We start from the raw sequence: 71423 nt of genomic DNA on the forward strand, positions 1-71423 counted from the left end.
TTTTTTCCAGCAAAGCCCCGAGCCGGAAAAAAGCGGCAGCCATGTTCATGCAAATGCAGCGGGGAAAATGTAAATCCCCGCTGCATTTGCAATTCCGACTTGTCTCATCTGCATCCCTTTTCCGGAAAAAGGGTGCAGTGTAGACACAGCCCCCGGCTTTATCAGAAAAAGCTACGCAAATTGCTCTCCACAATATGCATAGCTTTTTCCAATTGCTTTTGCAGAAGAGGCTTTTCTGCCATTTGGCCCAGTCTAGATGGGGCCAAATGGCAGAAAAGCCTCCTTTTTTGGTGGAGCCCTTATGCCTCATGTAATGAGGTATACAGGGCTCCCCAAAAGAGTGTGTTTGCTCTTCTCCTGTCCAAACCTCTCAGGCTCACCTGTCACAGGCTCCAAGTAGATCCCAATCTACTATTTGGTGACCACTGTGTTATAGAGTGGGTCTTCCCCTTTGTTTCTTTGGGAGAATGGATGGAAGGACCAAGGTGAGAGGGTGGAGAGAGGGGAGAGATAACAGCACTGAAAACAGAGGGGAACAAGGAAAACAGCTAGTCCCTCAGGGCAGGGCAGCCAAGGGAGCACAGAGGAAGAAGAGCGGATGAGAATGGTGGCCGTCTTTTGCCTAACTCCTTATTTTCCCCCAAGAAAATATTGTGCTGTTTCTTTGGCTGCAATGGACATTTTCACTGAGAACTTTTTCTGGTCAACATTTTTCAATTACCCCCTCCCCCAATTATTTTGGTCTCTTCCTCCCACACCTTTTACAGCTGTGAAAGAAACAGGCATGTGGGTGGAGTGGGCAGGGGCAGGGTTGATTGTTGTTTTCATGTAGTCAGAAAAATCCACAAGTATTCCAGAACAAAACACCCTTTCCCCTCATTTTCTTCAGAATGGAAAGAAGGGAGCAATTTGCAGCCAGTTGCACTGAACTCGGGTCACTTTCATTGACTGTGTTTTTGGGGCTGGCATCCTGGTTCTTTATGCTGGTGGGAAGAAGTGGCTGCTTGGAGTTCCTGTTCTATCAGCCCTGCCAGCTTCTCTGGATTTTACAGGCAGCTCCCCCATGCACAAAAAATAGCCCCAAATTTACTAGGGCAGTGGTCACCAACCAGTAGATCGGGATCTACTGGTAGATCTTGGAGCCATTGACAGGTGATCCTGACCGGTTTGAACGGGAAGTGCCAGCACTTCAGCTGCCCCTCTCAGCACTGCCGTGCTGCTCCTGCCCTTTGCCTTGGAGCTGCCCCCCACTTGTGGGAGCCTCTTGCTTGCTGTGCAGAGCATGGTAATAAGAGGAAGTGGGAGTACTGATCTCAGGGTGCCCCTCCCTCCACCCTGTACCCCATCTCCACAGAGCAAAGGGGGTAGGGATGGAGAGCGTTTGCTGGCTGCTTTTGGGAGTGGTGCAGAGCTGGGTAAGGGTGAGCCTGCCTTAGCCCGCTGCACCACCACTCAGAAGCCACCTTTGGTAAGTGGTGCCCAGCTGGAGCCTGCATTCCAAACCCTGGTCCCAGTCCTGAATCCCTCCTGCACCCCAAATTCCTGCCTGATAAAAGAGGGGGAAGATAGGGGAGGGAGGATGGAGTGAGCAGGGGCGGGGCTTCGGAGAAGGAGCGGGAAGGAAATGGGACAGGGGTTTTGGGGTTTGAGGTAGGTCCTGGATTGCACTTAAATTCAAAAAGTGATCTCATGTTTAAAAAGGCTGGAGACCACTGCACTAGGGTATGTACACAGCCCTTATGTGTCCTTCCTCTTCCCCTTCCCGGCCCCTGGGCCTGTCTGCTTCACACCAAGATTTGGCATCCCACAGCAAACAATTCCATTTCAATAGCCAATCCTTTCGGAGAGCCCCCAGCAGGTATCTGTCCCTATTAGAAATCTTATTTGCACTGGAAGAGAGTGCAAATTATGGTCTCTCTCTCGGACGTGGATTGCAATGCGGGGGGAGGCATGGAGCACAAGCTGCCATTGTTAATAAGGGGTGGGCGGGCAGAGCGGTAGGGAGCCCTGGGTGGCAAATAAAAGAAAACAGTAACTGATGTAGCGAAGGCAGGAGCGGTGGCCTTTCGAGTACTCCGAAGCAGCCTCGGAGAGCCCCGACAGCGCAGGAACAGCAGAAGCAATGCAACAGGCTTTCGCAGGATGCGGGGCTCTCTCCCTTTTGTCTGGATTCGTAAGGCAGCGATCGAGTGGGAGATGCGGCTGCTTGACAGATACTGTGGATGGACAGATACTGCAGTGCGGCTAGAAGAAACAGATACTGCAGCAGAGAAAGACGCAGCCTCAGAGGGTTTGGGGTGGTTAGCGGAAAGTGTTGGGGGGTGGAGCGGTTCAGGGTTCTTCAGGGAAGGGTTACCAGCAATTCCCAGTCCAGTTTCCCCTGCAAACACTTGCACCGTCTCTCTTCATCTCCCTCACACCTGCTCAGGGCCGGATTAAAGGGGGGGGGGGGCAACTGCCCAGGTGCCAACCTATGGGGGGGGCCTCATGGCAGCTGTAAGGGGCGCCGTGCGCCCGGGGCCGAGGGCACCCCTTAGAGCTGCAATCAGGTGCCGCACGCTTGATTGCAGCTGTAAGATGCGCAGCGCATCAGGGGGCAGGGCCACGCATGCGCTGTGCGCCCAGGGGTGCAGCCGCACATGCATCGCGCACCCACTGTCTGGGGCGCAGGAATGGCTCGAGCCGGCCCTGCACCTGCTGCACAAGAAGTGTGTAGCAACCCACGTGAACTCACCAGACACAGAGCTGCCTGGCGAAAGGGAAACGGCCCAAGGAAGGGGAATAGCACCCAACACAAGCCGATTTCCAATTCCTCCAGAAGAGGCAGAGCTGTTAATGAAAGTCCCCCTGGTGGCTGACAGCGTGTTGAGAGCACCGCTGGCCCCAGCCCTTGGAGGTTGGAGCGCAGCACCAGATCCTTTTCTGAATGGACACACTTCCTGTTCAAGGGTCACTTCTGTCTGCCCTTGGGGTGTGTGGCTAAGATGTTGGGGTGCTGCAAAGCATGCAAAGAGGGCTTGTGGCTGAAACAGCTCCTACTCAGGATTCCTTTTCAGCCGGGAGACCTGCTACCCACAGAATGGGAGCAGGGAAGGGCTGGCCTCAGATGCACATGAAGTGAGCCCGCCTTCAGCATTGGGGATTCTGTTAACTCGTTAAGCTAGCTCGGCTTTCAGGCCATCGGTTAGCAAAGAACAAGCAAAGGACAAAAGTCTGGGTATGTCTAAAGCTGTGTTGCCTAAAGGCTGTTGGGGTTGTGGGGCATTTTGTTATCTCAGACCTGCACCAGTGCCCGTCCAGAAGAGGTGATGTCACACAGCTCCTGACACAGCCCACTCCTGACCTGCTGCACCCCCGCGTCTCCACTCTCCACCACACATACACACTCCTTTTCCTCCACCACTGTCCCTCATTTCCAAGCCACAGTTTCCCTTTTATTTCAATCCTGACATGGAATGAGGAGTACAGCTAGTTCGGATTAGGAAGCCTAATCCGAACTAGCTACTCCGTGCCGCATGTAGCCGCACGGCACGGGGTTCGAACTGCCGGCATTTAAAAATGGCGCCGGCCGGCTTCATGCAAATGAAGCCCGGGAAATTCAAATCCCGGGCTTCATTTGCAAGTGCGGTATGCCTACATTACCCTCCTAGTTCGAATTAGGAGGGTAGTGTAGACATACCCTCCGAGTGGACCTTTCCTGTGGACAGAAGTGAGACAGTAGAGAAAGAAGCAGAGGAAGCAGATCCAGCACACGAGATCACTGCATAAGTACAAAAGCCAAATGAATGAAGGGAATAGTGATAACACAATCAGAAAAGCTGGATGTGAAATGGAATTGTTGCTTCTGTAATGTCCGTGGGGTATCAGGGAAATCCACCCACATGAGGACAGGATGGAGAATGCACTCACAGCTTCTGTGACCTGTAGATGTTTCTATCACTATAACACTTGGTGACTCTCATTCTAGCTTGTCATACCAGTAAAAGATCATTGTCTTGAACTGTATTGCAAAATGAATGATGAAAACGACTGGCTTGGACCTGCCTATGACTCCCAAGGGCCTACGTGTTACAACAGAAACCAGAGCTTATCGACAACAAAGATCAGAGAGTGACGTGCACTGCCCAGAGCTTATACTGGGATCCTGCCTTTGGAGCAAGCAGGTTTCGAGTTTCAGGAGAATGCTGGCCTGCTCGGAAAACTCGGCACTCCAAACAACCTGAGCATCAGGCTATGAGCAGGGTTCAACTATGCCCAGGTTTTGCTATGTGTGGACTAATCTAACAACTCTGAGCAGTGCTCAGTATGCAGGGCAGGGTGAAAGGCCCCATATACTCTTGGAATGTCTGACTACCTTGGGGCAGCTGGCTAGAACAAAGTTGGATCCACTCTGCACAGGGGAGAATAAACTCTTGCTGCTTTGGTGATCTCTAGGTCTCTTTCTGAAGGAGATGCCAAGAGAAACCCAATTCCATGGTGATGGATACAGTGTAAAAACAAAAATGGAGTGGAGTGGGCTTGTCTATGTTACACTTTGGTTCCGTGATATGATGGGAGCCTCAAGGGTTAAAGCCGACTACCCAGTGAAAACTACTGGATGATGGTGAAACAAATTATTTTTATTAAATGGAATGATTTTTTTAATCAAAACTAACAATTACCAAATGGCTTTTTAAACTAGCAATTGCCCAATGCTTTTACAGGGTAGAAAACCCTAAACTTAGCTGTACTTAACTAATTACAAACTTCTTTGATTACAATTCAACTATACCAAATCACTGTCTCTAATTTGCTTAAGGCAGCGCAGCATGCAAATGAAAAATACAAAAACAAAGCCAATATAATGATAATAAAAACTCCGTCCAAAGCCAGGGCCTCTATGGTTATTTTAGGGCAGCTGGTGGAGTTAGTCATAAATCTACTTTTACAACTTAACTCCTGGGCTTCTATTTCTAACACTTATACTTAGCCTAAATACAACACTACTATACAACACAAGATTATACAATTTACACAGTGTGGTTAACAGAACTTAGATACACTTTACAGAATTACACAGTGAAATTTACACAATTTAACTATTAATTAAACCAATAACCAATACATTTAAGCAATACTTACAAATCCAGCAACGATAACAACACAAAGACACACTAGAACTCGGAGCATGCTCAGGACTCGTGCACCCCTATCTTTGACTCGAAGGGTGGGGAGGCAGCATCAGGGTGATCAATCCTTTAGCCGGGCAAAAAAAGACACGTGCCCTCAATACACGGAACCTCCATCGAACAAAGGGGTTGAGGGTCTTTTATACAAAAATTCGATGTCTAATGCCATGCTAGGGTCTGCATTTGGCAGGGCCTGATAGGCTAGTGATGAGGTAGTATGACAATACTGCCCTATAGGAGTTTTCGTGATGTATGTGTGAGCCCCTCGTGGACAGGACTAGATGGGGCATGGTTAGTGTGAGACAGTTGTGTTTTATTACCTTATGTTTTCTTTTTCTCTTGCCTCTAAGACCGGTCAAGCTATGGTCAAACGAGGCTTATCTGTAACTGCAGCTAGGCACTATCTAGTCATGCTCACCTCCCTGTTTTCTGGTGCCTGTGAGTCTCAGGATGCCTATAAGGTCAAATTCCGTTCACAGAAAACTGCATTGTGCTTCCCATGCTCCTCTGAGTATCTCACGGTCTGGGTTTTCTGTGAGGGGCCTTGTGTGGCAGGATGGGCTATACGCGAAGGCCATGGACAGAAAAAGCCTGCTTTACAACAGTCTACAGAAGGAAGCTTGACTAGTTACTCTGGAATAATTGTACTGGTGTAGTTAAAATGATATAGCTATATCAGTATAATTCCTGCTATTATAATTAAATCCTTATACTGGTACTTTAGTATCAGAGGCATTTTTCAGTTTCACTTAAGTCCCTGCCCAAGTGTGAGAAAGAGAGAGAGAGAGAGAGCATGTAGGGGTGGTCTAAGTTCCTGTAAGTAGGGCAACTGTACAGCTGTCTACTTAGAGCTACATAGGCACTCAAGGTACACCAACCCCTAGCCCAGCCTCCAGCCTGCCATGGCTGGGGAAAGGACAGCCTGAACCAGGGCCTCTCTCCAGCCCAAATGCAACCATAGCACAGGTGACTAGCCCTCAAGTCCCCCTGCTATAGCCCAGGCAACCCGGACCTAGAGTCCCTATGATAGACCCCCACCATGATTTATGAAATGGACTTCTGGACACAAATATGCATAACTCAAAGATGCTTTGAACAAATTGTTTCATGTAACCTATCAATCTTAATGTCATAATCTGCTGGATAGTAGCAGAGAGATAGCCGTGTTAGTCTGATCTTGCTAAAACAAAAGGAAAAACTATGTAGCATTTCAAAGACTAACAAGATGGTTTATTAGGTGATGAGCTTTCGTGGGTCAGACCCACTTCCTCAGATCTGTTCCTCAAATCTGCTGGATCTGTTTATCGTATTTTAGGATATGTATCACTCTTCTATGTGAAGTTAGAGGTATGGAATATGGAATGGTTTATGGTTTTAAATGTGCAAACAAAAGCCATCAAGGCTGTTACCCTCCATGTCTAGATGTCCAATTGTAAACCATCTCCTTTGTTCTCTAAATCTTAGCATGGTTGTTCTGAGGCAGTCACATGTCCACCCCAACTAGTGGGGCTGACTAAGTAATGGAAGGGTAGAATGTAGAAACAGAATTCCTGTTCAAAGGGGAATCTTTAAAACAATAGGAAACTGGCAGGTCTTGGTCTTTTGGCTGGCGTGACACACCCAAGGGAGGAAACCAAAGACCCTAGGGAAAAGGAGACTTCCCTGGTTTTGAAGGTTTAACTGGAAAAGGAACAGTTTTAGGGTGAGTTTATAATGAGTTTGCACTGAGGTTTTAGTGTTAGAATTAGCTAAGCATTTTCTGTTATTTTTAATTTGTAATCTACTTTGCTCTGCCTGTTCTCATTTATAACCACTTAAATCCTACTGCTTGTACTTAATAAAATCACTTTTCTCTACTATCAAGCAGTGTAAGTAATTGTTACTCAGGGAAGCAAACAATGTGTACATTACCCCTTCATTGTTAAAGGGGGTTTACCTAAATAGTTCATTTGGGGTTCTGATCCAATGTAGGGAGTGGTATCCCAGGAAGCTGGGCCCAAAACTGCGTTTTCTTTGGACCTGAAGAGTTTCAGTGTCTCTATTGCTTCTTGGAGGTGGGGAGGGGGGTAGGGATCTCAGCTCTGTGCCTTGGCTAGAGGAGACCAGGGAGCTGGCCCAGCAAGACAGAGAGGTGAGAAGCCTCAGAGAGCAGGAAGGCGAATGGCAGTGACCTTATCAGCACCTGGGGAAGCACCCGAAGGGGTGACAGCACCCCATCACAGTTCCCCTGCTGCAGACAGAGCAACTTGGTCCCAGAGGCCCCCCCCTCACCTACCTGCACCCCAACCTCTTCCCCAACCCCACCCCAGAGCCCACTGATCCCTGAGCCATCCTTAGGGGAATGCAGGGCCTGGAACAATCCGCAAGTGTAGACACAGCCTCATGGATGTATTGGCCCACCATCATCCAGGAGGGCCCAAGTTTTTTACCTTACGGGTGGCAGCCCTCCCTATCTAGAATATAGCAGCAGTTGGCCCTGGGTGTTGCTTGCTCCAACCTGCAGAAATAGTAATACAATGTACCCAGAGCATCGTGTCTCTTCCTGGGACAAGACCTGACCCCACCACTTCACTGTGTCACAAGGATAAATGAAAGCCCTGAAATCGGTACCCTCCCCCATCCCCTCCTCTCCGCCTTAAAGGCCACGGCCCAGCTTGCTATGTGCAGGGAATTCTGCAGCAGAGCCCGGAGCAACCGAGCTCTCTCCTACTCCCTACAGGTGCGTGAGGCAATATAACCCGGTCTCCAGTCCTCTTGCAGCCGGGGCCTTGCCCACAGGTGCGCGGGGACCCCCGGCCCAAAGGGCTGCCTGGTCCCAAAAGCAACGATCCAACTATAGGAGCCCAGCCGGAGACAGGCGCCGTGAAAGGACGCACGCGGAACTGGTCCCACGCGCTGCAAAGCAGCCAGCAGCGACCCGCCCAATCACGCCCCTTCATGCAAATCGCATCCCCCCCCCCCCCGCCCCAGGAGCCAATAGGCGGAGGAGGGGACGGGGGGCGGAGCATGCAGGCAGGACTTGCCCGGGCATGTGGGAGCCATTGCAGCCGCTGCTTCCGGGAAAGCCACGTGTGAGAAGCCGGCTGGTGGGGTAAGAGGTGCGGGGCGCCGGCCCAGGGGGCCACGGCCCGGGTGAGTGAGTGAGTGAGGGGGGGCCGGGCTGGAGGAGGGGTCCCAGGTAAGGGCAGAGGAGCCCCTGCCTCCTGCGCACGCTCTCTGCCCGTCCTGCTGCTCCTGTCAGTCCCAGGCCCCTGCCCCGGGGGGAGCTGGCACCGCGGAGCCCAGCCAGGGGACTGGGGCAAGAGTCAGCTCTGGCCAGGCCAGCTCATCCCCCCTCTTGTGGCCGTATCACTCCGCTATGCCTCGGGCGATGCTGGCCCCCAGGCCCGAGTTGTGACTGTCACAGGCTCTGCCTGCGCTCTGGCCAGGCCTGACTGAGTCACCAGCTCGGGCATATTAGCCACGCTAAGGCCTGAGCCCTCCAGGAGGGCCCCGTGACGCTCCCCAGCACACAGAGATTGGGCCAATGAGGTGTATTCCCTCGCCCCCTTGTCTCCTGGGACTGACTGTGCCTTCCACAAGACTGTGATAAAGCCCAGGCAGACCCATCGTTCACTATTGCCACTGAGGGGTGCCAGGTGTCCCCCCCTCCTTTTTTTTTTGTGGGCTGCCTGGTCCGAAAGGGATCCTGGCGGCTCTGGTCAGCACCGCTGTTAACAGTCTGGTCGGGGGTGCATCAGGGGCTGGGACTAAGTCAGGCTTCTTACCTGCTTGGCTCCTGGAAGAGGCTGCTAGGTCCCTGTCTCCGTCCCAAGTACTGGCTCTGCAGCTCCCATTGGTTAGGAACATTGACCAGTGGGAGCTGCAGGGTGGCAGAAGGGTAGCATGAGGAGCCTTTTTGCACCTAGGAGTTGCAGGTATCTGATATCCGCTTCCTAGGAGCCACAGTAATTGCTGCCGGTACCCAGAACCCCCTCTGACACTCCCAACCCCTGCCCAGAGGCAACTTCTGCACCCAAACTCCCTCCCAGAGCCTTTATATCACCCACACGCGTGTGCATACACACACACCTGCCCCAGCCTTGAGCCTTCTCCTGCATCCCAAACCCCTCATCTCTAAGCCCTCCCCAGAGCCTGCACCTGCCACCAGAGCCCTCACCTCCTGCACCTGAATGTCTTGTCTGAGCCCTGTGAAAGTAAGTGAGCGAGGGTGGGTGAGAGCAAATGATAGAGGGAGGGGGATGGAGCTAGCCCCTTGGAGCAAGGAAAGGGTGTTTTGTGCAATTAAAAAGTTGGCAGCCCTATCTCCATTCATCTGTGAGGAATGGAACAGTCCCTCTCAAGTCCAGGCAAGGACCATCTCTTTACCAGCTACTGACTAACCCTGTGCTGTGGTCTATTTTGGCAGGATGCCTTGTGGCCAGGGTTTAATGCCAGGTGTCGTGAGCACAGCAAAGGCCTGCGAGGTGGGACAGAAGGGGGCTGATGGCCGGTTTCTCGGGTACGCCAATGCCAGGTGGGATCTGTGCTGCCCTCGCTCCAAAACCCACCTGGCTCACGGAGCACAAGTGGAAGATCGTGACTTGCTGCAAAGCCAGAATAAAAAGAAGAGTCGGAAACACCAGCGGTTTATGGAGCGTAGGGCTCTGCTTGAGCAGAGGGGGCTATTGAGACCCAAATTGGGACATGACACCGAGCCAATGGCATTCAGACCATCCAAAGGGGGCTCATTAAACAAGGAAGCCAGTGGATGTGACAAGCCAACCAGTGAGACTGTATCTCTCGTAAACAATCAGTCTGTGAGGAAAGTCCATGTAAAGCTCGCAAAGCTGAAGCGGGCTCTGCTAGTCCCTCCAGGGGGCACGGCTGAGCAATGCTCCCTTTCGCTTTCCCAAGACTCAGAGAGCAGGTTATCTTTGCCTGGCAGCTCCAACTCAGGAAGAGCTTCTTTGTCCTGCTCACTACAGAGACCTGGGAAGTGCGTAGCCATTGATTGTGAGATGGTGGGCACAGGCCCTGGTGGGAAGGTGAGCGAGCTGGCACGATGCACAGTGGTAAACTACGACGGAGACGTAATCTATGACAAATATGTCCGACCGGAGCTTCCCATTGTGGACTACAGGACTCGCTGGAGTGGAATCACCAAGCAACACATGCAGAATGCTATCCCCTTCCGGACTGCACAGAGAGAGGTAAGCAAGGGTGTGGTGTGTGCATAGAAGTATAGTCTGAACAAAGGCTAGGTTTCATCCCCTCTGTAAGAAGTTGTCAAAGTATTGCTCTGCCAAGATGATGGGGTGTTGCTGTTCTAAGACCAACTGGCAGGTGACATGCAAACAACCAGAGGCCTTCATCTGCTGCCTTCTCCTACCAAGAGATATTAGAAAAGCACCATAGTTTGGAGACCTAAACATAGGACTAGAAGCCAGGAATTCCTAGTTTCTAATCCTTGCTCTGGAGATGGTTTGTTGTGAATCAGCCTTGAGGTGAGAGTTTCTGTACACGTGTGTGCCTTCCCTCCCGCTCTTTTGCCCCTTCACCAAATTTCCAGCCTGCCCTGAAACCAGAAAATGCTTTGGAACTTAGTGTCTCTGGGAATTGTAGCTCTGATTCTTCAGTGACTGTGTTGGGGCAGTTGGGATCTGTGACCTCATAGTGGTAGGACTGGATTTGAGGTTAGATAGAGCAGGAGAATCTGAAGTCAGTGCAAGGAAGGACTCTTAAATCCCTCTCTTAATCCTGCTGTGATGCCCAACTAATCACCTCTGACACTTTCAGGTCCTGAAGATCTTGAAAGACAAGATTGTGGTGGGACATGCCATCCACAATGACTTCCGAGTCCTGAAGTATTTTCACCCCACAAGCCGCACTCGAGACACCAGTCGAATCCCTTTGCTGAACCGGAAGGCAGGATTCCCTGTGAAAGTCAGTGTCTCTCTCAAGAGCCTGGCCAGGCAGCTGCTCCACAAACATATTCAGGTAAGGGACCCTCTGGGCCTGGAAAGCAGGATTTGGGGAGTCTTTAACTCCTTCACTGCTGAAATGGCTAAGGTTGCAATTGAATCTGTGAGGGTAGGCCCTGTGGGAGACCATGTGGATGTCGGTGTCTGCATGTGAGAGGCAGGATGGTCTAATGGTTAAGGTGTTAGCTGGGCTATAAGAGACCAGGGTTCAATTCCCTGCTGTACCACAGGCTTCCCTCATGGCCTTGTGCAAGTAATTTGGTTTGTGTCCCTCTGTTCCCCATAGAGGATGATAGCACTGCCTTGCACTGTGGTGGTGGGAGGGTAAATCCATTACAGATGTTGAAGTGTGCAGGCCCAAATCCTCAGAGGTGTCTAATTCCCAATAACTTCAATAAATCGGAGGCTCTGGGCTACAGATACCGTGGCAAGGGAGCACCCAGAAAACATTTTAAATAGACTGATCTGCAGATCTGTTTGCGAGATGGAGCCCAGGGTGTGTTTGAAGTCCAACAAAAATTGTCATTATTCTGGTGGATAAGGAGCGTTTGGGAGCTTGTCTCTGGGGCCTTCACCAACCATTGACTCTGGCACGGCCTTTTCTCTTTGCCCTCAGGTTGGCCAGAAGGGACACTCATCAGTAGAGGATGCTCGGACTTCCATGGAGCTTTACAGACTGGTGGAGGTCCAGTGGGAGCAGGAGCTTGCCAGCAGTCTACCCGCCAGTCCCCCTAGCACTCCTACGGACAGCTGCACAGATAGTGACCATTATATGGAGGACCAGTACTGGCCCAAAGACCTGAATGTAGATTGCAAATGAAATTCTGAGGCTCCAACTTTTCCTTAAGGGGTTTTCCTCCTTCAGCTTTTAAATTCGGAGCAGCTGTTGGCTCCTCCAACATGGCAGCTTGGTGGTGGTGCATGAGATCCTAAAAACAACACCGAGCCATGCAACTGGATTGCTCATGCTGGACAAAAAGCAAATGTAGGATGAAAAGTACCGGACTTCCAGCTTTGTTAACGTGAAGTATTAGTAAGAGAAGGAAATGAACCCTCCCACCCCTATTCTCACCTGCCCGGGCCCTATAATGTCCTTCCCCTGTTTGAACACTAGGGAGAAGTAAAAGGAAACGAATGTGAAAAACTCTGCCTTTTCGTTGGCTGCTAGGAACCTGTGTTGGTGCCTTGGCTGTCCATAGATTACACTGCAAAGCATGATGTGGGGCATCTCAGTTGTCTAGTAGATGCAGAAAGAGGAAAGGGAAGGAGGGCGGTGGGTGCAGACTTTTCAATGGCATGGAGTGCTATTGACTAAAGATGGTTCTGGGACCTGGTTCCCTACATGCTCCCTAATTCCCACTGCAGGTTGGCTTGCCAGGAGTGTTACAGGCAGCTGTTTCTCATTAGAGCCCTGCCAAAGGCCCTGGAACCCATAGCAAAGGAAATGTGATTACATGTGTTGCTCAATGTCAGGGTCAAAATACAGCTGATATTGCTGGGCTGTGGGAGTTTCCAGTTCTGTGACCAGAGATGACACTTGCAGTATTTCTACACTGCAGTAAAACTCTTGTGGCTGTCCCAAGTGCAAGCCTGGAACGGGGGGAACAGGGACCAAGATGGCTCTGAACTGTTTTTGTGCTCCCCAGACTCCTGCGACAGCAGTGGTATGGACTACCTGAATCCCCATTAGTGCACAGGGCTGCTGTCACTTAGCTACCTGTGCCTGTAAAGCAGCAAACAATGGAGCCCTGCGCTCCAAGTCCAAATCAGGTGCAGGGTCCTGGGTTTTTAAGCAGCTCCCCAGTGAGTCTGACTTGATAAAAAGCAGACGTGGCCGTTTTTTACACAGCTTGTGGCTCCTGGGTTAAAATCTGACATGCCTGGCTTCTTTCAGTCCTCCCCACACATGCTCCTGTGTTGATCATGTCAGATGTAAACCACCTGGGCAGATGCCAGGATTATTTCTCTGGGCAGCCCCTGCTGTCCCACAGCACTCTAGGAGGATGGATGTGTGATAGCAGTGTTATCTGTTCCTGTCTGATGTGCTGAGATCAACCTTTAGCTTTTTTTTAAACTCTGGGATTCTAAATATAGAGAGACAGTAGAGCTCTACCAAAGTCTTTGGGTGTTTGCCACTGCAGTCTGTGTTTGGAATCTTCCATGGCCAGTGGGCATCTAATAGATGTAGAGCTGGGTGAAGGCAGCTCTCCTTAAGTCCTTCCAGAGATGGGAAAAGCTCCATGTTTCCCCTGGCGGGGGGAGAAAGATTCCACACCTCACAGTGTATGTATATCGTGCAGAGCTAGGACTGTTCAGGTCAGGGCTGACCCTCCCTGCTCAACCCTTTGGTTCGGAGTTAATGGTCAACTTCACTTTGAAATGATGCAGTGGGGTAGAACCTGCCCAGATGGTATCAAAGGCTAAGGCCTGTCACTGTATAGAAATGTGACATACACTCCTCTCTGCCCCAACCTTCCTTCATGTGCCTATATTTAAGTGGTATGACCTTTGTATGTGTACTGCTGAGCTTTGGGCCTGAATCACTGCTTCCTGGGTTGAGTGAAAGGCTCAAAGGAGCAGGAAATGCTTCCAATCCGATGTCTGTGCTAGCAATCAGCTGTACAATTTAAAAGGCTAAGTGCTTCTCTGGCAAAGCTAGAACTAGACTCTCCTTGGCTGGGACTCTGAATTAGCCACGAGAAAATCCCAGGCAATGCATTAACTTCCATTCTCGCCAGCCTCAGGTGGTAGTGCTCTGCACAAGGCTGAGTAACTGTCACCAAGTACAATGATCTGGAAACTGCTCCGCCTCATCCCCTGTCACTGTTCACAGATGAAACGTGCCCACAGAAATTAGCCAGAGCTGAGCAGTGGACAGTATCTTATTGAGCCATTGCCAGTATCCTAAGGCCGATTCCTGACACAGCCTGTGTGGCCAGTGATAATCATGGCATTGAGACTATTCTGTGCTAAGGGAACTTGACTTTTGTTCTCTTCCCTCCACAAAAAAATCTAATTATCTGGGGAGGGAGGTCAAATTTGTGGGAGGAGGAAGGGGTACGAGGATGGCCATAGATGTTGCCTACTTCTACCCATTCAGCTCTGGGACATTGCTCTGTGGTGATGGCTTCTTTTGTCCTTCTGTTATTAGTTTTGTCTCCTGGGGTAGTTTGACTATATAGGGTGGGAACCAGCCACCTTGCTTAGAATCCTCCTGCTTTCTGCTCAGTGATGCTGTGTGAGGAGAAGCGTGTCTCTATATGCTCTCTGTAAGGGCAGACTAGGGAGAAGGCAGATGGTCCAGCAGTGGGGGTCTTCCTGCCAATGCCTGTTCTTCCCAACAGTCTACACTAACAGTAGCAAAAAAGCCTTGGCTTTGAAGGTGTTCCCAGTAAATGTACTAGGCTATAGTCTTCCTGAACGTGGAGTCTCACGGACTAAGACGGCATGAGGTTTTTCTCATCCAGTTTGCACATTGGTGGTTTAACGTGGTCCCACTGAAACAATAAAACTGGAGGAAGTTCAAATCCCAACTTCCTAGCCTCATGAGTGAGGGCCTCCCTGCCTGGGCACCAGGGCTGAGGTGAAGAAGAAAATGTAGTTCTAAGCTATGTATTTCTAGGAAAGGTGTCTAGAGCGTAGTTGGATGCTAGAGGTTTAAAATGAAATATTTATATAATATATTTGTCAAATTGAAACTTGTGCAAGTCTCTGTGTCTTGGTTGGCCCTTCATGGTCGCTTGGTGCTTAGGGAGTCGGGGTATGATATTCTGCTGTGGTAAGGCCTGAGACTTCCAAGCATTTGACAGCCAGCAATCCAGGCACTGCTGGGTGTGTATAGAAAGTAAAAGAGACTACAAACAGGCCTCTTCAAACAAGTCACTTTCTATGGAGGGACCAAATAAATAGCAACCTTAATTTAAAATGCTGTTCAAAGGAGGGCCGCTGGGGAGAGAATTCCCTGCCTCTGAGCTCTTCTGTTCTGGCTACATCTAGACTGGCATGACTTTCCGCAAATGCTTTTAACAGAAAAGTTTTTCCGTTAAAAGCATTTGCGGAAAAGAGCGTCTAGATTGGCACGGACGCTTTTCCGCAAAAGCACTTTTTGCGCAAAAGCGTCCATGCCAATCTGGACACAGTTTTGCGCAAGAAAGCTCCAATCGCCATTTTCGCGATCAGGGCTTTTTTGCACAAAACAATACTGCGTTGTCTACACTGGCCCTCCTGCGCAAAAGCATTTGCGCAGGAGGGCTTTTGCCCGAATGGGAGCAGCATAGTATTTCCTCAAGAACACTGACAATCTTACATGAGATCGTCGGTGTTCTTGCGGAAATTCAAGCGGCCAGTGTAGACAGCTGGCAAGTTTTTCCGCAAAAGCAGGTGCTTTTGCGGAAAAACTTGCCAGTCTAGACGCAGCCTTCTGAATGCTCCTTTGGGGGGAGGGGATGCCATCCCAAACATCTACAACCTGATCCTGTCTTCAGACAGCTTTATAGTGGATTTCCTCCCCCACCCCGCAGGCTTTAGAAGATAAGAACACACCAAATGGCTGCGTCTAGACTGGCAAGTTTTTCCGCAAAAGCAGCTGCTTTTGAGGAAAAACTTGCCAGCTGTCTACACTGGCTGCTTGAATTTCCGCAAGAACACTGACTTCCTACTGTCTGAAATCAGTGCTTCTTGCGGAAATACTATGCTGCTCCCGTTCGGGCAAAAGTCCTTTTGCGCAAAACTTTTGCACAAAAGGGCCAGTGTAGACAGCTCAGATTTGTTTTGCGCAAAAAAGCCCCAATCGCGAAAATGGCGATCAGGGCTTTTTTGCGCAAAAACGCTTCTAGATTGGCACGGACGCTTTTCTGCAAAAAGTGCTTTTGCGGAAAAGTGCCCGTGCCAATCTAGATGCTCTTTTCCGCAAATGCTTTTAACAGAAAACTTTTCCGTTAAAAGCATTTGTGGAAAATCATGCCAGTCTAGACGTATCCAATCAGTGTTGTTCTGTTTTCTAAAGCTTCCTTTGGAGAGGTGCCCCTTGCCTACCAGTTTCTTGGTCCTCACCATAAAAGATGCTATCCTATTTGTTTCTGGAATGTTTCTCTTACTGAGATAAGGGGGGGAGAGACAGCAAGCAGTAGTATCAGCTGTTGAAGGATCTTCTGATTGGGCTGCAATAGAGGAAGGTCGCCCTATATCTAGTACTCTTCAGTTGCTAAGAAGCAGCAGTGGTGACGCCTGTTAGTTAAAGATGGTGACATCTAAAGCCTGGTGTTTCCTGTTAAAGGAACACTGGCACCTTGAAATCATCAGGTAAGAACAAATGAATCAATTTCATTTCACAACCTACACCTGCCAGTGCCTGGGTTTTACAATCCCACTTTCCTCTATTTACTATGGTTTTCCACTCCCTGGTGCTATGTGACATACTCCCATAAGCTATTGGAAAACTCACTACCCTGAGGCTATGTCTACACTGCAGGCTTCTTGTGCAAGAACTGTTTTGCACAAGAGTTCTTGTGGAAAAAGTCTTCCACAAGAGTGCATCCACACTGCCACGTGCTTTGCACAAGAGCATCCATGGCAGTGTGGATGCTCTCTTGTGCAAGAAAGCTCTGATGGCCATTTTAGCCATAGGGCTTTCTTCCATAAGAAATTTATGTTGCCAGTCTACACTGCCTTCTTGTGGAAGAGCTTTTGCGCAAGAGGGCTTATTCCTCATGGGGAGAGGTATTAACTCTTCTGGAAGAAGCCCTGTTTTCCGATGCTGTACTGTAAAATTACTTGCACAAGAATGCGCATGCAGTGTAGACATCCGGCAAGCTTTTGCACAAGAACAGCTGTTCTTGTGCAAAAAGCCTGCAGTGTAGACATAGCCCCCGAGTGTGAGTGCAAGGCTGGGATATTTCTGCTGTACAATGTATAGTGGCCTCTTTCAGGCTTATTGCATGTTCTGACGATGAGAAGGCCCGTGGCGTGCTAAGCATTTTCAGCTGTTCTACTTGAAGGACAGGAAAAACCTATTAAAGGTGTGGTTTTTTTGTTTGTTTTTTTTAAGAGACTCTACAGGTATGCTGGGAGGAAGCATTTCCCACACCCTAGCATGGCAGAAGGGAGCTAGCTCACACAGATCACGCCTATGCTTTAAAGAGAAGGAGTGCTTGATCAGAATTGTGATGCTCATAAAGCAAGCTGCCTTGATCATGTCGTAAGAACAAGGTGAGCTTTGCAAGGGGCAGGAAGCTTGCTCAGCCTTATTTTCCCCAAAGCGTTTTGTGAGTCATATGTGCGTTGGGTAGGATAATTTTATTTAAAATACACTATGGTTAGTGTGCTGAAGCTGCCTCTTCGCCCGCCCGCCCTTCCCATCTACCAGAAAAATGCTTTGCTTAAAGGAAAACTAGTAATTTTGATGACTGCGTTAGATGAGTGCAGAAAAATGAACTTAATCAGACTATAGAAGGTAAACCAGGCAGCACAGTGCTTCAGCTATAAATACATGTAAATATTTCCAGATCTCCATTTGTATGCATTGGAAACCAGTCCTAGGGGATGCTATAAAAAAGATTCCACTATGAGAAGAGGGCTACATGTTCTGATATTCATAAAACAGGATTTGTGGATATCTTTGAATAGTGGTGTGGACTGACAGGTTATGGTGAGGTGTGGGTTGTGTGCACTTGGCACAGGTATTTGGGGCAGTTTTTTTTTGTTCATGTAAACAGGGAGGGAAACGGCTCCTTTTTGTGCAAATAGCTGTATCTGCACATCACCAGAGGGTTTTGTGTCAATACAAGAATTCATTGTTGACTGCAGAAGTGCTTGCTCCTTACTAACAGCCCAATCAGGGAGGGCAAACACCCTCATGTGACCCATCACTAACCGTGAATAATCATATAGCTGCAGGATATCACCTATCGGTTATTCACAAATTGAAATCTTCGATAACATGGAAAACTAGAATGAATAAATTTACCAAACTCAGCCTCAGGGAAAAGAGCTACTTTCAGACACATCCTGGAGTATTTCACCTGTCACAGGTGTTAGATGCCTTAAAAATCCCTACACTACCACTCTCAAGACAGAAGAATCAGAGCTGCAGTGACATGTGCCTTGCACTGACCCCCCCCCCCCCCCCCCCCAACTTTCCTTCTTTGGCTACTGAAGGTTCAGAGGGAACCTAGAGACTCAGAAACACTTTGAAAATGTTACAGAATTTGCCTAAAAGGAGCTGTGAAGGTCTGCTATCTATTTTAGCTCTGGCTGCAGTTCCTGTGGTTCTGTCTCAGCACACATTTCAGAGATGCAGCTGTGTTAGTCTGTTTCATCAGAAACAACCAGGAGTCCTGTAGAACTTTAGTCTTTAAGATGCCACACAACTCCTCATTTTTTGTCTCAGTACAAATCACTTGCATCGAGTTGGTGCTGCTTCCTCAAGTACTTCACTTAAAAGAATCTAGGATGCTTTAAAACAGCAGTGTTTTAGCCCTGTTTTACATTGTGCCATGGGCATGGAAAAGGGTAAATGTTCTACTGCGGTTTTCTTTTCAATTACCCCAAAAGTTCAGTTTCAATGTTTTTGCCATGCTAAGGTAACCACTCTTCCCAAAGTTAATACACTGAGTAGGTGCCTGGCTTTGATGCGATATGGAAGTTTAGTGTGGGGGCTCTGAGGCTGTAGGGGCTTAAACTAACAGGACATCCCACTGAGACACTAAACGGGTCCATGTTCTCACCCAGGTGTATGTGGGAGAGATGCAACTGGTTTCAAACTCAGTCATTTCCTCACCACTTACGTTTGCATTCTTTTCCAAGAAGTGCAGTGGAGATTTATCGTGAATCGTCCTGATTTCACCTCCCTGATGCTAATTACAGCCTGTTTCCTACAAGCAGGGAAAGTGCAAACACACAATGAGGGAGGGTGGGGGTGGTACAACAGCTGCAGAGAGCAAAGTAGGCTTATTGGAAATTGCATTATTGTGTGAGTAACACAGAGAAAAGCCCAATCTTCTGACGAAAGTGACTACCTATGAAGTCCTGGTCCCCTTGAAGACAGTGGGAGTCTTGCCATGAACTTCACTAGCTCCAGGATCTCAACCAACGTGTTTGCTTATGCAGATCAGAGTCACTGTGTGGGTGAGACAGAGAGATTGCAGGCAGAGGGTAGTTGCTGAGAGCGCAGGCAGGTAGCCAGCTCACACCTTGGAAAGCACATGGTCTCCCTAGCAACTTGCTTTTGGCTCCCTCCCCACCTGGGCATCATTAGACCAGGACTGGAAGAGAGATTCTCTGGGAAATTGCAGTGTCCCTAATTCATGTGCCAACAGATAACAGAATTTCAACTGGGAGAAGATTTAAGAGTCCTGTTCATCACCCCATGGCTTGCAGCTGTGCTTTCCTCTTTGCAGAGGTGCAGCACACAGATAAAAGAGGCTAGTATCACGTGCTTCCCCTTGAGATAACTAGCCTCTGTTGGTTGGAGCTTGAGTGTATTAGTTCATCAGTAGTCCTGCCAAACCCCAAAATTCAAAACCCATGAGTTGGCCATCTGCCTCCAAATCATTGGATTAGCTTAAAATTTCTCAGATTTTTTTTAATAATACATTGGAGGGCTATTTTTTGTTTGCCTTCAGGTTTTGAGCCACCACAGGGTGCTTAGGTCTCATTTTCAAGCCTTTCTTCACAACCATGAAGGCCTGTAATGTTTTTCTAGTAAAAGCTGAGATTTTTCACATACCCTCCCCTCTGTTTCCAGGAACTGGAGTTTTAAGTACCAAATGTTAAAGGAGCTGGCAATGCTGCATGATCAGTAACAGTTCTATTTTGTAGCATAGATAAGGTCTGTCCTAGGCTAGATCATAAATTCCTTGAGCGGGCAGCCTGTCTCCCTCTGTACAAAGCTCAGTAAACAATCTGGTCTCTTGCATTCTCCACTCTCAAGGTTGCTGTCGAGGCTGGACACCACCTGAGGAGCTGCCTGTGGCAAATGATTCTGCCCTGATTGGGCATAAGCCCAGCTAACAGGCAGTTCCCAGCTAACCTGTACAGTCTTTACACTAGTAAAAAATCCCCAAGCAACCAGTGTCTGTTGCACTGCAGTGGAGTATTAGAGTGGGAAGGAAACAAGTGTATCTACTTCAGCTGATTGAAACCTCTGTTTCCTGGGAGACTGTGGCTCCACAGACTCTCACAGAGACTTAGATGGCCAGATAGGGCCTTTTTTTTTTTTTGCATTTGTTCCTATCTGGACTGTGTATATTTAACTCTTTAAGGAGAAGCTTTGGTTAGAACTAAGCTATGCCCTGGACCTCCAGCTGCGCCGAGAGGCTGTGGGACGCTTTGCTCAACTCCAGGAGCAGCAGGGCCATTTTTCAGGGGGACAGACTTCAAGGCCAAGTAGCATTACATTTTGTTGTGTCTGGACAGAGCCTCGCGTAATGGGCCCTCATGGCCAGGGCTCCTAGTGGCTACTATAACACAACCCCTGCGGGAGGGAAGGAGGCTGTTAAAGGTCTGTGCCTAAAAGAAAGCGGTGGAGGGGTGTGTGTCAGTGGGTCATAGTGGGGGAGTGGGCAGTGTGTGTTAGTTTCAAGGGTTGGATTATGAAAATCAGGCTTTAAATGAAACTCATGCTTAACTCTCCTCTTGGCAGCCATTCAGAGGGTGCTCAGTTTGTTCCCAGTCCATGGTGGGTCAATGTGGGCTCTACAGCTGGTTGCAGCATTTAGTAAATCATGACTGAGGGGTGACGCTGCATAGCCAGCCAGGAAGGCTGAACCCTGCATGTGACCTGAGGTTAGCTCTGCTAACTGCTAGCAAGGGGGCTCCTCCCACGGCAGAACTTGCTGGGCCATGCCTCTCCTGTCCTAGGATTTGGCACTCCGCTGGGGCAGGATCTATCACCACCCAGGGATCCTCCTGCCAACTGGCAGAATGAGCAACCCCTTGGTGGGAGCGAGGCCTGCCAGACAGGCGGTGACACCGGGCAGCCTCTTTTTCTCCAAAACCCTGCAATATAGCCACCGTGCCAAAGTCCCCCACTCCCTAAGGCAGCAAGCTGCACCATTCTTTCCCACACTCGAACTATACCCTTCCCTGCCAAGGGCCCTCTGCAAAGGGGTCTCTGTCAGGATGGGCAGATGTAGTTATAGAGACCAGTGCGTGGCCAGTGGCAGTGTCACCATGCTGGTCCTGGGACATTAGAGAGACAAGGTGCATGGGAGAACGTCTGTTATTGGACCAACGTCTGGCGGAAACAGAGAGAGGCCAATGGAGGAGTCCCCCAACCTCCCTACCTTCAGGGTCCTCCTTATCCTTCCTATATACCAAGTGTGGCAGCTCTATCCCTTGGGAATCTGGTCGTGGCTGTTCCCAGGGTGGGCGGGACTCCAACCCCCAGCCACCTGTTCAGCCAGCTGTTCGAGCTGTGCCCAGTTCTCCTTCAGGTATCTCACCTGCTTGGTCTCATGAATACTGTGAATATCGATTTAAATCAGTGGTGCCCAAACTTTTCCTGCTCCTCCCCCCTTGCCAGCACTGGAGCCTGCAATAATGGGGAGGAGGAGGAGGAATGAACACAGTTGGCTCGGCAGAGGAACCGGGGCTGAAGGCTGTTTTGGGGGCTGACCTTGGGATGGGGCAGGTGCTGGGGTAGAAGTGGAGCTGGCCTGGGGGAAGAACAGGGGACAAAGCGGAGCTGAGGTTGGAGCTAGATTCTGAGCAGAGGAGAGCTGTGGCTGTGGGTGGAGTGGGGCTGGGTGTCACTCCCTTCCTGCCCCTTGTGGGTGCTGGCCTGGGCCTTGCCATGTGCCCCCCAGATGTTCCTCTGGACTTCCTTGAGGGGAATGCCTCGCTGTTTGGGGACCGCGGATATAAATGAACTGTTAAGGATCTCCTACAGGGGGTCAAGTAATGTGCTACAACCACGTTGTGGAGGGGGCTCTAATGTTCCTTAGGGGTGACCCCATAGAAAAAGATTCTTCCTCAGACAGTTACCCTGCTGCAGAAAAACCATCATGTAGCAGGCAACGTCTTGTCTGAAAAATGGGGGTGTTTCCAGCCTGGGGGAGAAAAGGCATCTTTCTGGCAGTATGAAATGATGATTTGTGCTGCAGGTGATTCTGGAGGGATATGGAGCCATTGCTTTGTTTTTACATAGAATTCCCACCATGCCTGGTATGTTTTCTAAGGAATGGAAGCATGTTCACACTCGCTGTAACACACGCACATCCACACCCAGTCTGCTTCGATTTACTGTGCATGGTGTTTTGTGTAATCTTTAAACCAGGCGGAAGATGGTGGAGCCCTTTTGACATCATGGCTCAAGACTGCGAGATGGGGGGTGTGGCATTATTTGGAACTGAGCACAGATTGGCTCGTTGCAGCATCCTAGATTACTATGGCAACGTGGTCTAGAACCCATTCATCTGATCAGAAGGCATTATAACAGCTTTGAGGACCTCTGTGAGCAGAGTGCACCCGTCAGATATGGAAGGGGCTACACTTCTCACAGTTGCCCAGGAATAGATAAGAGGAATCACAATCCAGCCACATCCAATGAAACACTTGGCCTTTTGTTGGACAGAGAATGGCATTCCTCTCCGAGTTCTGCCCCTGAACTCGCATGGCTCTAGAGTTATCCTCTGGTGCATGTATCAATGCGCCACTGAGCACACACCAGAGATACATTTCTAGTTGAAATATACAAAAGGTTTGTCCCAGACTGGGAGGGAGGATGGTGAAGCTGACCAACCAGTTTGTGGACACGTTTATCCACTTTGTACAGTAACTATCTCCATGGGATTTGATGCTGGCGGCCACACACTCCATTGTCACTACTGTAGAAAAGCTAATGAGAGAATAATCCTGGTTGCAATGACTTGTGGGTTAATTACCTGCCTAAGGTCACTGCCGAAGCTGCCAGCAAGTATGGCTCATGGCTGATAATGCTCTGGAGAAGCCTAGAGCCTTCCTCAATTACCAGTCCTCTCCCTCCATTCCAGTCTTGGCCCATCCTGGAACGGAGACTGCATATCATACACCTCCAGACTCACTGCTGAGAGCTACCAAACTGCCATCAACTGGTACTTTCCATCACTAAAGGTCCCCCCATTATATTGCATGGAAAGATTTTGATTTTTCAATATTTACTGTGCGTGGGGTTATTTTTATCAAAACTATTGAGCCTCCTTTCCAGAGCAAACCTGTGATTTGATTGGTTATCCGTTAGCCTATGTGTGGATGATGATTGATTATAAAATGTGTATGATAGTAGCTCCTGGGAGCCCTAGTTATGGTTGAGTACCCCATTGTGCTAGGCACTGTACAGATAGAGCAGAGATGAGCCCTAATGTTGATTGACCTGGGAGTCTTGTGGATTTTTAAAAACATTTGAAAGGAATTGCAGACCCCTTTGGAAATCTTAGATGCAGAGCCCAGGTTGAAAACCACTGCTCTAGACCCCCACACTGGTCATGGAAATTGTTTGGCTACAAGGAGAAAAGTGTGTGAGAACAGAGGAAGCTGCAAGCAAAATCTTAAGGATACAGTGTTTATAGATCCTCCAGCAGATGCTGCATTTACATAAGATACAGATAAGAAAGGGAAAACATTAAGCAAAATAAGTAATGCAGAAATAATGATAAAATACCACACGCTAAAGAAATGGAATTGAAAGAACATTTGTAAAGTGCTGCACATTAAAATGCCTCCGCGTAGGTGATGTTCAGACTTGCAATTGTGATATGTCTTGAATATTGGATGGGACAGATTTTCAAAATGGCTCAGCTTCCACAATTGGGCCTTGGTTTTCACTCATTCAGCACTGCTGAGAGCTGAGCCCTTTTTGACAATCTGGATCCAATTGTGGGTGATAAGTGCTTCTGAAAATACCACTTAAATGCGTGTTTTCCTATGTGAGGCAAACAGAAAATGTCAGACACTTTCAGCAAGCACAAGTCTTTTAGAGATAGATGCCTGCTGCGCCTACTCTCGTCTCTAACAAGCTCAAAGCCCCAGTTCGGAGCACTCCCCTGCCATTTCAGAAAAACACAGATAAGGCCCAATTGTCTGATGCTTCTTTTGGCCTCTGGGACCTTTTCATGGTGTGAAATTTGCTTTTCTTCCACCTTCTCCAGATTTTAGTTGGTGGGCTGGCCACGATTTACATCATGACTTTGAAGCACTGAAAGAAAACATGTGGCACTATTGAGTCTATGACACATGCAATGATGTTGCTGAGAGAGGAAAGTAGAGTGGGGAACTCCTTGAGGGAAGCCATCCTGGTCCTTTGTGAAAAGCTGCTCAATGAAAGCATCCAGTTAAGGAGGCAAATCACTCAAAAGCTAGCACGCTTACTCTGATCCTGCTGTAGTTGGTGAAAGGGTAGGGTCAGATCGAGTAGAAGGCAGGCTGCAGTATTTTCTAGGATTTGGCTACGTTATAAGTGTAGCCTCTTTGCTGCTTAGTGATTCATTCAAGAGCTAATCTGGAGTTCTCAGAATGTTCGTGAATATTCACCTATGTGTCAGTGCATCGCTTTTTGGGGGGAATACCTGTTTATCTCCCTTGTTCGATCACCTAAATCACATGGTGGTGGTGGTGTTTCTGCTTCCTTACTGGATGACTGAATACTTTTAAGCAAGGGGATGACAGTTAATGAATGTCTGGATGGATATCCATTATGTAAATTTCATGTCACTTTTTAGAATTTGCAAATAAGCGGTTTTCATCCAAATATCCTGAATAAAGACTAATAAGAGCCCAGAAATCCTACCAATGTGAACTCAAGGCTTTATAAAAAAAATTGTCAAATTAGCTTTTCAGTCATCTGCAATAGCAGGTAACTAGCAAGCTTGTCACTGGAGTGGATTTTAACCAATGAGAGAAGGTGAGGTGACACACAGATATTTACTTCTGTCTAGCAACAGCCTTTCCCAGAACAACACGTGACAATTCCAGCTGAGCTCTGTGTTCACCTCTTTCTTATTAAGCTTTTTCCCCTTTAATTCCATTAAAAGCCGTTTTTCATAGAGGGGCACCTTGCAATTTGAATCCGATAATGGATTGTCCCCCTGACCTTATGTACATTCCTGGCAGCCTTTCCTCTCCCACAGAAACTTGGATGTGGGAGAAGTTAATAGAGCCATCAAGATATGCATGTGCCTCTGACCTCAGTCCTGCAATGAGCTCCACTCCCATGTCCCATTATTACCCTCCTGCACACTCATGTGTCCATGGAATTGTTCATTCTTAGAGCCAGTGAGGGTGCATGTTGGTGCAGGAGTCCATCTGTGCAGAGCTCACTGTGGGATTAGACGCTTTGCTGAGTAATTACATGATTTTATTATTCCCCTTGTGCTTCCTTTCCCTTTTACCTCCTTCATCTGTTTGCCTCCTTTGCTTATTGTGCAGATCTCATTGTACCCTCTCTGGGGCAGGGACAAGGTATCTGCATTTTGCGAGGTGTCAAGGTCTTTTTTAGGGCTTAAAACATGAGTAGCAGCTGCTGAGGGAGACAAGTGCTGACTCAGAGCTGGGAAACCCATCTCCCCGGATTTGTCATCAGTGACCTGTTCTCTCTGATTCCCTGGCTCTGCTGGTTCTCTGATGAAAGTGCTGGGGCTGGGGATTTCTGAGGCACCTAAATAAAGTCTTGCTGTTGAGGAGCTGTTAGGGATCTATTTGTATGGAACCTCCAGCAGGGCATGATGAGGGGAGGATCTGGAGTGTTTTGCAATGCCCAATATGCTTTTCCTGGTCACAGCTTTAGCTTTAAAAGGCTGGATGAAGAAAGCCTCAACATGCAGTAACCCCAGATTCCCGAGACTGGAAATGAGAGCCACCTATTTTGATTACAGTAGACCCGGCCTACAGGTTCCATTGTGCTAGACACTATACAAACACATAGTGAAGGACCTTCCCTTCAGAGTTTACTGTCTAAATAGACAAGATTGAGGGAGAAAGGATTGTTATACCACTTTATAGATGGGAAACAGAGGCACAGATTAAGTGGCATGGCCATGGTTATACAGAGGGTCTGTGTCAGTGTCCACACTAGAACCCAGATGTGCTGTGTCTCAGCCCTCTGCCTTCACCACATGAACGGCTGCCTTATTGTTTCTGTTGGGATTGTAAATTTGAAGGCAGAAAACCTACTGTCAGTGAAAAATTAAAATCATAGGAGTCTTAATAACCTGTTTGTCCAGCAGGAGCAATAGGTGTAAGCTGAAAATGAATAGGCACATCTGCCAGACGCTTAGCACTTCAGCTGCTGGTGTGTGTGAACTCCTGCAAAGATCCACTGATTGGTTGCAAGGAACCATTTTCACCAATGAGAGGGATTGGTGTGGCCTAGCAACAGCCTTTCCCTAATGAAAACAAGCCACTTCAACATCGTGACTGTCTGCAGATAAGAGAAAATGGCAAGATCCTCTCAGAAACTGCCCGATCCTGGGAAGCAACGAGTGCCCTCTTTTCCCTCGGATGTCAGGCACTAAAGTCCATGGGAGTTGGGAGCGCTTGGGACTTCGCAGGTGCAGATAATGGAGGCAGCACCACTGAGGTGTCCTACCTGCTCACTCCAGTTCCCACTTTCAGCCTCTTTGTGCCCAGAGAGAAATATCATCTGCACAGGAGGAATTACTGTGCACACGGAGGAGGGCTGGTGTGGAACTATCCTGCTGCAACACTGGGAGAAAAGCGCCTCACCAAGCCACAGACCCGCTCTCCTCTTGACCAGAACACATGCACACAGCCTGACCGATGAGACCCGGGCCCAGAGGCTGCCCAGAGAAAGAGAGAACTCCCTGGCCCTTAGTAGCTCATGGAATGCCTGAGATATAGCCCTGGAGGGTTTGGAACCAAGCCGGGGGTAAGCGGGAGCTGGACCCAATATCAGAACATCCCGCAAGGCTCTGGGGTGTCACTGCAGGGCATGGCCACTGTTTTGTTGCTTGGCACTCCTGTCCCACGTCCCTGTGTGGGATGCTCTTCATGAGAAATTACAGTCCTGAGGAGCTGGGGCAGGCAACAGACCAGCTCTAGCCCTTTTCCTTGTGTAGAGGCTTGGGAATGCAACTTGTGTTAAACTAATGCAAACCAATGGCTACCCAGGAAGGGGAGAGACAGGCCGCCTCCAAAACACCCCACCATCCTCAGCCCAGCCCTGGCCTGTCCCAGGCAGAAATTGGCTCAGTGTGGAGGCAGCCAGCCACAGTTTCTGAGCATTGTTTCTGGCTCTGCTCATTGCTGTGCTTGGCCCCCCGAGCGCTGCCAAGGGAACGTCCTTCCTGTGTTTGGTGGGGCCCATGTTGTCCCTGGATACAGCTCAGGAGCAGGGCGGGCCAAGCTGATGCTGTACAGAGTGGGAGGCCTGTAGCCCAGGGGTTCTCAACCTTTGTCCTTTCTACATTTCCCTCACCCTGCTGTTAAGAACTCCGCAGCCCACCTGTGCCACGACTGTTTTTCTGCATGTACAAACCAGGGCCAGCATTGGGGATAGTAAGCAGAGCAATTGCCCAGAGTCCCACCCCACAAGGGCCCCTGTTAAACTAAATTGTTCAGGTTTCAGCCCCGGGGGGTGAGGCTTGGGGCTCTGGGCTTCTGCCCTATGTGGTGGGACTTCAGCTTTCTGCCCTACGCCCCAGCAAGTCTAATGCCAGCCCTGCTTGACAGACCCCCTAAAACCTGCTCACAGCATCCTAAGGGGTCCAGGGACCCTTGTTGAAAATCATTGCTGTCGCCCACCTCATCCTCCCTTCTCCAAATGGAGACCGCGTCCTCTGCCTCCGCAACAGCCACCCTACTGCCTGAGACGGCGGGACAACCCACCCGGCTCTGCTGTCACCGTGAAAACAGCTGTGGGGTATGGCAGTCACCTAGCAGAGGTTCCTGGCGGTATCGGGGAGGGGAAGAGGTGCATGGTGTAGGGCCTGATGTGTTGCTTCTTGTTCATGTTTTGGTGGCACTAGACTAAAGAAGAGCTTTAAATATTGGGGAGGAGCTCCATGGAGTCATGTGTCACTGGGCTGGGCCCTGGAGTCACAACCTTTCGGCAAGTGTCTGCTGTCACATCAAGCTAGCGTGGGGACAGCTGGAGGGAATCCTACTCTGCCCCCATCGAGATTTCTGCTCTTGGCAGGAACAACAGCCAATGCTGCACCCACTGGCACTGTTATAACCACAGTAAAGCAGTGTCACGGGACTCGCTTGCTCAGCATGGAGCTCATCGCCATGCTCACTCCAGATTGTGGTGGAGACTCTGAAGTGCTGAGCACTGATGTGAGCTTGCAGAGAGCCGTTCTGCAATCCCATCCTGGCACCTTCCCTCCAGGCATCTCTGCCTGGAAACTGTTCTGCCTGGAATGGTATTATTATAAAACCGAGACAGCGCAGTCAGCATTCACCTCCCTGGAAACCAGCATGGAAAAGAGGAGTGCGGCACGGATGGCTCCAAGGAGAGCAGAGGGGAGGGCCAGGGAGCAGCAGGCGAGAAGGCCACGCTCTGCATGCTAAAGGGCACACAAATCCCTACTGTGAGACTTCCCGGCTGTTACCGTCACTCTCCCTGTATTTTCCTTTAGTAAAATCACTCGTGGCTGTTGCTTTTGCTGGGGTGTGCAGGGTTTCTGGGGGGGGGGGGGAATGTTGCAGCATCTAAGCAGTGGTGTGGGAATGATTTTTAGAATGGGGGTGCTGACACCTGCCTTCACCCCATTCTCCCTCCGGCTGAGGCTAGGAACAAAGCCCTGGCATGCGGGGCCAGTAGTTGGGACTGGGGGCTGGCTGCGGAGCCTCCAGCATGCAGAGCCCCCTCTCCCCCAGTAGACTGCATCCCTAGTTCCCGTGCCTATGTATCTAAGATTCCTTTCCTTTACCCCATCTCATGATCAGAGTAAGCACCCTGCTCGTCCTGAGTATCAGGATTTTTTTTGCCCCTTGGGGAATGACTGGATGCCATGAGGTTTACTCTCCCTTGATACATGTGTATAATTCCCATGCAATATAATACTGCTCTGGGATTGTGTATGGGCCCTGGATGCCATAGTGATCCATTCCCCAGAGCCATGCACAGCTGAGGGGGGCCTCATTGTCAGCCATGTTGTCTTAGCAAAGCCTAGAATGTCCATCTAGCTTCCCTGAGCTTTCCAGGTTGGTTTTGCTTGCACCACCTCACGCTCGGGGCCCGTCTCTTGTTTTACAGGCTGGCAGAGTCTGCTGTGGAAGATACCAGGGCAGCCATGGAGCTCTTCAAGTGGGCCAGGTCAAAGGGGATGGCTCCATTGCAGGGACTTCTTGCTTCAGAGTGTCTTTTTGTTCAGATCGGCTCCCATGCGCAGCTGCACTGGAGGTTGCAGGCCAGGCTCCAGGTAACATTCTCATTGATGATCCTGTTATGTGCTGAGTGAATGTCCCATGAGAGTAAGGGGACCATGCTTCCCAAAGGGAAAACAGGTCACCATTGCAGGCCTGTCCTGCGTCTTCCCTTCCCTATGGGGCTAGCCCTAGCTACTCACTTGACCCCCTGCTGCCCTATGCAGGGCTAGGGTCACTTCTCATTTGAGCCCTGCCTGCCAATGTATGAAGCTGTCACTGCTTGCAGGAGCCCTGCCTGGCCCCTGCGCATCCCCCTCTCCCCCCGCCCTCATATATACTTGACAAAAGTGGGCACTTGTCCTGTTAACTGTTGCCAGCTGATGAAGTTGGCATAGAGTAAATGGCTAGAGCCCTGCAAGTTTGCAGATATCCACCTTATATCTGCAGGTATCCGCACCCATGGCCCATTTTTGCAGATGAGGATACAAATTTTCTATCTGCACAGGGCTCAGTCTTTGAGGTATTTAGATTGGGAACTCACGGGGACAGGGACTGTCTCTGAGCAAGTGTCGGTACACTTTGCACCAGGCATCTTTGATTTCCGATGGGGCCTCTACAGGTTGCTGTAATACAAATAACTAATAAGGTTAGATTGATAGAGAAAGGCAGGAGCAAGAGGTGACTGTTACACAATCCTCACTGCTGAATAATACCCAGCCCTTAGTTCTACAGTCTGCTGCTTTATTTCTACCAGCTTAGGGATTTAGGGCCCGTGTTTGTAGAGTTGTTCACTAGGTGGTGCCCTTAGGCTGCTTATGTTTGCCTGACTCAGACCTACCAGCTACCAGTGGGCATATCATATGGCAGGCAGCCACGTAGAGGGGAGATGGAGTTTGCTGGGGAATGTTTTATGATAGTGCAAATGAGTCTGAGCAGAGAGAGAAACTAAGTGAGTGTCAATAGTTCCCATGTAGGTGGGACAGGTTACTGCACCAAACTTTCGCTTCTGTCGGAAGACCTGGGTTTGCACAGGCCAGCCACAAGCACTTTGTTTGAACACAATGATAATACTAAAACTGCAATAACCACAGTGCTGTGAACACAACTGGAAGATGCTGGAGCAGCGATGTTGTGCCTACCTTAGCCTGAGATGCCAGGAGGCAGGGGACAAGTGTTCCTCTGGTAGGGGGCTATTCCTACGCAGGGATAATTTGCAAAGGGAGGCTCAAATGCACGGGAAATGAGGAGTGACTCTGAGGTGCACACTTGTCCACTCCTTTGCAAACAAGCAGGGCTTTCTAGTTTGCCCTGGAGGGACACGGTTTAGTTTTTACATTGGTGTTCACAGAAGCCAGAGCAGGCAGAGTGTCCCAAACCAAGAGTAAAGCTTGACAACTACCCAATTGAAACCACAAACCTCTTCTCTTCCAATTCTTTACATTTAGTGAAGGTTAAAGTAAATCAGTTTATGCTGAGGAACCAAAGGTGCCTAAGGCAACAGGGAAAGCCTGGAGGGGAATCATACGGTGAACATGAAAGTTAGAAGTATTTCCCCATCTTTCCACGCTGAGATCTCCCGTGCTGTTTCCTACTGTTGAGGAGCTCCTCGCTGTCTTCACATTGGGGCTGGTTCTCCCCCTTCCTGTTGCGAAAGTTCTTCTTCAGTGTCTTCCCGGGCCCATCTCCCAAAGGCAAAGTTCCAGATGCCTTTCTTTCTCTCCTCCTGCACGGATTTCTGACACTGTCCCAGACCCTCTCCCCCGGCTGCAGGGTCTCCATTACTTCTTCCTCTGCATGTGACTTCTGTTTTGGAAGCTTCACTCTTGGAGCCCCAGAGCCTTGGTCCTCCTGCTTGCTTCTTGACTCAGGAACTCCTGAACCATCTCTCAGACAGTTTCCCAGAGGAGAAGTTTGGGGCTGCGTCACTTAGGACTTGTAAAGCTAGTTTGGCTAAATGGAAAAGAGGGATCTATCTTGCACTGACAGGTGAGGACCTAACAGACCAGATAGGACACAGCAGAGACTTCTATCAATTACTCTTCCTGCCTTTCCCCGGCTCTCTGTCTGAAATGCAGATGTGGTCTCCAGTCTTCTTGCATTCAGTAGTCAGGTAGGGCAGCAGGTACTCTCATCACCTTTGCCTTTTGCTGCCCCAATGTCTTGGCATTTGAATTTTGAACTTTTGCCACCATTTGATTCACAGAGACAGACAGGGACCTGCTGAGAACAGATGACTCAGGATTGTCCCAAGCGTGGGGATGAAGGCATGACTTCCTGAACACATGGAGTGGGACTCTCAATCTAAAAAAGCACACAGCATCATCCACTCCCATCACTTTGAAACCCAGGGGTCACATTTCTGACATTTGGGAGGACTGGCTCAAGAGGTTAAAAACGCCAGCTAAGTGGCTTTTTTTTTTTTTGCCTTGGCCCAAGGATAATTGTTCACTTAAAAAAAATCTAATGAACAATAGGGTAAGGTTGTCAGCCTCCGTGTAGGAGGGACTGTGGATTGGAATAGCAGGGGATGATGCAAGTCAGGGTTGTGGGACACAGCTGGTTTGGGTTGGGATCCAGGGTTAGAATAGCAAGGACTGCTGCAGGTCAGAGGTAGGGTATGTTTGCAATCCTGTATGGAGAAGCTTGGATGGTTACTGTTCCCACCTTCTCTCCAGCGAGCCAGTACGGAGAGCCTTTCATTTTTACTAGTGCCAATTTCTCCACAGTTTTAAAGGGAAAGCCACAGTCAACTGAGTGGCAAATTCCATGGAAAGAGTCACACAGGGTTGCCCTGTTGTGACAGGGCATGTCCATGTGCCACTCGATCCTTGTGTCTCTTAAAAAACCCAGAAAGGTAAAAAAGATCAAAGCCAGAGCTCCATAAAGCAACACTTGTTACTTTTTTAGGATGACATTAATATGTGGTCATGGTCAGAAAAGTGACTCTAAAAATGGCACCCTGTTGCTGAATATATCTGCCCCTTTAAGCAGTTTCTGAGTCGTAACTGTTTGCTGACAAAAACAAGGTTTAGCGAGTTTGGACCCTGTAGACCCAATATAGATGTGGAAGTGTAAGCCACAAAAGCCATAGGTTGTCCTGACTTAAACCCCATCCTAAAATCTCAGGTTCTTGACGAAAGATGTATGAATTAGAAAGAACTCGGTATGCGTTTCATATACTAGCTCAGGCTGGCTGCTAGACTTGTACAGTGGTCAAATTCAAGCTGGAAATCAGAGAGAGAATTATTTATCATTTGTTTCTGGTAGCAGTTAGTGCACACGGCGTACTTTCTAAAGTCCTCGCAGCCTGTAGGAAATAAAATGTTACTAATCTCATGGGTCCTGAACCCATGGCCTTTGGTATGTTAAACCATTGCCCCATAACATGTAAAAAGGACCAGGTTGTAGGCCGTAGAGGGGAATATGAAATTTACGTAGGGTCATAAACAAGGCAATTTTCTCACACAGAAAGTGCCTGCAGCCCAGGTTCCTGCTGCTCAGTTTGGAGATTCTGGGACTCTTCTCTGTATCCTTTCCCGTTATCCATGTGTTTTGTCATTTTGAGGACAAGGAAGTGGATTACACGTGAAAAACAGAAAAAAACACCTATGTTTCCCCTAAGCTGCACAGCCGGGCAGCTTCCCATTAAGCCCTGCTCAGGGACCCAGGACTGCAGCATGGACAGAGAGCTCTCCCAAGCCCTGAAGCTGCCAGGGACAATGGGAAGGAGCCCCTTGCTGCCAGCACCAGTACAGAGCTGCCATGGCTGGGAAAAGGGGGCCCTCCTTGCCACCCCCAACAGGGATCTGCCCATGTAAGCCTGAGTCCCAACCCCCACCCCACCAAGACCTGAGCATCCCCACCCCAAACCCATATTACCAGCTCAGAGTCTGTACCTCTCTTGCGCCCCAACTTCCAGTCCTGAGCCCCTTTCCTGCACTCCAGAGCCTGCATCCTGAATCCCAGACCCACCCCAGAGCCTGCCTTCCCAGCCAGAGCCCTCCCACCCCTGCACCCCAACTCTCTTCCCCATGGCTGAGCCCCCTCCCACACTCAGAACCTCTTGGCCTCACCCCCACCACGTGAACTTTGTTACATGCACCAATATGAAGGTATTGTGTCATACATCACCTCCACACTGGTGCACGTATGAAAATACATTGCGCTCCAGGGTTAGAAAAATTAGAACACTGATTGCCACTGAAGCGCTTTGCTGGCCTTTAAATCAATCACTATTAGAGAAATGATTAATCAAGCCACAGAATAAAATTTGATCAGGGCTTGTACTAAAATTATTTGGAAAGAGACATGCCAATCCTGTATCTCATCGTGGGTACATTCTGTCCCTCTGATGCACCCTCTTGAAAGCATATTTATCTCAGAATATAAGGCAGAACTGTTCCACAGTGCACAGAGGCCTACAAATAACTTTCTGCTTTAAAATGGCTCAGAGAACCTCATTTTTATCCCACAAGTGCAGGCTAATAGATAATCTTGCAGCCAGGTCATATGCTATTGTACCTCAAATGCCCAATTGTATATTTTTTGTAGATTGGCTATTTGGAAGCATCCAACATATAATTTCTTCTACCTTTATACAAAATGCAATCAAGCCTTTTCCAGGATGTACTGCATTTAGTATTAATGTGTTTTCCGTGTGCTGGTGATGCATTTTATAAAAAGATATTGGTCATGCATTTAATAATATACATGGAACACTGTTTAAATGGTTCCAAATCTGGCTGCTTCCTAATATTTAAAATACTTGTGGTAACACAATCCATTTTAAATATATCTCAGGGCATAAAACCTATGGGGAATTTTATTCAAAGAGGGGAATTTTGCAACATTATATGATGAAGCCATTTTAAAGATGGCCTCATAATTTGAATGTCAGGAACACTGGCCAGTTTTGTTTAGTTAGATGAGGTTTTGCAAATGTGCAAAACATTCCACAAAGCAGCAGTTTATTCCCTGGAAAATGTATATTCCCTCATGGAAATGTTTAGGATATAAAAGATTTGAAGGAATTTGTAACAGGAGAGGAGGTAATGGGAGCTCAAAGAAAGCACCCCTCCCCCAGCTTATCCCAGACATAGACTTCTCATTTTATTGGGGGAAGGGGTGTTGCTCGATATCCCCCCTTTCCACTGTAGGCTCTGTCCCCACCCCACCCCATGCCCCAAATTCCTACCCCACCTCTTTCCACCCCTGCTCCACCCCTACCCCGCCTCTTCCCCACCTCCTCCCCTGAGCATGCCCCATCCCTGCGCCTCCAGTTACTGGGAATTAAATGTGTCTTAAATCAAAGCACAAAGACTCCCTCCTAGGAAGTATGTGTCTGAGCTGTATGAACCATGTCTGCACTGCACAGATATCTATCTGCCCAGCACTCACTGAATTCCCAAAGTCCTGATCTGGTCTCACTGTGTAAATTGGATTGGATTCTTCAGGGGCTGCTCTCTCCCTTGGTTATTCCAAACTTCTGGTCAGGAACGTAGAAGGGGACGACCTCTTGCCCCAGACAATGCAGTCAGATTCACCTTTATAAAACAGGGCTGGCTCGTGTCTCTTTGGCCGGGCACCCAGCTGAGAGCTCACACAGTCAGGTAGACCATTGCGGTTGCTTGTCTTACCTCCTCCCCAAGAACTGCAGCACATAGATGGTCTCTGTCTCCGCTCTTAAAGCTACTTCTGTTGACACTGGGCAAGCATGGAGCCCACGGCCCAAGGGAGGAGGTGATGGTCAGTGGTGGCAGCAGCTGCTGAGAGAGGCCAGAGCTGGGAGAAAACAGAAGCAGGCAGGCTAATTTGGAGAGGGTTAGAATGGTAGAATCTTCCTCAGGTTGCTACTATTCCCCCTTTAGCCCCCACAACCCCTTCAAGCTGCTTTAGGCTTCCACTGCTCCCTTCTCCCTCCCCAGACTACTTCAAGCTTCACTGACTCCCCAAACAACCCTGTTCCCCCTTCCCCAGCTGCCTATAGCCCTCTCGGCCCTCCCAGGGTATGTCTACACTACAAAGTTAATTCGAACTAACAGACGTTAGTTCGAATTAACTTTCATAGGCGCTACACATGCAAACCGCTAGTTTGAACTTAATTCGAACTAGGTAAACCTCATTCCACGAGGACTAATGCCTAGTTCGAATTAACTAGTTCGAATTAAGGGCTGTGTAGCCACTTAATTTGAACTAGTGGGAGGCTAGCCCTCCCCAGCTTTCCCTGGTGGCCACTCTGGGCACCACCAGGGAAACTCGTCTGTCCCCCTCCTGGCCCCGGAGCCCTTAAAGGGGCACAGGCTGGCTACGGTGCCCGTGCCAGGTGCAAGCCTGCCAGCACCCAGCCAGCAGACCCTGCACCTGGCACGGCTCGAGCCAGCCACCCGCTGCCACCCAGCCCTCCGCCTCTTCCCGGGACCAGGCTGGCGGCTCCCGGGAGCCTGCACAGGTCCGCAAGAGGCGGGCGCCCGCCTGGTCTAGTACAGACATCATGGACCTCATCCACGACCTCCGCACTAGGCACAGGAAAGTGGCAGTCTAGGTCAGGATAGCTGCCAGCCTGGCCACCCAGGAGCAGGTGTGCATGAAAATCAGGGTGGTCCAGTGAGACCCCCGACCCTGAGCTCTGAGCTTAAAATGGCCGTACTGGGTCAGACCAAAGGTCCATCTAGCCCAATAGCCTGTCTGCTGACAGTGGCCAACACTAGGGACCCTGGAGGGGATGGACCGAAACAATGACCAAGCCATTTGTCTCGTGACATCCATCTCCAGCCTTCCACAAACAGAGGCCAGGGACGCCATTTCTACCCCCTGGCTAATAAAGTCATGGAGGTTGGGTCCATGGAGTGCTATCTAACTTCTCTTTAAACTCTGTTCTAGTTCTAGCCTTCACAGCCTCCTGCAGCAAGGAGTTCCACAGGTTGACTATTTGCTTTGTGAAGAAGAACTTTCTGTTATTCGTTTGAAGCCTGTTACCCATTCATTTCATTTGGTGTCCTCTAGTCCTTCTATTATGGGCACTAATGAAGAACTTTTCTTTATGCACCCTCTCCACCCCACTCGTGCTTTTATAGACCTCTATCATATCCCCCCTCAGTCTCCTCTTTTCTAAGCTGAGAAGTCCCAGTCTCTTTAGCCTCTCTTCATATGGGACCTGTTCCAAACCCCTGATCATTTTAGTTGCCCTCCCCTCTCCCACCCTGTCTCTTCCCCTCTCCCACCTCCTTTTCCCAGTCTCCCCGAGTTTTGTTCAATAAAGAGAGTTTCTATTTTTGAACACACATGTCATTTATTTTGTACATTAGGAAGGGGGGCTAGACAGGGGTAAGTGGAAGGGGGTGAGGGAGGAATGGGGTATGATCCCCCAATGGGGAGGACTGGGGTGGCTCTGCGGGTTCCTCGGGGTGGAAGCTCTCCTGCAGGGCCTCCTGGATCCTGACAGCCCCCCAATTGATCCCCTTGGATGGCAGCCTGCGGCAAGTGCAGCCGGGCTGATGGCCGAGTGCTGTGATGTGCTGAGTGTGGGCACTCAGGGCACTCCAAGCCAGGACTGCTTTGCAAGCGGGGAACCCCTGAAAACTGTCTGTCCGGGGTGGGAGTCGGGTCCCTTTAAGCACAGCCCTCGGCTAGCCTGAGACAGCAGCTCCATGCTCTAAGTCCTACTCTGATGCCCTGCCGGCACTGCTTCCGGCCATCCTTAACCTCGGTTCAGGGTCTACTCAATGTGGACATGCTAGTTCGAATTAGCAAAACGCTAATTCAAACTAGTTTTTAAGTCTGGATACACTAATTCAAATTAGCTTAGTTCGAATTAACTAAGTTAGCGCTGTAGAGTAGACATACCCCCACAAACTGCTTCCTCCCCAAACAGGATTCCACTCCCGTTGATTTGTTGTGTTTCTTTGACCCACTTCACCTCCATCTGCTCCCATTTCACCACCTCTGAAAGAGGGTAATTATGGACAGTGTAAGAAGTCAGCGGATATCTAGAAGGTCCTGGCTTTCATCACGCTGCACACAGCATACAGTCAGATTCACAGTCCCTGGAAAGTGACAGCAGGTCAAGAACTCAGAGCCTCCTGCATTTGTATCAAGGGCTGCTAGCACCTGAATTAGAAGGGAATCTTCATTAGTCAATAACAGTACAAGGATTGTGACACATGGTTAAACACGTCCAACTCTCTCCAACAAAGGCAGTGTTGACCCATGGCCACTAATCAGCTGATTGGAATACCTACCAGGCAGAGGGGTCAGATGAAAGATGCTACTCAGAGGCAGAACATTGTTATTTATACCAATTCAGAGCACCACGTTTGGATTCACCTTTTGCAAGCACATGCAGGAGGGTTTGATCCTAAACTGTGAAGATCCATCCTTGCGGCCTTGTGTGGGAAGAACGTAGAAATAAACCTCTGGCTCTTATGTGTTGCTGGCAACAATACAGAAAAACCTGTTTGTTTATATGCGACAGCTGCGTTGAGTGTGGGCCGTGTGCGTCTGTGCAGATGGCCACTGAGGCTGTGTGTGTTACTTAGAGTTTCATTTTGTTCCCAGGAGCTGGGCCTCTGTGTGTTGACCTGCTGCTTCTCGGTGCCTGATAACAGAACGTTTTGAGCAGGGGCCCTTATGAAAACACTTTTCATGGGCCTCACAGAAGGACGGTTATTTCTGCGCTTGACTGTCTCCCCCCTCCTGCCTCTCCACGTGGGACACTTGTGTATGTTTGAAATATACGGAGCCCAAAGAGAACAAGACAAAGTGAAAAGAGGAATTGATGGCTGCTGAGATCCAGCCCTGGGCTGCGATTCAAGCCCAACAGCAGGAGTAGCTGCACTCAGGCAAGTTTTTCTGAGTGGCCCTGGCCCTGTGGGAAGCAGGGAGAGGACCTCATCAAGGCCATCACTGTAAGCAGCTGACGCCAGCATTGCTCTGCGGCCTGAGGCCCTTCCAAGGAGCGAGCCGCGGCACAGATGTTCTCATTGTGCTTCTGGGGAGCCTTCTCGGAAAAATCAAGCAGCTCCATTCTCAGTCTGCTTTTTTAGATTTAGTTATTAATTTTTACTTCATTTCTTTTTTTGGAAAAGAGCCTTTTCTCTCCTGCTTTTCATTTCAAGTTGCCAACTCCCTCCAGCCAACTCCCTTTTTAAAGCCCCCTCTCTGCCCTGACTGATGCCTGTGTCTGGTGGGTTGGCACCACTTTGCCTGAATGTATAATCAGTTGTGCCAGGGACACCCTCTTCTGCATTGTGAAATCTGTTGGATGGCACTGAAAATGAAGCAGATGGGAAGGGGGGCTGGATCTTGTGGTCAGGGCAGGGACTTTGGAATTTTGGATTCTATTCCACACTCTGCCATTGACTTGCTATATCACCCAAACAAGATCTCTTTAGTTTTGGGCCTCAGTTTTCCCATCTGTAAAATAGGAAGATTGATAATTACTTCTTAGGAGAGGTTTGTAATGCACTCAGATCCAAAGTTCTGAAGATTTTACCATAAGGGAAAAGGCAACTAATGGAGGGAGAACAGAGGTAGTAAGAGAGGAAGACAAATAAAGAGACATCTATCAGAAAACAGTGATGTTAGATAAGATAGAATGGTGATAGTTTTACTATTAGATACTAGGATGATGGACACTGTAATCAGGGAAGGTCCACAGAGCTGAAGAGAAAAGGCTGGAGTGATGGATCAGAGTTTCCAACAATAAGAAGAACACATTTACAACCGAATATGTAGCTAGGAATGGAATCAATGAGGCAGGGACCTCATAGGGAAGTCGATTAGTAATGAATATAAGTCAGAAGCTGGGAACTGTAGAAAAGTGATAATAGAAACAGAGGGACACAAGGAGAAATTAATGGCCAGCAGAATTAAGGACAATAAGGAGGATTTTTAAATATATATTAGGAATAAAAAGAATCCTGACAACAGAATTGATCCATTACTAGAGGAACATGGGAGAATTATCAATAATAATGCAGAACAGACAGAAATGTTCAATAAATATTGTTCTTTTGTATTTGCAAGGGGAAAAAGGTGAAGAACTCATGTCATATGATGATGAGAACACTCTTTACATTCCACTAGTATTTTGGGAATATATTGAACAGCCGTTACTAAAATTAGATATTTTAAAATTAGTAGATTCAGATACCTTGGAGCCAAGAATTTTAAAAGAGCTGGCTGAGAAACATGCTGGACCATTACTGTTGATTTTCAATAGGGTTTAGAACACTGGGGAAGTTCCAGAGATTGTAAGAAAGCTAACGTTTTACCAGTGTTTAAAAAGAATAAATGGAGTGGCCTAGCTAATTATAGGCCTGTCAGGTTGGGGTTGATCCTGAGCAAGATAACAGAGTACGATTGCCAACCTTCCTGATGGGTTGGACCAGATGTCATTTGTGGCAATAGCATCTGCTCGGGAAAGTTGGCAGCCCTATAATGGAGCAGCCATTTTCCACTTTTGCGCAAAATCTTGCCAATGTAGACACAGCCTATGTGTTTTAATATGGCTAAATGTAAAAGTTTAAGAACAAAGAATGTAGGCCATACTGACATGATGGGGGACTCCATCCTGGGAAGCAGTAATTTTGAAAAAGATTTGAGGGTTATATAGTGAATGATCAACTGAATATGAGCTCTCCGTCTGACACTGTGGCTAAAAGGGCTACTTTGATCCTTGAATGCATAGACAAAGGAAGCTGGAACTTATTTGTATCTGGCACTGGGATGACTGCTGCTGCAGTACTGCATCTAGTTCTGGTGTCTAGAATTCAAAGATGTTGAATTGGGGTGGGTTCAGAGAAGAGCCAGAGGAATGATTAAAGGATTAAATAATATGCCTTATAATGATTGAGTCAAGGAGCTTGATCTAGTTAGTTTAACAAAAAGGAGGCTGTCAACTCACATGGGCAAGGCCCAATAGGGTTGTGGATTTGCTTCAAGACAGAGTTGATTAGGGATAGATAGTTGCTTTTATTAATCTTACTACATCACTACTGCTACAGGTGTAATACTGCCAGATGGTTACACAGCTACTGCAAAGTAATATGCCAATAAACATAGGCAGAGGAATGCATAAAAGAGTAACAGGCACTTGGAAATGCTTACGCCCCTTCAGTTCTGCAGGGAGTCCCATTCAGGTCACCTCGCGCCAGGCCGCAGTGGACATGGCTCCACCTGGGGGACCCAGGACACCCTTTGAGGTCTAGGTCCCTGATGAGACTCAATGGACATGGGACTCCCTACACTACTTATACTACAGTTGTTTACCGGGTGTGCACGTACCTGGCTCAATGCCGTTCTTATCACTCTTATGAGCTGAGACCAAGGTCAAACTTGTTTACTGCTCAGTAGTTTCCCAGCTCAAAGCATGGCTTAAAGCTGATAAAGCCCAGCTGCTGTTTGGGCTTGTGGGGTCCCAGGCTATGCTAAGCTGGGTACAGCAGGGATGGAAACTTCCGTCCCAGGCCTGCTAAGCTACAGGACCCACATATGATTTTTATGTGACAGAGGCTAAGGGGGGAACTTGATCACAGGGGAACAAATATGTAATAATGGGCTGTAACATGATCTAATGGCTAATCCAAATTCAGATTAGAATTTATCAGTGAGGGTATCAACTACTGGGACAATTTACCACTGCACTGACAGAGGGATGGGTTAGATGGATTTTTCCTCACCTCTAGCTGCCCTGCCACTAGGAAAAGAACACTGAAATACAATGAGCAATAGGCCAACACATTCATAAACCTTTTATTAACATATGGGGGAGACAACAGCCTCCTCAGGCTCCTGGGCAAGGTGAGGGGTGGGGGGAGAGCTATGTGCTCCAGAAAGGATGGGCCTCAGGCAGGAATGTGCTGCACAGAGCACATTCAGGCTCCCTCTTGCCCCCAGAGCCAGGGAGAGCATGTAGTACAGCCCTCCAACAGTGATTTATAGGGCCCTTGGCAGTAGCATCCAGGACCCAAAGCAATTGCCCCCTTTGCTGCCCCCATCAGTGGACCTGTTAATGAAGAAAAAAATAACATGCTTGCTATGTGTGGGTCACTGATTCACAATAGCTAAAGATCTAGCCCTTTGAGTCCATGTAGACTATAGATATTCTGGGGTAGATGTGTAAAATCCCATTTAATTGGTTAACTGGTTAAATGTGATGTTTAATCAGCTAACCAATTGAAGGGGGATAGGCTGAGGCTGCTCCAGCCCAGCCAAAGCAGTTCCCACCTGTGACACACCCAGGCTCACTGCTGAGAGAGGTCAGAGCAGCCCCTGTCCAAGGTAGGCTCCACAGGGCTTTAACACCCCCCTGCCCAGAGAGGGTGGGGAACTGCTCCAGCCCCCATTGGCTAACTGGAAACAACAAGCATCACCCATTAAGAGTGTAGCTTGCCAAGTTAACCTTTCACATCCCTAATCTGGGCCAAAGATTTTCTTCTTTACTAACTATATTGGATCCAAATCAATTTCTGGGGTTGGCTCATAAAAGGGGAAATTACCCTCAGGTGCCTCTCTGAGGTCAGTAGGGGTCTCTGCCCTAGTGCATCTATTATTGTCTACCTCTTACAGAAACACAAATGCCAAGAAGGAAGCACATAATGTTTCTACAGTTGGTAAGTGACTGAAAGAACATGTTTACAGCCAAGCAGAGGCAGGAAAAACTGTCTTTCCAAAAGGACCAGTGGGTGCCTTTAAAAATGATCTGCACAATCAGAAAGGGGAATTAGAAAAGCAAACACCATTCAAGGAGACACTGAAAAAGCAATGTTGCAGCTGGACAAAAGTAGCTTGGATCATATGGGCATCCCAAGGAAGAGTGAGCATGAATACAGTTTAGGTCCAGAAAACAAGGGGCAGTCAGTGAGTGGAAGTGACTAGGTTACCTCAGTGGGATTATCTATGTCCTGGTTATTCTCACTTTGACAGCAATAGTGCCCTCAGAGACTGCTCCTGCATGTTGGAAGGGTGAAAGGTGGGATTAATGAACATGCTATCAAGGTGCGAGAAGACAGAACTCTCTGTGTCAGCCCTGAGTTTGTGCCAAACTGCTGAGCCAATCCCAGCACTGTACTTTTTTCTGTACTCTTTAGATATGTTTTTCATGTCCGTTTCCTCCAGTAATCTCATGTCCCTTAAGAATTGAAAGCATTTCCCTCTCATTGTTGCCCCCAGTCTGTTTATAGCAGAGCTGGAAGGTAACCTGGTTCTTTACTTGTTCATGGGCTAGTAATGTTTGCAAGAGTTAGTGTGGCACTTTCAAGGAATAGTGGTTAGCAGCGGTCTTGCAAAGCCAGCAGAGGGAGCACTGCATTGAGTTTGTGTAGGACCATGCTTGGGGCCCATCCTTGCATGTGTTTTGGTAGATACAGGAGAGTTCTAACTCCACCATAACATTCATAAAGCAGAGATCACAGGAAGGGGGCATGATTAACACACATAGCAAAGTTAGGTGATGGCAGTTCTATTCACAGCTCTCACCAATTCACCCTCACGGTAGGCTATTCATGTCACTTGTCTATAAGTGGAGATAAGAATAGCTCACACTGACCTTTATAGGAATAACTTAAGCAACAAACAGTCTAGCAGCACCTTAAAGACTAACAAAACACATAGTTGGTATCATGAGCTTTCATGATACCATCTGCATGTTTTGTTAGACCTTAAGGTGCTGCTAGACTATTAGTCTGTAACTGGAAAAAGTTAGAACACAACAAACTCGGCTACCCCTCTGAACTGTATAGGAAGGTAACTATTACTTCTTTGTATAGCATCCATGTGCTAGGCACTTCACACAGATACAAAGACATGCTCCCTACCTCCCAGGGCTACCAAGCTTAGAGAGACACCCTACAAAGAGAGGAAGGGAAATAACCGTGGGGTTAATAATGGCAGTAACTGTGCATTTAAAAATATACATTTAATGCCTAGATTTTTTCAGCAGGACAGGAATGCTGGAGACAGGGGTGACCACAGAAGGCTCAATAAATGTTTAAAAAGCACTTGAATAGCCTCAAAAGTGAGGCTTTGCTGAATCCAGATTACCAATACAAAACAGATAAAGGACATTACACAAGGATAAAAACCCCACAATAAAGCTACCGCTGGCCCAAGTCAGGCTCAGGGCACAGGCTGTGAGGCTAGAGAAGTGAAACAAGCTAGGATGGAGCCCAAATATCTACGCAGTCATTTTGCAGCCCTGGAATCACAGTCCACTGAGCTGCGTTTTTTATTGCTGTGTAGCTGTCCCCTTACGGGCCAGCCTTAAGTCACTATGGTGGAAAGGTATCTCTCAAGTGTTTCTAATACAGCACATAAGCATGACTTGTCCTAGGCTTCATAAATATCACTAACATTTCCTCACAGCAGCCCCATCGGTTTTAACAAGAGCCCTCTCCTATGCTCCAGCACCCATAACAAAAGGAAAAGCTCAGTCTCATTGAACTGGCCTTTTATACCTCTGCCCCAGGAATAGAGGGGCTCAGTTTGTTCCAGGTGGCTGATTCCTGTTGCACCATCCGCTTTGTTCGCCTGTTTGTATCAATAGCTGCACTACCTCTGCCCCTAAAGTGAGGCCTCTTCATTGTTCTCAGTTTAGCAGTCTTGTTTGAGTTCTTGGGGTTTCTTCTCTTGTCTGAGCTAAATTTAGGGACCATTGTCAGAGAATCAGCAGCCAAACTCCTTATCTGCACAGGATTCTACCCCACATTAAAAAAGCTGGAAGGGCTCTTTCCTTTTAGCAGAGAGTGAGGGGAGATGCACTAAACTCATCTAATTAGAACTGGGATTGGCCTAGGAAAGCCAGCATGAGACCCAGCTGCCTTAAAGCCTGCATTGCCTATGTCTTACCCCAGGCTCTCCATTCCTTTTACCTTCCTGATGCGAACAGCTTTTTAGCCAGTCCAGTAAGGTCACATTTCAGGTCTTGATTTTCTTGGTGCTCTTGGGTTCTCAGCCCAAAGCAGGGCTCCTTTTGACTTCCTCTTTTCTCTGCTGCCAGTCACATGGGCTGTGGATGAGGGAGAGACAGTGACATTTTATTTGCCAGAAATGAAATTGTAGGCAGGGTGGTAGGTTGGCTGGAGGTCGAAGGCAGAGAGATTAGCATTAGGAGAGGCCAGTGCTGCAGCAGATGAGCTATACTAGATGCAATGATGGTAGTACCAAGAGGGAGAGGGGATTATAAGCACTCAGTGCTAGATGTGGAATCCATCTGTTCAGAAAGAAGTAGAATAGAACAAGGCAGGACTGCAGTGCCTCGGCAGAGCTGTGTCGGTTTAAGGCAGGGATTGTTTCAGGTTAGGGCTGAGAGGTTTTGACAGATGGCATGAGAGGCTTGCAGCATGCTGGACTGCACTAGCTTAGACTCAGCTGGTCCTTTTCTTTCACTTTCCTGGGTGCCAAAGCTTCTTAAATATTTATAATGAAAGGAAAAGCTCCAAAGTGGCTGCTTGGCAGATGTGGTCAACGCTACCCTGCAGCTGCACATGCACTGAAGTTCCAATGCGGGGGGGGGGGGGGGGGGGGTCTCTTGCCCAACAGGTGTGTCTGATACCTGAGACTTATTAGGAGCAGATATATAGAGATTGGCCCAACAATATCAGCAGCTGCCTTGTGGGCTCTGTACATTAGGTGATCATAAGCCTCGTTGGCATTTAGAAAGTTACTTAAAAGAAATCAAAGGAGACAAAGACTGCCATATTGGAAGATTTTTACTCTCATACACTCTCTTCTGATGGTTATTTTTTTCCTGAAAAGCTTGTTAGGATTTAGGTGATGTAGCAGGTTAATGCCACACCCTGAGATCTCAGAAGCCTGAGTTTAAATCCTATGCAAATCACAAGCAGCAAGAACTAGAGTAACAAGGAGTATTCCATTTTAGGGTTTATGGGTATTGGTTTGGAGGTAGGGAGGACCCTGGGACTGGAATGACAGGGAAGGCTCTGGTTCAGCAGAGTGACCAACATGGGTGAGTGGCCAACACCAACAGAGCTGGAGAGCAGGAAATCTTGCATCTACTCCAGCCTCTAGCTTGAATACGCACCAGATACTTTCGAAAGGTAAAACAAGGAATGCCTAGTTGGTTGTTCCAAATTAGGAAGAAGGGATTGATTAGCCATATGATGGTCCCTGTTTGGGAGGATAACACATACTGGATTTAGATGTACTCCCATTGAATTCAATGGCAAAACTCCACCAATTTCTTTATAGAAGCATGTCCCCGTGTTTAAACCCTCTGTTAATTTACATTCTGAGTCCTGACCATTTCTTGTGGGATCTTGACTTTGCCCCAGTTGTCCAGGTCTCTCTCCCTTCCAGGAAGGTTCTGCTATTTCTTCATGCACATGCATTCTGGATTTTGATGTGCACAATAGCTATTTGTGTGCAAATCCACCCCACCCTGCTTTCTTCCTTCTTAGTCTTCCTGTACAGGAGAGATGCTAGAGGCAATAGGCAGCAGATAGAACATGTCTCAGGAGCCTCCAAACTCTTTTATTTATTTCTCCTTTGAGACCAAACCAGCCCCTTTGGCAGCATTTGAATCCCAGAAACCAGGTGCTTGCACTCAGCACTGGCCACTGCCACTTGACTCTGAGGTTATGTCTCCACTCACGGCTTCTTGCACCAGAAATATGCAAATGAGGCTAAATGTGGAATATCGCCAAGCCTCATTTGCATACCTAATGAGCCGCCATTTTTGCAGAAGTGGCTCTTGCGCCAGAAGGAGCTGTCTACACTGCCCCTTCTTACACAACAAAAACCCTCTTGCACAATGCCATTCTTCCTGAAAAGTAATCGGCGTAATGGCATTGCGCAAGAGGGTTTTTGTTGCGCAAGAAGGGGCAGTGTAGACAGCTCCTTCTGGCTCAAGAGCCTCTTCTGCAAAAATGGCGGTTCATCAGGTATGTAAATGAGGCTTGGTGATATTCCACGCTTAGCCTCATTTGCATATTTCTGGCGCAAGAAACCGTGAGTATAGACATAGCCTGATAGTGCCGACAGAAAGTGGGAGGGGAGGAGAAAGTCAAGCCCTGCATTCATTTCATACACACACTAATCACCTTTGCTCAGTTTCTAAAACAAATAGCTATTTTCTTTCTCTAGTTTGATTTTTCTGCCAACAGTATGCACCAGCCTCACCTCAGGGGGTCTATACAGTGTTTGCAAAGGATAGTCCATTCTGAGCTGAACAGGGCACTGTCTCCAAGAGTAGTCTAGCAACATTTGCCTTAAATGGCTTGAAGAGGAGTAAGGCTTCTTCTATGCTTGTAAAAGGCCCATTTAATTCCCTTTCCTCATTCCGCTCCCCTCCAGGCCTTACTGGCATCCAGGACACAGGGACTTTTATTGTGCCACGAAATACCTAGAATGTGATTGAACAGATTTACAGGAAAATGCATCACCTCAGACTGGCCAGCAGCCCTACGTGCCTGCTGCCACACACCTACGCTCCGGACAGCCAACGGCAAAGCTTGTCTGGCCAAGGTCTGCTCCAAGCTGAAAGTAACACAGGTGGGGTTTCTATCTCCAGTGAGAAGGGCTTCTTCAATAGCTGTATTTCAAGTCAACCTTTTACACTTAACAGCACCCAAAGACACTAAAGCAGGGGCAGCACAGACACTTGGTAGTTTGCCCCTTCCAGGGTGGGCCTGGGATGTGGCAGAAAACTTGGGGATGCAGAGCTGAGTAAGGGCCCAGGACTGGAACAGCAGGGAGTGTTGCAAATCAGGAAGGACGGGGCACTGTCTGAGAGGTGTGGGAGTCCTGGACTCGGACTACAGGGACAGGGATGGGCTACAGATTAGGATGAAGATGCATTAGCAGAGCACTGTGGAATCCCAGGGTATGTCTAGACTGCATCCAACAGAGGGATGCAGATTAGGCAGGTCGACATTGCAAATGAGGCAGGGATTTAAATATCCCTTGTCTAATTTGCATAAAAATGGCCGCTGCATTTTGCCGACTCCACACTTTGTCGGCAAAAAGCGGCAGTCTAGAGGAGGATCTGTCGAGAAAGAAAGCCTTTTTTGACAGATCCCTTATGTCTCCTGCAAGGAGGTTTACAGGATCTGTCGAAAAAGGCTTTCTTTCTCGACAGATCCCCCTCTAGACTGCCGCTTTTTGCCGACAAAGTGCAGAGTCGGCAAAACGCGATGGCCATTTTTATGCAAATTAGGCAGGGGATATTTAAATCCCTGCCTCATTTGCAATGTCGACCTGCCTAATCTGCATCCCTCTGCTGACAGAGTGATGCAGTCTAGACCCTCAGATAACAAGGGCTGATGCTAACCCTTGGCTGAGTTTGTCTAGACCCTTATCATCTGTCACTGCCACGACCTCCTCTCCTGTCTTCCTGAGCCCCCCTTGTCCAAAAAGTAGCTGCTAATATTGTTAGCACTCAGTGCTTTGACCGGGCCTCTCCTCCTCCCTCACATCCTTCTGTTGCCCCCCCCTTCCCGACCCAATCACAGTTATATCTCTAGTCCTCCCTCACAAGACTCTGCCCAAACACCATCTCAGTTTACAGCTTGGTCCACCTTTAGTGTGTCTTTGCCAGCTCTCTCCCCTTTGCCTCGGGGCATCTTTTTGTCCTTATCCTACTGTTTTCTCTATGGTACAAATGTTCCATACTGGTTTGTCAAGCTCCTTGCCCCATTCAAATCCCTCCCCAAATCTGACATCTCTGTGTGGCTGTGGCAGTTATGGTATTGCTCTGTACTAATGTACAACACGGTGGTGCAATCATTTTATGACCATGATGTGTGACACAGATCAGGGAGGTAATGTTGCTGCGGGCGGTGGGTTATTAGAATTTCCTGTACAACAATTTCAAGCTATTTTTACAGGCGGCTGTAGGAATAGCAAACAGGCACATGACACAATAGCTCTTGTTCAGGACGTCCTCAGCACCTCTTTGAAAGGCAACAGGGCAGGCGGCTAGCTTCAAGAATCCTGTCTCGTTTTCTTTTGCCAAAGTGAGGAGCCTGGACATGTAAAGCACATGCCTGAGTCAAAAAGTGCTTCTCAGGAGAGAAACGGGTGCATGGAGGAGGAAGGGGGGGATCACCTGTTAGAGGCCATCTGGAGACCAACTTGACAGAGATTCTGTAGAGGGAGTCTAAAACAGCTGGGCTGTCCCAGTGCCAAGGAATTATAAACCTTAGGGCAGCGGTTCTCAATCTGTGGGTCAAGACCACAAAGTGGGTCATAATTAACCCCATTTGAACAGGGTTTCCATGGCCAGTGTTAAACTTGTCGGAGCCCAAGATCTGAAGCCTGATCCCCTCCTCCCTGGGCAAAAGCCAAAGCCTAGGACAGCAGAGCTACAGCTGCACCCTGTTCCTTCCCACCGACCGCTCGGCCCAGGATCGTGCAGTAATTTTTGTTGTCAGAAGGTGGTTCATGGTGCAGTGAAGTTTGTGAACAGCTGCCCTAGGGAAACCCAAGATGTGCACAATCTGTTCTGTTGTTTTAAGAGCTGTTTTCTCTGAAATATTTTGCTTCTAATTAAACAACACATTGCTTCCAGGAGGCTGCCCGGTCATTATATTAACCATTAATCTAGGGCTTCTCAACTTTGGAAGCCCCGGGAGCCACAATGATACTCACAACACATACCGAGGGCCGCAACTTAAGTGTGGTTGTATATACATGCAAATATACATGCAAATAGCTTCTTTCGCACAACAGGCATGAATACAAAGATTAAGCCGTAAACGGCGGCGCCAGACCCAAGCGTGGCCAGTGTGAGCCAGTCAGCACCTCTCAGATTCTGCCCACAAGGCTAAGCAACCAGCACTTCCCACAGTGCCCCCGACACTCCCAGCACCTCCTTCCTGGGGGCTAGAAATGCCGACACCCTGTATCCGTCTGTTCCAGCCAATCGGTCTGTTTGTGTCTTTCACTGCTCACCCCTCCTGGGAGATCCCTTGCCGTTGTGGAGCATGTTCCCACTGGAGTCCACGTTCAAAGGATCCCACCCACAGGCCATGTGTTGAGCCCCATGTAAACCCAAAATGCCCCGCGGGCCACAAACAAATATCCATGTGCTGAGTGTAGCCCTGCATTACTCCCTACGTCAGAGGGAATAGAACAGCAGGGTCTGAGTCTCTGATGCACCTGCTGAGATACTTGCAGTTAATAAAGAGCCCTGCAACCCGCAGCCCAGTTTAGGAGGGGAGCATTGTGTGATTCCGTCACAGCCAGACAACAGCCCAAGGCCTGAGCCTCGGGAGGGGTGCGCTCAACGTGACCCCGAGGGGCCAGAGGAGCAGTTCTCCTGGGACCTGGGACAGCTGCCCACAAAATGTGAGACATTACTAAGCAGACCTCCCAGTCTGTCTTGTCTGGCCTGTGAGTATCTGGTAAAATGTGAGCTGCCATTTCAGAGTTGGGTGCATTGCTGGCCCTTAACCACTGGCAGTGCAGGCCGGAGGGGATTGCCTTGCCCAGCCATCCGAACCTCCCAGCTAGATAACTGTCATATGTCCCTCTCTTGAGGCACAGGTGGAACATTCAGCTAGACCAGAATGAGGCTGTTCACCTCTGGAGCCAGGCGGGTCATTGTTAGGGTGACCACATTTCCCTATATTGAATACGAGACAACTGGTAAAATTGCTTGTCTCCAAGTGAGTTCAGTGACAATCAATTAGAATTGTGCCAGACAAATGTTCAAATTGACAGCAGGTTTCGGAGCCCCTGTTAAACACAAATACTGTGTAGCGGGATTCTTTTTATTTACCTTTATCTTTAAGGCTTAGGGTTCACATGGGGAGAGGGACACACACACACACACACTCCTGTACACTTCTCTCACACAACGGGGTAACCAATCGACCTGCCAACGTTCTCCACCTTCCTTGCATGAGTAGGCCCCCCCAGAACAGACTCATCTTTCCAGGTACCTGGAGCCATGTCTTCCTGAGGCAACACAAGGGGGCATGCAGGGTCATTGGGAAGGGACAGGCTCTGTGGGGGTAAGATGTGTCAGAGCAGGTGAGCATGAAGGGGTACAATTGGGAGAGGACAGAAAGAGGGAGAGCACGTAAAGGACCAATGGATGGGCAGCAGAGGCAACAAGTGACCAGCCACCCTCTGGCACCTGCTCGCACGCACCAGACACTGCTACCCACAGCACACTGTCAGTGCAGGCTGGAAACAGGATAGTGGAGCTGGGCCCCGCTGGCCAAGAGCAGGCATGCAGCAGGGGCTGCACTAATGGACCTTCAGGGGGAGCAGCCATTAGCCCAGTGCAGGGCAGCTTTCTCCGGCCACCAGCTTTGCACACCCATCACCATCATTGGCCCCTGGACTCCTCCACTCACCACTGGTGGGTGGGGGGCTGTCAAGCAAGGATTTCCCTAGCCACAGAACCCACTAGTACTGATGGGAAACAATTTGCCCATTTTTAAGAAAAAGTCGGGACACCTGCAGGAGGGCTTAAATACGGGCCTGCCCCTTTAAAAACGGGATGTCTGGTCACCCAAGTCATGGTGAGCCCATAGAATCCTGCTGCTCTTTGTTGACTTATCTGTGCTCTTCTGAGGACAATTCCGATTGCTAATTATAGTCTTCCAAGCCCTACAAGATCTGGGACTCATTTAGAGTCTGTGGGCAGGATCCTTGGCTGGCCAGTTACCTTGGAGACCATGGAGTTATGCCAGTTTACACCAGCTAAAGATTTGGTTCTGGGTTTCTCCCTGCTGCTCAATCATAGCAATTGTGGAGAATGCTTTTGGTTGTAGACTTAGTTTACTTTGTCCCTCACCTTCCAGGACAATCCATCCCCAGATCCCCAAGTGTTTAGAATTTGGCTTTTGATGAATTGACTCAGTTTGACGTGCTATTAAGGCCAGAGATTTTGCTAGGCAGGAGATGGATGCTGAGTAGCTGCATTGAGACGCCTCGCATGTTTTTGTTTGTTTTTAATAAGCTGTACGGCGCCCGGCTGCTGCACTCTACCAGCCCCACACAAAGCCCTATAAATAAACCCAGCAAATAAATAACATTAGCTGTGTGGGAGGCCAGGTCTGCAGGAGCAGGTGCTGCAGGTCAGAGGTGCGTCGGCAAAGCTGTGCGTGGGAAGCTTGCACAGCGCCTGCCCCTATCATGCCTGATGCTATCTGAAATGTTTGCAAATGCTTTTAATTCCCTCTGTGGGCCAAGCAGTGAGCAAGGCATGCAGCAAAGCCATGAAGTGTGTGTGGAGGGGGAGAGGGGGGGTCATACTGAGCATCAGGAGGGACTGGAGAAGAGGCTCAAAAAGAAAGAGACTCATGAGCAGAAAGACGCTTGAACCACACCATTGAGCTCTGAGTCAGAAGATAACCTACGTTCAGGGTGCTGGATCTTGGATTTTTATTTGATTCATAGATTTTATGGCCTGAAGGGACCATTAAATCATCTAAACTAACACCCTGTGTACAAGGCTGGCTGATGAGGTGCGGGGGGGGGGGGGGGGGGGCAAAGAGGACAGTTGCCCTGGGGTTTCAGGCTGCTACCATAGCAGCAGCAGCAGCTAGAGCCCTGTGCCCTTTAAATTGCTGCCAGAGCCCCAGCTTGCTGGGGGAGGCTAGTCACCAGCCCCTCTCCTCCTGCCCATGGCCCCGTCCCTTTTGGGAGGCCAGAGATGAGCCCCCTATTATGGGCGATGGATGACCCCATGACTTAGAGAGGCAAGCCCCTTGCTCCCCCCCAAAAAAAACCACCTGCCAGATCCCAGGCTTCCCTGCTCCCACTGTGGCCACTGCTGGCCCCTGTCCAGCCTGCCCCCTCCCTCACAATGTGACCATTGATCCTGTCCCCCTCCCTATCCCATGGTAGTGTCCCCAGGCTCCCCTGACCCTGGAGCCCTGGAGAGCAGCCGGTGGGCGAGACACCCACAGCCTGCCCCAGGTCTGAAGGCAGAGGCATGGCACAAGGCTGGGGCCACACTGCCTGCACCCCTGACCAGCAAGCCCCACCCTGCCACAGCCAAGCCACCAGCCCCAGCACTAGATGGCCAGAGTGGTCGTAGCCCCCAACTTGCCTGCCCAGCCTCTGGCATCATAACAGCAGGCTGGGGGAGTGGGCCTGGGGAACTCTGGTGGAGCATGAGTGGGGCCAGTTGAGGCAGTTTGGGAAGGCAATGTCTTCCCCAGCCTATGATACCACCACCTATGCCACCACTTTGTCCAATTCTGTCACCAGGCCTGCCTGTGTATTACAGGCCATCGAAGTTCCCCCACTTACTGCTGTGCCCAGCCCAATGACATATGCCTGGCAAAGGGATATCTTTCGTAAAGGAAGCTGATCTTAATCGGAAGACACCCACAGATGAAGAATCCTCCATTTCCCTAGGTAGCTTGTTCCAATGATTAATCACCCTCATTCAAATTTGCCTTCTTCCTCATTCAAATTTGGTGGGCTTTAAATTACAACCTTTGGCTCTTATGATGTCTTCCTCGGGTACCACATGAGTTGGAGGGATCCATCCAGACCAGCTCTGTGCAGGCTTCATGTCTTGTTTTTTCTGCTCCTTCCACTGGATGCGCACTGCTGCCTGTTTCAGACCTTTCACTAAAACTCTCCCCTGTCCTCCTAGAAGCACATTTCCTTCAGTTCTCCCTGGGCTGTTGACCCTTATTATCTTTGTCCTTTTACAGTATCTTCATTTCCCAGGGTTTGGCTGTTTCTTAAAATATATCTGAAGCCCAGGGAATGCCTCCAATTAACAGATCAATTCTTGTGCTAAGCCAGTTTTCCTATATGATTTTCCCGTGTCCTGCTAGCAGCTGATTGCTTGTCCCTTAGATCTGTCAGGCTTTGGTGCATAGAAAGCATACGTTCTTTAACAGGAGATTCTCTATATAGGCACGACTGTCCTTTGATAAGGGAAACAAGTAGCCTCTTGATACTTTTAATCACTGTGGGCCCTACATTAACAATCTTAGCCCCCAAATACAGTCAATGGACTGCAGTATTGGGGGGGGGGGGGTGGAGTAGTGAAAACAGCTTACTTTCCCTCACTTACTGTCCCTGCTACTGAACGTTCAGGGCCAAGTTCATCTCTTGTCTAACAGCAGCAGTTGGTAGAATTAGGCAGGGATTACTCTGGCTCTGAGTGTAACACTCCTGCTCACCACCAGGTAACCTGCCAGCTGCAGAAGTCTAAGTCTGACTGAAGGAGGCTAAATCCCATGCTGGAACAGATGGATTCAAAATTTACCAGCAGCTAAATATTTAATTAAAACCTCTCCTGGGCTTTCACCCTGTTAAAAAGCCAAACAGATATTGGAACCATTTTCCAAAGAGACACTTTAAGAATAAAAGACACGTGTGTGTCACTCTATTTCTCCACCCTCCCCCCCCCCCCCCCCCCTTTGGTCAGCTCTGTGTTATTTACTGTCGTCTGCCTTAAGGATCTCAGGTTATTTGTGCATCTTATAGTTCCCAGGAGAGAGTTCCCTATCACGGCGCCAGCATCCCATTTCTCTCTGTTCCTGCTCCTTTCACACTGACTGCAGATTGCCTAAGGGTGATAGGGTTCTAGTGGATGAAGGTGACGTAAACTGGGTACACACTGGGAAAATTGGGACTAGGAATTCCCACTGGTCGGAGAAACGGCAGAGGCTGAAGCATAAACATGGGTCAAGGGTCTGTACCATTGTGTCATCCAAACTCCCTCTAAAATCATTAAATATAAATCATAGACTATGGACACAATCATGTCCTGATGGAAGTTAATGCCAAAACTTCCATATAGGGCCCAAAATATTTCTTGGGGAAGAGTATTTCATGGGATACAGAAATAATATGCATGCTTAATTATATAACATTACCTTTTCGAAAGAAAACCAAATGACTAACAATAGTTATTTTCCTCTAAAATGTATAAATAAATAATGAGGAGAACCCATCCCCAAAGACTCATTACTGATTTTGCTATTCAGCTTGTGTTTTCCAAAAGACTCTCCAAGTGCCATAAAAGCCCAACATTCCATTCTTCTCCAAGACAGACACACCTCTTCCAAGTAGTAAAATCACTTTAGCATCTGTGATTTCCGTACAGTCAAGGAGGGTGAGGTCCATACTAAAAAAGGGTTTTGTTTCCCAGACACACAGAGTCTCAGGGTGGGACAGTTGTGCTTACCATGAGGAAATCCTGCAAAGCTAAATTAGCTACACAATAGGAAGAAGTTGTCTTGAATATTTAAAGCACTATTCAAACCTGGGAGGGGCCATAAGCACATCCAAACCCCCCTGATTCAGGACATGCCTACTGTGACAGCTCTTCCAACTGGCAAGAATAGATTTACATGCAGAACAGATGGGCATGTTTCTAACTGCAGTAGTGTTACAGAGCTGAAGCATCATCTTAAAATAAGCCTCACAACTATCTAATGATAGTGGCAGAGGACCAGATTCTGAGTTTGATTGCATTGTGATAAATACTATTGAATCACTTTTGAAATCAGCTGAGCTACTTTGGATTTGCTTGCAAGCAGATGAAAGCTCATTTTTTGAATGTTTCTAAATGGATTTTGTTTTCTCTTTACCCTGCTTAGCTTCACACCCAGAAATTGTTTGCAAAGCGCTATGGGCAAAATCATCCTCGGGTGAATTTAAATCCTGCAGCAGGCAAATGGTAATTCTTCCTTCCATGAATATCTTGAGAGGTGGAAAGGTCTCAGTTGCATGGCCCCCTCTAATGGGGAGAGGTGATGAAATACTGCTGAGGTAGCTAAGAAGAGAAAAAATAAGAGATTAAAAGAAGAAATACAGGAATATTAGTGAGGCAGAACAAAATGAAATTGCAGTTCTCCATAGAGTCAAATGCTATGCACCCAGAGTTCTCCTTGTATACCTCCTGCCCTTGTCCCACTATGGACTACAGATAGTTGCTTATACCAGGCTCAGACATGGTGTTCTGCTAATTAGGTGCAAAGGAGACAAGGCAGGCACTTCTCATCCAATATTCTCCAAGATGCACTTGGGCTCTCAAGAGCAGATTCAAACTGCTATGAAAATTCACGAATGAAACAAAAGGAAGTCAAATTATGGTGTCTGGTTAGCTCTCTACTTGGCTGGGCATATTAATAAATGTCTTCTTGCCTCAGTAAGGATGGGTGAATAACTGGCAGCAAATAACTTATTGGATGGGTTTTATATCTTCTTTTCTCACAAACTGCAAAAATAGCACAACTTTCTCCAATTTATTCATTATTCAGAATGATGCACCATATAATTTTCCTCTTGAGATTTTACACAAGCAGATTTACACAGTGAATATTTGGTATTCAGCCCATGTTGCTTGCCCTGATGGGGCTCCCAGCTCATATGCTGTTCTTATTCCTTTATTGAATCCATGCTCTCTAGTAATTGCTTAAAATTCAGTTTCTACATATCCCTGCCCGTAAACTCATCCACTAGAATAGATGCAGGTGCAAACAAAACAAGTCAAAAGAAAAGGAAAAGCTGAGTAAACCCATTCCCCAGCGTTATGTTATCACAGATGTTTTCTTGCAGGAGGGGGCAAAGTTAAGGTATCCATTAATAACTGCTGTTATATTGCTAATAACCTTCAAAGGAAAAGTGGTTAGAGAAAGGAAAACTTGCAGTGAGTAATCAGGTCCAGTTTATGCAAACACAACCTCACTCACAAAGCCCCAGTCAGTTGGAGAATGAGAGCTTCTTCTGTTGTCCCAGGCCTGGTTCTTTCCAGCCCTAACTGGGCTGGGCGAGTTTTGGGATGAGCTGTAGCCCAGGCAGTCTTCTGTAAAGCCTACTGTGTGAGTAAAAATAATCAATTTCCTTCAGGGTGATGCAAGACCTGATTTAGACATTGGCTCTATGTACACATCACATTGCTCTTTTGGATACGTTTCTATTTGCAATTAACCACAGAACAGAAGACGGGAGAAAACCTGCGAGAAGTTGAGTGCCATTGACTCCTGTTGACATCACTACATGTTTAGGGGCAAAACATGCTTTTTGTATGATCATGCTCTTCTACAACCTTTTAGTGTGTCAAAGGTTCCATTCAAATGAAGAATCCAACGATTCTTTACAAGTCTCTCCCTTGCAATTGATGGTATCATTTGCCTTAGATGGGAATGGTGTATCCTGTATTCTGATCCATATTTGCAAGTCCATATCACACCTGCCCATTGATCCCTAATGGTTTTCTGTAATAACCATCCCTCCTCTCTATTTGGAAACAGATTATTGAAAATCACCTTGGATTTATTAAGAGGTAAAATAACCCTGAATAAAATGAATATACAGTACACCATACACTACAGTCAATACCTCAATGTCACAACATTAGCCATCTATAACTCATTTAGTACAACAATCTGGGTTCAAGTGGTGAAAATGGTGCATCTAGTCTTGATTCAGGAACCTATACCACTGATTCCTATGAGAAAAGCTGTTTCAACTCACAATGTTTTGACTTACAATGCAATTCTGAGGAATGAGTTGTGTCTTAAGTCCGAGGACCCCCTGTGAGCTGCGACCCCCTTGCACAAGTGGCATTGTTCCACAGAGGCATTGGGCAGCATGGGTATCATAAGCAGAGTAATAATGCTGAAATATGTGTTTTCATTAGCCAAAACCACTGCCTCTATCGACATTTTGTAGCTATCATCTCCATGTAGGCCTGTTTTTCTAAGGGGGAAAAGGAGTGTATTTAGGAGGTGCTAGATCAGCTGTGTTTGTTTAACGTGATTGAAAAACCCCATCAAGAAGTAAGTGAATAGCTCTGGAGCTGTGTTACCTACCTGTGATGTCACCTACGGGGAAAAGAGCAGAATTTTGCCATCACATTTCCATAGCATGTAGTAGTGTTGGAAAAAGAGCAATCCCTTGCCATGCCCTCCTGCGTCAGGTCTGCTGGATGAGCTGTGGCTAAAAGAAGGTGCGTCTACACTGCATCTGAAGCTCAAAATAAATTACATAATTTGAACTATGCAGATTGTGAGGCTTTTTTGGAGTCAATTTTGAAATACCTCATTTTGAAATTTGGCGCTGTCTACACAGCACTTATATATATATATAGTAGCCCAATGTCTGTGACTCTGTAATGCTGAAATGCTGGCTGTTCCCTCTGGGCGGCGCTGTTTCCTCCTGCCGTAGCACTCGGCTGACTTCTGTGCCGCTCAGCTGGGCCACCATGGGGGAGCAAGCGGTTGTTTGGGTGCCGTGGTCCCCATGCAGCACCCCTGTGCTGCATGGGGTGCGCGGGGCCCAAATGGCCACTTGCATCGCTTGCTTCCCCGCGGCGACCCGGCTGAGTGGTGCAGAAGTCAGCCGAGTGCCACGGCGGGAGGCGAAGGGGGCAGGGCGGTGACGTTCACGGCCAGGGGGCGGGGCCTGGAGCCACTGTCACGCCTCACGTCACCGCCCCACTCCCCTTCGCCTCCCGCCGTGGCGCTCGGCTGACTTCTGTGCCGCTCAGCCGGGCCACCACGAGGGAGCAAGCAGAGCAAGCAGCCATTTGGGCTCCATGCTCCCCATGCAGGGAGAGGCAGGAGGGGGAGGAGTAGAGAAAGAGAGAGAGAGAGAAAGAGGCAAGAGGCAGAGGAGAGAAGATCGTCGTGGAGGAAAGACCTGAAAATCGTCTTATGACGGGCAAATTGGCTAGTTTTGAAATAAATCGCTATTCCGAAACGTTCCTTACTCCTCGTGGAATGAGGTTTATGGGATGTCAGAATAGCGAGCCCATTATATTTCAAAATAACGGGCATACTCAAAAGATGCGAAATAGCACTATAGTGTAGACGTAGCCCGAGAGTGGAAATCACATAAAGCACTGTGCATCTGGAATTACAAAGTGGTGTCGGTGATGGCACAACTGGGCCTTAAGTTCACTGAGCAGGGAGCTTCCTCAATCTGTGTAATGTGCAATCTATTAAACCTCCTGACTTCCAGAGCATATCCTGATTCATGGCTGGGGTTCAAGGTGTTCCAGAATTGTCTTGATCTCAGAAAACAGAAGTTGCTTTGCAAAAAGTAGGCCCTTAGGCTAAATGTAGTGGATGCAGAGATTTAAAAAAAAAAAAAAAAAAAAAAAAAAGCTTCTCTAACAACATTTCTCCAATGTGCTGAGTCAGGCCAGAGGTTTCCAGCTCATGTGTTGGGGGTGGGGGGGGGGGGGTGGGCAACTACAATGCATTTACAATATACTGCTGTCATCTTTCTACCCAGACAGCCTGGCTCCAGTCTCATTGGGTTTCTATGGGAACCACAACAGCTCTGCCAAAACTTACACCTTGGAAGGCCTTTTTGAGTGGAAACTCCATCTGCGTAATTTCCACATTTAAGAAGCTGCCTCCTTCCCCAGATACCCTCTTCCCCAGCCTCCTTTGTTAGCCTACAATTCAACAGATTAGACAACCTCCCTCCCCCCCCCCCCCCCACCTCTTTCAGCATTTAGGGTTGTTGTTTTCAGCACTGGGCTGCGTTTGCCGTTGGCATTCTCAGTGGAACCACTGATAGTACTGCTAATTAGTTTTGGCATCTGGCTCATCTGCATACATACCTTGAATCAGAAACACTGTTACTTATCTGAGTCAGGTCTAGGAATAAAGCATTTCATGAAGAATCCAGGATCCTAGTCCTGGTAAATGCAACTGAACCCTCCAAGGACTGATCTGAGTAATTCCCTTATCTCCAGATGGTCACTACACCAGCTACATAAGGCACTGAACTTCTGAAGGCAGATGCCTGTACAGTAGAACATTTTCTGGGCTGTCAGGGTAGGATCTCAGGAAGCTAGTAACATCTCTCTGTTTCTGTGCTGGCCCAGCCCTACCAAGAATTGGAGCAGCCTCGTTGCTACTGTAATTTACATGACTGGTGTAAGGTCCCTAAAAGGCTACCGTGTCTCCTCCCTTCCCCCTACCTGCTGGCTAACTCCAGTATTGGGAATTAGACTGAGTATGGATGCAGCTGGTAAAAGGGCTGCCTTGGATGGCTTTATGCCAGGGGAAAGCTTCTCTCCACAAATTAATTCTGCTCACATTATTTGAGGTCAGAATCTGGTCCTCAGCTTAGCAAGGACAGATCTAAGGTCCGAGTGTCATGACTTTTGGGTTGTGGTTGGCGAGTCCTAACATTCTGTGAGATTGTGGACTTTTGTAGCTTACAAATGTACAAATCTCACATTTGATAGGCCAGCTGGTGGGAGCTCTTTTTTTAAGCTTTTATTTGAAAGTGGCAGTGAAACTGTGAATGTTTTTTATTCCCGAGCTCCTGATTTATTTTAACCATGCCTGTTCCGAGTCATTGTTAATAGATTAGTTAAGTCTCTCTCTTTCACTTTAGTTAGGAATAAAGACAGAGAGATATTCAATATAGGAAGGGCTATAGACAGAAAAGGAAGAGGAGAAACTTAAACCTTTTCTAGGGACTATCCCAAGTGATGCAGGGTGATGCAGGCAAGATCATTGTGTGGTTTTTCACCCTGAAGTGAACAGAGGAAAGTTTTTGATGATGTAATAATGCATACACACTAGAAGAGAGAGGTCTTTGATAATTGTAATAACTGGCATTTATAATACCTTTCATACAAGGATCTCAAAGTGTTTTGCAAACCAGCTGTCTGAGATCACTTCACCCACCACTGAAATGCACCACTGGAGCAGAAAAGGACAGATGATTAACAGCGCATAGCAGCACGACATAACAGTTTGGAAGAGTATCCAGCTGAAACGGCAGAGTAATTTAGGGACAGGGAATGTAAACCCACAGTAGAACTTGGCCAGCACAACAGGGTTAACATCCCAAATCAGGTAAGTAGTGCTCTGGAATCTTGCATAAGGACAGCAGTTAGGACCTTAGTTTTACCTCTCATCCCAAAGGCAGCCTTTCATGAGAAGTGTAACTCTGCCTGTTGTTTCCATTTGAAAAACTGGCAAGTGTTAACAAACTTACTCATCAGACATCCTGGAAGCTCAGCAGTAGATGTCTGTCACCAAGGCACAGTAATTAAGAACAGCCAGCCTGTTGGTGTCATTGACAGAGACTGCTACATTGACAGGCAGAGACTAGTATTTGGAAAGAAGCTTGTGTAAATCTTGTGCTGTCCAGAGTAATGGAGATGAGGCTCTCCACTTCACCTACCAGGAGAAGAGGTTCATGTGAATTTTTTTTTATATCCTCCATACTTTGTGAATTTGTCTCTTTCCCCAAAATCTATATAAATGAGATGAGGGTAGTTAGGGCTCTATCCTGAAACTTCTTCTGCGGCTGTCTGTGTTAACTTGGTAATTGTGATGATGATGATGATTGATTGATTTACATTGCAGTAGCACCTAGAAGCCCCAGTCACAGACCAAACATGTATAATGGAAGGTATTGTACAAACAGAACAAAATGGTTGGGATGTTGCCTATCTTGAAGAGTTTCATCATGTAAGAAGGAATTTTTTGTAATTACAATCTAAGCATATTGATTTATGGCACCTTTCTGGGCAGGGGAAGAAATACCCTGTTATTGTTATTTTTTATTTAAGTTGTAGTAGCATCTTCTATGTATAAGGCCTTTTCTTAATACTGAGGGTAACACAAACCCTGCCAGGGGAGAGCTGACACTCTAAAAGATAATACAGACAAAAGGGAGACTATGGAGCTCTATAATGATAGGTTAAAGCCTACTGATGACATATATTTGGTCACTGTTACTTTTGAAATTAAAGACCCTAAATTGCTGGAGAATTCAGCCTTCCGATATGCCTTGTGAACTGGTTCCCGTTCCAGTCTCCATCTTCCCCTGTCTGCCACCTTCAACATCCTCCCTCCATGCAAATGAGTAATTCACTCACCAGATAAATAGATGACCTACACTCTGATCCAGCGAAATGCTTACACATGTTTAATGTTAAGCATGAGAGTTGTTGCACTCCACAGCCAGAGCCCTGGTTTACACTACAAACTTGTCCATATAATTATGTTGCTCAGAAGGTTGGAAAATCCTCTGGGTGACAAAGTCATAGCAACCTAACCTGCACTGAGGAGGAGGTAGCATCTTCCCAAAGTGCTACAGTGCCACAGCATGATAAGTGTAGACAAGCCCTTAGCTCAGTGTTATAGAAGTGAGGTTCTCAGAGGGATTTAAATGAGGAAGGGGTTTGCAGATCAGCTTTGGAAAGACTTATGGGGTGGCTTGGAATGAGGCACAAGGGCAAGGTGGGGTCAGAGAGCTGTCTCCACATCCCTGGAAGGTGGAGGCCTCGGGAGAAAGGGGTGGGGCTGGGGCTTGCTTCCTCCAGGCACCCACAGTGCCACCCAGAACATGTGGCGCCTCTGCCAGGCAACCCTCAGCACTGCACAAAGCACTCAGTGCCAAGGCTCCAACAGCTATTTAAAGGGCCCAGGGCCCCAGCCATCATCCCTGTTCCAGTAGTAGCAGTGGTGGCTGGAAGCCCAGGACCTTTTGAATTGCGGGGGCCCAGGGCAGCTCCCCCCTTTGTACCGTCCTTGCTGGCGGGCCTGCACACAGAGGGTTGTGGAAGAAGCTGACTATATATTTTGTTATTGGAAAGACTGCCCTTAATAACACAAGCATCACCAGGTCAAGCATCCAGAACCACGAGAGCCATCAGTGGCTTCTAAGAGGCTGTTGTGAGACTTTCAGTCAGGCAAGAAAAGAAAAATAGACTCATTTTGTATCTGATTTTCATTGCTGTACATTCCCACACAGTGGGGAAAGCTGAGGTTGTTATTTTTTACCCAGTTGGACTTCCTGGCTCTCCTAATATCTTTTAGGAGCTGTAGACAGACAGACATGGCTGGCTGAAAATATGCTCCTTCTGAGGACCTGTTCCCGCAATGACTATTTCAAAGAATCGCTTTCAGTTCCTTCATCCACAGTTCCTTCAATAGAGACCAATTTGAAATGTTTCTTTCAACTGGAATTTGCCAATTCTGGCCCACTTGGGCGATGAACTTTGTGTAAAGTTGTTTGTGCAGTAGCTTAGATACAGCATTAGAAGGTGAACATTTTACAAACAAATGGAATGAAATATTGCTTCATGCAGATTATGCCAAGTGTTTCCCCTCATCCTTGACCCCTCTTCACCCTGCTCAGTGGAACAGTATGGCTGAAGGATCTCGGAGTTAAGACCAAACTATGCATATCAGCACAAGATATATTTCTTTGACGACAGAATGTGCTATACTTCTGCACTGATTGGAAGTTCAGTGTTAACTGTCTATCTCATTTGTTTAGATGGCATTTCCAAGTGTGATATGCAGTCTGCATGTGGAGCAGCTCTGACACAATGAATACTCATTTTCCCTAAACACAAACTGGATTAAAACAATTTTCAGTTGTTTCCATTTATGCCAAGAGATCCCAGCTTATTTCAAATATTTCCAGTTTAAAAAGTCAGGGAGACTCCAGTGGGGTCCCAGCAATCAACCTGAGCTCATCAGTAGGCCCCCATAAGTGAACAAACAAATGGGTCCCCCAACTGAGGTATGAATTGGGATGAGCAGAAAGGTGCCATTGCCAGTATCAGTACAGCACTAAGACCTTGTCTTAAGGACATAATGAATGGACTAAGGTTCAGTTAGAAAATGATTCAGAGGAGTCTACCGCAGTATTCACAATCTATGAGTCCAGTAGAGACTCAACAATCAATTAATTTAATGGCCCAGCAGAAGAACAAGGTAATATTGCTCTGGGTGACCCTGTCCTGCATCTCTTTTTATTTTTCTCTTTGGCCCTTTTTCTTGTTTCTCTTCTTTTCCTTTCTCCCAGTTTTTTCTTCCTGTCCTCACTCCAACTGTCTCTTATTAATTCCCTGCTTTTTTCACTAACAGGGTCTATTTAGAGCCCTACAAGTACCAGGTTAAATTCCTAAAAAACAACCTTGTTCTTCCTCAAGGAGGCCCAAATACATTCATTTATTGACAGGGTCGTGAGCTGATACTTGACTTCCACACTCCTGGTGTGTTTCAGATACATTTTTTTATTATTATTAAACTGCTCTAAAAGGACCAACAGATTGCCTGTGAATGACCACACAGTGGAATGCTACAAAGCTGCTATTCACGGCCAAGAAAATTGTACAATCCCAGTGGCGCAGCAGAAAGACAGCTCTTTATAAACCAAGCTGCATTAAAGGTCAATGGTCATAAACCGCCCACCCTGCCTTCCACAGGATTTGAGTTTTTAAAAGTAATCAGAGCTTTTGACTATTGTACAGAAAGACTTTTGTTTACTTGCTGAGGATTGCTGGGGAGCCATCGTATCATGGTGGGTGATGAATGTCTCAAACAGCCCTATAGCCCCATAATTGTTACCTAGTCAGGAGCTGGACTTTGGAGCTGGTTTCTGGTTTTTGGATCCTTGGGTTTGGAAAAGGAGATTGAGTCATTGGGAGTGAATCTGATGTGAAGTCGGGAAAACAAAAGCAAACCTGCCAGAGAAACGAGTTACTCTAGTCATGCACATGGCCTCCAAGAGGTAGAAAATCAATGGGGTAAAAAGGGAGACACTCAGCACTGGAACTCACCTGTAAAGAACAAAGTTCTTCCTCCATGATTGCCAGGCATAGCGAAGTGCAGGCCTCTGCTTGAGCGCTGAGTACCCCGATTCAGATCACTGCCTTTGGTCTGAGGAGGCCTGTCAGATGCCCTCTTTCCTGTCATAGAATCATAGAATCATAGGACTGGAAGGGACCTCGAGAGGTCATCGAGTCCAGCCCCCCGCCCTCAAGGCAGGACCAAGCTCCGTCTACACCATCCCTGACAGATATCTATCTAACCTGTTCTTAAATATCTCCAGAGAGGGAGATTCCACCACCTCCCTTGGCAATTTATTCCAATATTTGACCACCCTGACAGTTAGGAATTTTTTCCTAATGTCCAATCTAAACCTCCCCTGCTGCACTTTAAGCCCATTACTCCTTGTCCTGTCCTCAGTAACCAAGAGGAACAAATTTTCTCCTTCCTCCTTGTGACACCCTTTTAGATATTTGAAAACCGCTATCATGTCCCCCCTTAATCTTTTTTCCAAACTAAACAAGCCCAGTTCATGAAGCCTGGCTTCATAGGTCATGTTCTCTAAACCTTTAATCATTCTTGTCGCTCTTCTCTGTACCCTTTCCAATTTCTCCACATCTTTCTTGAAATGTGGCGCCCAGAACTGGACACAGTACTCCAGCTGAGGCCTAACTAGTGCAGAGTAGAGCGGCAGAATGACTTCACGAGTTTTGCTTACAACACACCTGTTGATACAACCTAGAATCATATTTGCTTTTTTTGCAACAGCATCACACTGTTGACTCATATTCAACTTGTGGTCCACTATGACCCCTAGATCCCTTTCCGCCATGCTCCTTCCTAGACAGTCGCTTCCCATCTTGTATGTATGGAACTGTCCTGTTAGTCTGTCTGGGTTCTGCATCTATCCCTGCTATAATAACTCCATGAGTCTCCTCTACAGCTTTGACTCCAGTGGAAGTCAGAGGGATTTGTCCGAGCATGGAGTAAAGGCTTTATTACAGGGCCTCAGTGATGTGCTAGCAAGGAGAATGATTCTCTTCTCATAGAGATACAGCGTCACTCCCGTTCACCAGTAGAGCATGAAACCTGCCACACATTTGTGAAGAGGATTCTTGGCACAGTCTGCTTTCAGAGACCTTGGCGTTTTGATACCTCTTCTGGAGTGCTGAACCAAGGTCACCTATTTCAGATCAGATGGATATTATCTCAGGGCATTAGTGGATCTCAATACTTCTCATCTTCTGCTTCTAGCATCCTGTTCTCCACTCATTCACCATGACTCTTTTCCAGGTCATAATCCTTCTGCTAGCATTCCAGCCACTTTTAGCCTGGAATTGCCTAGCCACAATGTACAGATGGTGTTGTGACCCTATGAATTCCTTCCATTTGCTTTAGCCATGGGACTGAACAGGATGTCTGGACAGCAAAACCATGGCCATCCAAAGCAGAGAAAAAACAGGAAATCATGGACAGAACAAAGTCAGGCCTGTTCTTGTAGGGCATGCTGGTCTCTGACCCCACCCATAATGATGTAGCCACGTCAGTAATTCCCAGGCAGAGAGGTAGGAAGAAGAATTCAGCCCTGTCTATCTGAACACAGCACTGCTGTGAGAAAAGCAGCCGCCTGCAAGCAATCAAGAGATATTCTGGGAGAATTATATTATTAGTTATTGCAGCACCATGCGGTAAGCATGCATGACATTCTATGGTACGTAAGAGAAGGTGCTCGCTTCCTCGAAGAGCTGAACGATCTGCACATCCAGGAAAGAGAGTTCTCCTGGTTCTGAACTAAACAGTGGGCACAGCGGGTGAGTTCCTCAGGTTCTTCTTTCTGCTACCCCAGGCTGCAGTGGGAAGATCAGAGGACTCCCTCTCAGAAGACAGTAAGATTGATAGAGAGGGATGCCCTGTCCCTCCACTCCAACCTGACAACAGGTTCACTGGAGGAAACCACCTCCTCCATCTTCAAAGTGGAAGCTAGTTTGTTCTCTGTTTTCCTGAGCAATCTTTTTCAGAAGAACTGGCCTTCCCCATGCAGTTAGACAACATATCAATCCCAGATCAACAAAGCATGTACTGAAGTCCCATCCAAATCATGCTTCAAGTAGATCATGTGCTATGCTGCACTGAAGCCACTGAGATACCTAGTCAGTCATCTCCCAGCAATTTGTCCAAGTAGGTGACAACTTGCTGTTGTCTTGGGCTTCCATTGATTTATCTTCTTCCTTTCACACCCCATAGGCCACAGCTTTTAAATGAGGAGACTAATGTAAAATGGTTGATTTTTAAAATATTCACATGTACACTTTGCTTTTCTCTGCTCTTCGTGCTCTTCGTGCACTGATACATTATGTCCTGGCAAAAATTAAAAGTTAGCTAGGTTTTTCCATTAAAAACAAACTTCTTAAATCACATTGTTGTGTTTAAACCCTTTAATAGCCTTTAACGTCTCTCTTTCCTGCAGTGATTGCAAAGCCTGTCAGGGAAGGTCTAATTTTAATGACGTTACAGGTAATCTTGTTTTTAAAAAATAAACTCCTGGCTTTGTTAATTAAAAATGCTACAATGTTTCACTGGTCTTTTCTTTCTGGTGCTTTAATTAAAAGTCACTGGAGGAGGGTTTTGGAGGCTGAATCCCAGTTTTATATAACAATATATAATTATATCATAATCCTAAATCCCAAGACAGAGCAAATGGTTTGATCCTGAAAGAATTTTGCCATTGAAAGTATCATCTTACACCCTGGATGGATGCACCTTGAAAATCAAGCCCCATGTTTCCATTCATTTGATGCTAAGTAAAAATGTAAATGAACATTAATAGATTTAAGTCCTTTTGAAAATTGGCCCTGATTGTGGTGGAGGGGCAGGTGTGTCAGTTGTACCTGCTCACCTAACTGGCTAATTTCCATACAAAGGTGCTGTCGAAGCAAATTTGATTTTCTCTTTGAAGATTGACATTTTATCCTTAACTCACCCAGCAGTGCCTACACATCACAGGAGATGCTCAGTCTTTCCGTCCCTAGGTAGGCAAAACCCCTGTTAATATCAACAACAGATAAGACAGAGGAATCAGGTCAGTGGTTTGTGATAGAATCTCTCCTGTGCTGCTACCTGGAAATCTCTAGGCACCCAGAGCCATATTAAGAGCATCATGACCCCATTGTAACTTTTAAGTCCCTTAGTTTCCCACTGACACTAATTTTCATTCTCCCAGCCTCCTATTTTCATAACTGAAGTTGAAGCACTGAACATGCCGAATCTGCTTTGCAATAGACAACCTATTTTTCAAATGCAATTGTTAATTTTAATATGAAGCACAGTACACATGGCACTGACCATCTATTTCAAGACATTCATACAGCATGTTGTAAATGTACAATCCTACTTTGTCGCCTGATGGGTATGGGCATGGGAGGGTGATCCTTAGTGGTGGGAAGGAGGAGAAAGTTGGTGTGTGCTTAATGAGTGAATAGCCAGATAGCATATCCTAGCACGTCCTAGCTAAGGCAGCAGGAACATCCCTTGTCCCTTCTGAAGGATGTGACGTTAGCACACACAGTAAGGTGGCAAGCAGCTCTCATGACTCTGGTGACAGATGGAGTATTTTCTTCCTTCTAGTGTGTAGCATTGATTTCTTTGGCTAATGTAAGGGTATTTAGGGCACCTGTACAGAGGTAGCTTTATCTCTGTCTCTTGACCTAGCTCCATTTAGCAGAGTTGGGGGGAAGGCTTGGCAATTGAGATGCTGACTTTGCCAGTCATCTGTGGCCCACTGTGGAGGAGTATAGAATTCCATCATGCTGAATGGCAAGGGCACGGCTGCTGGAGTGATGAATATTGCAAACTGAATACCGAGGGCCTAATTTTCCCTGGCATGGTACCTTATGGCATCATTTCTACCTATGACATGTGACTTCAAAGTGCTGCCATTCAGACCTGGCAGTATTTTGTATCCTCCTTATCCTTGCTTTGCATAGGTACTGATGTCAACACAAGGTACAAGGCAGTGAGAAATGAGGCCCTGTAGCTCAGTGACCAGCGGTTTCCGGGGAAACTGTCTCTAACACATCAGCTGCTATATATGGCCTGTATGTGTGCTCAGGGCTGCATGAAAAACCAAACATGTTCTTTCTGGATAGACTATAAAAGTTATTTTTAAAGCTCTGCTTCATGGGTCTTTATTGGTACTTAGTGATGACGTCATTTCCTGTCTCTCAGTCACTTGCATCTCTCCTGTAAGTCTGTCTAATGGGCTGCAACTAATTGAGACAGCTCATGTGCTTTTATGTTCAAGGGTTCATGAAACAGCAGCTCTTTCTGGAAAATGTTAACATTTTCCTGTTTGATACACTCAACTGGAATTTATTTTAAAGAAATGCTTTTTTTCCATTAGACTTCTGGGAGGGGTCTCCAAAGGGGTACTTCCTGTCAGCTGCTGTTCATGACTAATATAATCTAAAAAGCATCAGGGAGACAGAATGTTAACCCAGTTACTGCTTCAGGAAAGATGGCATTTTTATTATTAATAATTATTTGCTATATTATATATATATATATATATATATATATATATATATATATATATATATATATAGAACTGATAGGTTGCAATGAGTTGCCAGGAAATAATTCTACTGAAGAGATCTGGTGAAATCATAAACCATGAGAATGCAAAGCCTGAGTCACCAGAAACCCACAGGAGACTGGAACTTATTCCACTGTAATTTACCGCAGTCCTTCCATACATTGGTGGTTGAGATATTCTCTTATTAAAAATTTGTTTCAACATCTTAAGGCTTTTGCTAGGGCTGTCACTACAGTAGGTTTAAGCTATTAAGCTATTGATTTAAGCTATTAAATGGACTCTAGACTCTTTTCAGAGTCAAGATTTGCAGAGGGATCATTTGAACTAAAATTCCGAGATTGCTCCTGGAATTGACATATCTGAATATTCTCAAAAAAATCACATTTGGGAGTAAGAGCTTCTATAAAGTATGGCTTCCCAGATAATGATTCCTGCCATCCATATTTCACTATCTCCATGTGATGTCTATTTTGGTGCTAAGTGCCACTGTGTAAGACAGAAGACAGTATTGATGATCCTGAACTGGAAACCCAAATAAGTTAGTGACCTCAAAGGGACACCCTGGAGTGTGTACATCAAAGCAAGCCAACATGCTTAGAACTTTTTGCTCTTTCCAGAAAGTTATATTGCATACAGCTCCAAAACCAGGAAAGATGTATGTTAAGCAAGCTGGGATATTTGCGATCAACAGGAATGGGAAGGAATTTGCGCTTCAAAATCTAAGTGACATCAGATGTACAAAAAGGATGCCTGAGGGTGAGGCTTTTCATCTGAGAAGACCAAGCAGCAGCCTGAGTTTCCACTCCTGTGTTCTTCTGGGCACAACACAGACTGCTCAAGCACTCTCTGCTTGTAAACACCATGCATGTTTTATTTACAGTATTCCCCTGCCACCTTCACAGCATTGTGCAGTTGCTTATTTATGTAACCCTTCTGCCAGATAGCACCAGTAGCAGCCAGGGCCAGGTTCAATATCTAGGGGTTCCTCTCAATCCATCCAACACAGAACTGGCTCATGCCCCAACCCAGTAACCTGGAAAATCACATAACACCTTTGGGTGCCTCTGGGAGGCAATGCTTCCTCACTTGCAAGCACAGAGTCTGAGTGTAGAAAACCTTTAATAAAAGCAGCAGGAAGTAACATGGCATTAATTTGGAAAAACGCCACAGACAGAGTCCATAGGAAGACATCACAAACACAGTTCATAACTAAAACCACAAATAAATGTCCCAGCCCAAGTAGGTTGGGCAATATCCTTTTCCTCGCTGGCTCTCAAGTCTAACAATGTAGATGTCCCCTTCCCAACCCCAAGCCTTCTCTGCACCCCACTGAGTCGCTGCCCTTGGTCAGGGCAGACCAGAGTTCAGAGCCTAACAGAATATGTAGATGGTATCATGAGTTTTTGTGGGCACAGCCCAATTCTTCATATGACCAGCTATGATAGTTTCTAATGTTTAGAGATCCTCCTTGATTTTTTTCTGTTTGTTGTATAGAACACTGATAAGGTGATTCCTGAGGGTTTTGTTGGTTTTTTTTGCAAGAGTGTGGCATAATCTCTGGCTGTAGTCCATGGGATATGTAGCTTGTAGTAGGTTTTTCACCATTAGATCCTTAGGGTATGTCTACACTAGCTCGTTAATTCGGCAAATCAGGCAACTAAGGGGGATTTAAAAATGACAGCCGGATAGGAACATGCAAATAAAGCCCGGGATATTTAAATCCAGGGCTTCATTTGCAACTCTGGTTTCTTGATTTGCCTACCTAGCTCGAATTAACGAACTAGTGTAGACGTACCCTTAGGTATGATGTTCATCTGTTTGCACTTGGAAAGGAAGATGATGTCTGTTTGGATCTGTGCAAGTTTCTTTGTGTAGCTGATGGATTTCCATTCCATATGGCTGAATGCAGTGCTTCGCATGTCCAAAAGCTTCAGAGTGTTACCCCAACAAATTCCTACTAGAGATGACCCAGGGTTACACTAACATGGGTTTATTGCCATTAGGCATAAACTAAAGAAGATAGAGCTGCTACCAAAGGTTTAATCTAAAGAGGGAACCAGTTATCTCTCTCTCACACACACAAACAAGCACACACACCCCTCCGTTCATTCACGCACATTCATTCCTGCCCTCAGGCAGTCTCACACTTACACGGGCATATGGGTTGCAGAAGGAGCCAAGGCATGTAGATCCTGGAGGGTCTGTCTGCTCATCGTGGCTGGGGAGCTGGTCAGGAAAGAGACTGCGGTAGAGAGGAGTTTTTCAGAAGCAGGGGAAGAATGAAAGAGAGTCTCACATGTGCTCCCTCTCCTTTATATTGTGTCTGTATGGCCCCTGTGACTCATCCACCTCATCACCAGGGAGCATGCCCAGACTTCCCTTTATCCAGCAAAGCAGCAGTCTCTGATGACTCATCACCATGTGCTCCAGCCTTAGCCTTGTAGCTTCAAACACACACACACACACACACAATCACTCAAGGGAGAAGCAAAATGCAGGACAATGTAGCACTTTAAAGACTAACAAGATGGTTTATTAGATGATGAGCTTTCGTGGGCCAGACCCACTTCCTCAGATCAAATAGTGGAAGAAAGTAGTCACAACCATATATATACCAAAGGATACAATTAAAAAAATGAACACATATGAAAAGGACAAATCACATTGCAGAACAGAAGGGGGATGCGGGGGGGGGGGGAAGGAAGGAAGGTAAGTGTCTGTGAATTGATGATATTAGAGGTGGGGAGAGTGGGATGTTTGTGAGTTAATGGTATTAGAGGTGATAATTGGGGAAACTATCTTGGTAATGGGTGAGATAGTTCAAATGTTTGTTCAGTCCTTTTTGGAAAGTGTCGAATTTTAACATGAATGACAGTTCAGAGGATTCCCTTTCAAGTGCAGATGTAAAAGG

The 71423-nt window shown here is 47.4% G+C and overlaps 1 protein-coding gene and 1 pseudogene across 3 annotated transcripts; both read left to right on the forward strand.

The window, feature by feature from the left end:
- The first annotated feature begins 8167 nt into the window (after positions 1–8167).
- On the forward strand, positions 8168–14833 carry LOC102459698 (apoptosis-enhancing nuclease). 3 transcript variants are annotated; one of them, XM_075897057.1, is made up of 4 exons: positions 8168–8266; positions 9577–10360; positions 10947–11147; positions 11748–14833. In XM_075897057.1, the coding sequence occupies exons 2-4, from the start codon at positions 9578–9580 to the stop codon at positions 11949–11951; spliced, it is 1188 nt and encodes a 395-aa protein (XP_075753172.1). In that variant the 5' UTR covers positions 8168–8266; position 9577; the 3' UTR covers positions 11952–14833. The 3 variants fall into 3 exon arrangements, with proteins under 3 accessions (XP_075753172.1, XP_075753170.1, XP_075753171.1); XM_075897055.1 differs by having other exon boundaries at positions 8168–8259; XM_075897056.1 differs by having other exon boundaries at positions 8187–8300.
- A 1181-nt stretch (positions 14834–16014) lies between these two features.
- LOC142818300 (interferon-stimulated gene 20 kDa protein-like) lies at positions 16015–43018 on the forward strand (annotated as a pseudogene).
- Positions 43019–71423: the final 28405 nt, after the last annotated feature.

This window comes from Pelodiscus sinensis, chromosome 14, assembly GCF_049634645.1.
Source record: "Pelodiscus sinensis isolate JC-2024 chromosome 14, ASM4963464v1, whole genome shotgun sequence".
NCBI classification, from domain to species: Eukaryota; Metazoa; Chordata; order Testudines; family Trionychidae; genus Pelodiscus; species Pelodiscus sinensis.

Excerpts from the sequence above, each read along its gene's own strand:
- LOC102459698 (XM_075897055.1), top strand. The coding sequence starts at position 8,198 with ATGTGGGAGCCATTGCAGCCGCTGCTTCCGGGAAAGCCACGTGTGAGA. Across the intron at positions 8,260-9,576 it reads GTGAGAAGCCGGCTGGTGGG|GATGCCTTGTGGCCAGGGTT; the intron begins GTAAGAGGTGCG and ends CTATTTTGGCAG. Across the intron at positions 11,148-11,747 it reads TGCTCCACAAACATATTCAG|GTTGGCCAGAAGGGACACTC; the intron begins GTAAGGGACCCT and ends CTTTGCCCTCAG.